This window comes from Apium graveolens, chromosome 7, assembly GCF_009905375.1.
Source record: "Apium graveolens cultivar Ventura chromosome 7, ASM990537v1, whole genome shotgun sequence".
NCBI classification, from domain to species: Eukaryota; Viridiplantae; Streptophyta; class Magnoliopsida; order Apiales; family Apiaceae; genus Apium; species Apium graveolens.
In genome coordinates, this window is record NC_133653.1 from 143,442,167 (window position 1) to 143,514,255 (window position 72,089).

Here is a 72,089-nt window from a genome sequence, read left to right on the forward strand (position 1 = left end):
AATATTGAACATTCTTTTTGCACAAACCATTGTGTCTCCTGTCACAGGACTTGCAATCCAGTACTGACTTGACTGGCTGGGTTGGAGTGGAAGCAACTGAAGTAGCACTAGACCTAGCCTGAGAGAAACTTTGTCTCTGGAAACTTTTACTCATGTTTCTGCCAAACCGATTCTGACACTCTTGGTTGGATTCTCCTCGGTCTGCCCCGTCTATAACACCTTTAGACTTTCTTTTCTTATCACCCACTTCCTTAACATCCAACTTCTGTTCATTTTCCATTACTAGGGAGGCCTGAACTACGGAAGAGTATGTCTTGAGTTGCAATGCCACAACTCCTCTATGAATTTCAGGCTTCAACCCTTGTTGGAACCTCCTTGCCTTCTGGGTCTCCGTACTTACATACTCAGGAACTAATCGTGCCAATTCTGTAAACTTGGCCTCATACTCCAACACATTCTTTCACCTTGTTTCAGTTCAAGAAACTCGACTTAAATACTTCTACAAGAACAATTCTGTAAATCTCGTCCAAGAAACAGGACCTTCTCCTTCCAACGCATGAGTGGATTCCCACCAATAATTTGCTTCATTTTTAAGAAAGTAGCTCACATAATCGGTCTAAGATCATCACTTACTTGCGTGAAGGTAAATGCCTTTTCCATTTCCTTAAGCCAATTTTTGGAAACAATAGGGTCCACTTCACCTTTAAAATTCGGGGGCTTAACAGATTGAAAGGATTTAAAACTAGTAGTTTGGTTTAGCTCTCCTTGGTGATGTTGTTGCTGCTGAGTCTGTTGGATTAGCTGCAACTGTTGTTGCTGCTGCTGGCGCAACAAATCTAGAATTTCATTTATAACTGAACCCTCCGTCATACTACTACTATTTTCTTTAGACTGGTTAGCTTTCTTGGGTGGAATTTTCCTGAAATATAACAGAGAATTTATTTAAAAACATAACGAAGATGTATAACAAAAATATCACCGTTCAAATGGTGCACCTGTGTCAGGAAAATGTTGCCTAATCAAAGCACCCATGTCTTTATTCTTAGGATCCATTTATAAAAGATATCTAGATTAACAACACTAGCAACAATAGCAACAGTAACAATAGCAGAATCAACGACAGCGCAGAAAGCTGGAATATAAAGATACTAAACATTATAGCATGCCCTCCCAATATAACAACAACTGAGCAACCTTTCAGTACCATTAAAAATACAATATTAACAAATTTCATATAGCGCAAAGGTAGATGGGCTATACTAGTCACCACCCAAAAAGGGTAAACTGGGAAGACAAGTTAAACTTAAGAAATCACAGACTTTGCTGACGTACTAGTCTGATTTTCAATCAACCATCCCTCCCAAGGCGATTTCTTATCTCTTGCAAACGACCTATCTTCCACGGAGTTAACTTTTCTAAAGCTGCAACCTTCAATATCGAATCATGAATCTTCTCTACTATTTTCATTTCTGAAGTAGCAACTGGATGTAAAACTTTTATTCCCCCGGACAGTCAACTCTTATTTACTTTCAATAACCAGGACTGTCTAATTACAAATGCTACTGACAATTCATTGCCTCAGAACTTCAAATGAAATTTCAAAGTCAAGGAATTAATGATACAGGGAGGATAAGAGAAGAAGACATAGGTATGACTGAGAGCAACCATACAAGTACATAAGATGGCCAGTCTTAGTACCGCATAGTGTACAACATATAATTCGGTGGCGTCCCACCAGACCCTTTCTCACACAGACAAATAGTCCAATCATATGCATTGTCTGCCCCAATCAACTGATAGAATCACCGAGGAAATAAACAATGTTTAAATAGAAATTCATAAATAGGAAAGGGAGAATCTGATTTATGATGAGGTCAACAGGACCCTAAGTTGCTTACTTCGCGCTCTTAACTTTCTCACAAGAAAAATAAGCAACTTATGGGATAGTAAACAATTATTCTAGAAACAAAATTACGTCTCATGAAAGAATTAATAGGGTTCAGGATATAAACCACAATACGGATCCACATTCACTATGAGACTTGGCTGTCATAGCAGCCGCTGACTATTATCATTCCCTCTGAACTCACCGAGGTCACACACTGGGTCCAACAACATCACTTGACATAGAGAATGCGATATTTCGAAATAGCGTTGGTGTCTCTTCAGCTGACATATCAAGGGTCCCTCATAAGCTAAATTCTCTCAATCAGGCTCATTTTCTCCAGAGGAAAGCTAGAAATCTCTATCGGACCTTACCAATAATACGTATACGAAGGAGACGTACTCTAGCTAGGGCAGTTCCAGCCAATCCTCAATAGACGTCAGGGTTACGCTTCCGAAACCCTTGATTAAACTCATAGACTCGCTCCTCTGATTGAGTTGTTGATTCACATATATATATAAACCTTCCTATACTCTTTTGACTCTACTCCTAACTTAAATCAGGGACTCAAACCTGTAGCTCTGATATCGACTGTGACGGCCTCAACCCTGGGGTCAGGAGTTGACGTCACCAATAATAATAATAATAAACATAATATAATCCATTCATTAGTAATACATAACCATGACCCCTTTACCAAGACCTTTTCCAGGTTTAAGTATGATTTAGGTTACAACTGTTACAAAACCAACTTACGACAAACCATCCTGACGTAACTAACTTAACACAGCAACTCAACAGACCATCTTTGGTCCAACACAACTACCTCAGAGGAGCCTGGTACGGATGGAACTAGAACTCTTCCCTGACTATGATGAAAGTATCTTCTAAGCATCTGCAATACATATATATACAAAACATTCTGTAAGGGTGAGCAATCAATTGCTCAGCAGTACCACTATATGAATAACAAGTAAAATGATTTAAAGTAAAGCAGTTATAGGAACAGAATTCATAACTCGTTAGAAAAAATGTAAAACATGTATACACGAGATATTCAAAACTAGCATGCTTTGTAAAATAAAATCAACAGTCGTGTGCTGTGCATAAATACCAGAGTTCAATTTTAGCATGTTATTTTCATTTCCAATACCACTATTCCATTACAGGAACCATAAAACCATCTGTCCCGTTACGGGGACCACAAAACCATTTGTTCCGTTACCGGAACCACAATCACAGTCAGATATGTATTGGATGTTATCTAGGGACGACTGATCAGGCCTCCACACAAATTATCTAGGATAGTTGGTCGGGCTATCACACAAAATGTCTAGGAAAGCTGATAGGGCTTTCACACAAATTAACCGGATCCGCAGAGACTAGCTAGGTCTCTGATTAACTATGCTGGACTAATCGGTGAAGATAGGGTGTGGAACCGAATTAGCCACTTAAACAACGTTATCCAATATTTGATTCATTTTATCCAGTTTCCAAAATCACCTTTACCTATCTCTTGTTAAATAAACCATTCAGTCACAGCACACTATTCAAAACTTCTTTTCATTTCAATCACATTTTAGAGATAGGTACCTTCAGAAGTTACTTTTCCCCAAAAACATATTTAAACAACGTTTTCAAATATAGGGAATACATAACTTAATAACGTTTCAATTCCCGTTTGAAAATAAAACAACATTTCATTCATATATACTGAACCATAAGAGTATGGTTAGGGGTACTTGCCTTGCAGAGCTTATAACTATCACTGACTGATTTTGGATCAACTCGGACGCTCGACTTTATCGCCTTACTATCAGACTATCCTGGATCCGACTTTGACACCCAGGTCCTTCGCTTGGAACCTTGCTGAGCTTGTCGACTGATCACTAGGTTATCTTTAGTCCAACGCCAACTCTCAGGCCTTCCGAATAGAACCTACATAGTCGAAATACCCTAATTTAGACATTTGTTTATTCTTGACATATCCTCGCTAAAAAATCTACCCAGTTGATATCAAATCCTGACTCATAATTATACACATTATAGTAGCACATGAAACAATTAGGGTTCACGTTCTCAAAAATCGGTTCAGTGTTCGTTTTCAGAAAACAAGTATACACGTTATTTTACGAAATTAAGGTTATTGGTTTTGGCAAAAATATTTCATCACAACATAGAATCAAGTTTTGTATAGAATATATATATATATATTCGCTCGATGCCCCGATAATTACCAGGTATGCTCCCGTATTTCCGTAGTTTGATTTCCCGGAAATCGGGGAGCACTTTCTTAATTTATTGGACAATCCCGTCGAAATAATTCGACGTCTCAACAATCAACCACCTCAATCCAAACCGGTCAATTTCGCAACTACAATCATACTTCACAATCCCATTTATAACTCCAACTTCGATATAACATAACAAATTGCTCATTTCGAGAAATTAAATTTTTATACTAAATATTATTTTATTATTTATTTATAATATTCCTATTAGGACTCAGAATCGCGTCATCATAGTCCACCGTCGGCTCGCCGAGGCTCATCGCCGACGACGATAAAATTCGCGTACCCGAACAATTTCAGGTTTCCAACGTAAATTCTATCGACTTAAAATTAAATCTAGCAAATACCGAATAGTTTATTTCACGAATTATACTCAATAATCCCCTGCAATAAAAAGGGAATAATATTAAAATTATAACACATGAATTCAACTGCACATATACTTGGCCCAAATTAGAGCCCACACAGAAAGCTCAAACAACAGCAAACAAAATAGTCGACAGAAGTAGAGCAGGCAACAGAACCACAACAATGTAACGGCCACGCGCCGCCATCCTCACCGGAAAACCGTGAGGGGCGGCATAGATGAACAAGAGAACACACCTGCACACTGCATGCATATATGCACAGAAATTACACACACACAAACACCAAATCAATTTATATACACACACACAGACACGCATACACGCGTGTATATATACATAGAATTGACAGTCAGATAAACAAATGGCGAAGCACAGGAGGTTACCGGAATCGGAGTCACGGCGGCATCGGAGAATCCAAAGAAACGATGGAGGAGTGAAAACTGAGAGAGAAAAACAAAGGGAGAGAGAAGTGAGAGAGATATGCGAGAGAGATAAAGAGGGAAGAGAGTGTGAGCTGTGTGTGTTTTATTTATGATAATTAGAATTAAACCGGGTCAAAACACGTGTCCAAACAATCGCCACAAAGTGGTAATGGACTAACATGTGACCTTTTACTTAATTATATGCCCGATTATGCACCATATTTTGTTGCTTATCGACCCAACATGCGGGTAAAATAACCCAAAAATTTGTCAAACTAATTTAACAAATTTTTAAATTTCCAGAATAAATAAAAGCTAACAAAATAAAATTTTCACAATTTTTAAAGCATTTTTAAAACGTAACTCGAACTCCAACTTTACGATTAGACGAATCAACGAGTGAAATTAATCCCAAAAATTTCCAAAATATTTTTAAAATTCTCAGAATATTATATATTAATAAAATATGAGTTTCGTAATTTTGAAACATTTCTGAATTCAATATTGATTTTACTAATAAATACAATCATAAAATCATTCAGGGATAAATAATCAATAAAATATTAATTTCTAAATTGTATAAATTCCCAAAAATAGTTATTGTAATTATAAAATTATAAAAGTAATTTTAGAGACCATCCAAATATTTATGAAAATAAATCTTCCATAAAACCACTTTTAAAAGTGAAACAAAAAAATACAGCTCAATAGTTAATTACGCGAACAACCCTGTATACCACAAATCAACCATAGATAATAATAAAACAACACATAACTAACAGAAGCTATACATATAATTTATTTATTTAATAATTCCATAATCACACATTTAAATAATATGAAAATATATGAGTCGTTATACTCCTCCTGACACTCCACCCGCAGAGGGTGATGATCCTGATTCCGAGTAGGTATACCTTTATTCCTTACTATTACCTTTACTGAGACAGTGAAAATTTTAAGTTTGGGGGTGGTAGTTAAGCAATATGTTTGTGTGTGTCCATTTAGTTGCATATTAATGATAGTTTAGTTCAGATAGTTGCATATTTATCATGTAATTTGTCATGTAGTTTTTTTAGTTGCATATTTATTTTGCATGTTAGTATGTTGCATATAGTTGCGTGTACATTTTATCATGATCCCTTAAGTTTGTTGTTCCCATTAATATGTGATGTTGATGCAACTGTAGTTGTAACAACCCGACTTAAATTTTATGAGTGATATGAAATTAGATCTTATAAGTAAATTTGGTTTCTTGGAATGAATGGAATAAATATTTTGATTTTAAAGTGTATATAATTTGTGTATATTTAAGTAATATTATTTTGTGAATTTTTTTCATTTTAAACTTTTAGTACTTGTATAAAGTTTAGATTACTTTTAAAATATTGGTACTCGATTATATTGGAGCTCCCATAAAATTTAGCTAGAAGTCAGGCCTGAAATAAATCGAAGACCAAAGAAAAGGAGCGTAAGGGAGAGGAACGCGGAAGGAGTGAGAGGAAACGAAGATGATGATAAGGATTAGGCACCCGAATAAAGAGAGATAAAAATGTTGAACTATAAAACCATAAACTAATATAAATCAGCCACGGTTTTACCACTAGACAAAGCTTAGTGGGAAGACGCATCCTTTAATTAAGAATGTTGTCATGAGAATAAAAATCTTACCAAGCTTTGTTCTTATAGAGCAAGCATGATAGTTAGTTCCATATCTTTTCGATGTGGGACTATGTAAACTAGACCAAGGAAAAACTAATGTTTTCAAGTCTATTTGTGTCTTTAGGGTGATTCTAAATCTCACTATATAGCAAGCAAGAGGTTATGGCATTTCAGCCTTTTCGACGTGGGATATACTTGTGTTACTTTTAATTAGTTTTACTCAATTTTCAGATTTGTTTTCATACAATAAGAAATCCATATTATCTTTGTTTTCAAAAGTATCACTTCAAATCTTGTGGTTATTATTTGAAATTTTATTTTTAAACTTTAAAAGGCATTTTGACTCTTATTATAAATTCAATAATAAAATTGAGCTTAGGCAAGAGGCCAAGCCCAATCTTTAGTTGTTAGAAAATTTCACTAACCTCGTAATATAGTTGAGGTAGGGACGTTGTACTCACACCTTTTCGATATGGGACAAGTTGCCTTACTATTAGAAAATACTTTGAGTCTTTATAGTGAAAGTGAAGTGAGTCCCTTTTAAATTTTCAATGTGGGACTTGAATGAATATTTTCATCTTTTCTTCTAGTTTTGTAGTAGTAAAATTGTAGACTTTCATGTCTTATAATAATGCTTAAACTTTCCATTAGGCTATAAGTAAAGCCAGCAAAAGAATATATTTTTTTTATTTTAATTATATCTAGAACTTTGTAAATTCTAGGCTCAACTTTCAAATTCAAATATGGGAAAGGGGGGAGTTCCCTTTAATCCCCCTTAATAAAATAGACTTATGGGTATTATACAGAGTTGAGAAGGAAATCCATTCTATATCTCCTCGATGTGGGACAAAATATTGTCCAAAACTAGGCAACTTGTCTTATTTAGTTTGTTTTATTACTTAGTTTTAGTATTGGCTTCATAACCTTGTTATATAGAAAACGAGATGGCACATCTCTAATATCTTATCAATGTGGGATTTAATGAAGCTATTTGTGACTTACTTAATCAATGGAGAAATTACTTATGTTTCTTTATATAAATACTTTAAAATTGAATTTAATTGACCATAGTTAAGCCAAGAAAAAGTTGTAAACTTCCTTAAGTAGAAAGTATTTGAACTCTCTTAAGTAAAGGAATGAGCTAAGCTGAGTTCATATAGAGGTTGGGGGGGGAGTCGGTTCCAATGTCTAGTCAATGTGGTATAGTGAAACTGGTATAATAAATAGGAGAACTATCAACCCATATTGACAAGAGAAAGGAAGAAGATTGAGAATATATAGTAAGAGAAAAAATTATGATTAATAAAATTTGTTGATCTTAGCAAGGCATGCGCCTCTTATGGATGTTTCTTTGGCACCCGAGCGCCTTGCTGGCTTCCATATGAATTTCTTTTCTTTCATTCTTGGTCTTTGTACCACATCGAGTAGAGATGAAAGGAAAGTCACTCCTTTCCTTATATAAGCACAACCCATTCTAACTTACTAAAAATAGGAAGCTTTTCCAGCTAATTTGGGTAAGTTAACTAACTTACCTTTACCTTATAGTTTATTATGATTTAATTTAATTATTTTGATTTGATTATTATATTAATAGTAATTAGAGACTTAATATAAGCATGACTTAATAATATTAAAATAAATGTTTGAATATTTAAGGGATCGAAGTTGTTGGACTCAAAATTTAATTTAGACTTGAACGTTGTAGACTGTAAGTATATACGGTACTTATTCACTGTTGAATTTTGATGAACTGTTGATTTTCTGATGAATGGATTTTTTTGACTGATGATTCATTGATGAAAACGAGTATTCTTGCATTAATACTTGATGAACTGATAATGATGCTTTCTTGTTGGAAATAAAGCTAAACCAATTATTTAGCTGGTCGGGATCCCACTTGATGAATTGATGAATTGATAAACCTATCATGCTTGAATATTCGATTTTAATCTTGTGAGACCTATTTATTATAATGAACTCTTGATGATTGTGACGAACTTTGATTCTTTTAATTTTAAAGTTATTTTTGTTGATTCTATAAACTCTGATTTTGTCGGACCAACCTTAGTTAAATTGTACGATATATGCTTACTGAGCTTTATGAGCTCAATGTTTATGTGACTAACTTTCAGGAAGGAATTTTGGAGAAGTATGTTCAGGGAAGGAAAAAAATATGTTGAACTAATCTCTTAGTAGACAACGAGAAACATGTAGAATCATGATAAATAATAAAATTGTCTTCAACCTATATTGTAATCTATTAGGATCTTATGAAGTATCATGAATATTGTTGTAAGACTTTGCTTTGTAATAAGTACTTTTATTAAGTTTAAGATTATATAAGCATATATTACGAGTTTGTAGTTCGGTTGGCGTCCCCGGGTCGAGTTTCTGAGGTCGTCTCGGGATCGGGGGCGTCATCGGAGTGATGTCAGATAGAGGGATGTTAAGTCCTAATGTATTGATTTGCATGCTAGAAATAATTCATAATCCTTATAGGTTGCTTGAGTGCTAGATTATGATCATGGTTTGTTGTTTGTTGAGGTTTAATCACTTATTTATGTCTAGAATGTAAGATATTCTCTTATTGGTAAAATAACATGGATTTTAAAAATTGGAGAAAACATTGGATTTCATTGCTAGTTGTTGTGGCTAGGTGTCAAATGGCTACTAGCCAGCTCATTTTATATGAGTGGTCTAGGGTTGAGCGAGATGGAGCAAAACGCACTCGTTCAGAAATCATGTGAAAAAAGAGAAAAAAAATGGAAAAAAAAAGAAAAGAAAAAAAATATATGTGTTGATGCATAATTGATCACGAGTGGGCTCTTTAATACTCGAGTTATTAAGTTCTTAGAGGACTTTGTGCCTAGTCACCTAAGGCTTTTATAGTCTGGGATCCACTAACCTAACGCTCGCTACATGGGTATTATTGCATAAGTCTTTGGTGGACCTCACTTATTGCACAATCAAATAAGCATATTTGTGTTTGTTATGTGTTATAAATAAAAGCATAAATCCTTGTATAACACCAATAAAATTGAAGTGTTAGTTATTTTGAGTTTAGCATTTATTCTATTTATAACCTTGTGATTGTCTTGATGAGTAGTGAGTCATGGTTATTGATCTAGTTGTGATAGTATATTTGTTAAGCAATTGCACACACGCACATTTTTGGCTTGAGAGTTGATTTGTGGGATTTGATTGAACTTTGTGCGAATAATTGCATTTGTTGAGATGCTGCTCATTGGTTCGTTTAGTTATTCTGAGGGGATCGTTGCATTCATGCATTTTTATTTCTTGTTTTTGAGGTTGTTTATGCTTGAACACACACATCGATTCAAGTTTGGGGGTGTGTTAAGTGGCATTTATATCCACTTAGAACGCTTTATAAAGGCTAAATAGGTGTTTTATACTCAAGTTATTTGTGTATTTAATGTATTTTTGTAGTGTTTTGCATTTCAGGGCATAAACAGGAAGAAGGACTGGATTTTGCATGATATATGCTTGGAAGAGTGTGAAGATGAAGCCTTGGTCAAGTGCGCGAAGAAATCAGCAAGAGAAGACAAGAAATAAAGAAATAATAATTTTTTTCAGTAGCTCAGTGCGGCCGCACTACATTTGAGAGCAGCCGCGCCAGACACAGAGCGGTCGCGCCGTATCCCAGGGCGTCCGCGCCAGGACATTTTCCAGAAATTTTGATTTGAATAGAAGACTGACTTTCTGGGCTTTTGGACGGTTTGGGCTGCTATATAAAGACTCTTTAAAGACGTTTTTCAGAATGGAGACTAAGGAGAAGACGGCGAGAAGACCTAGGAGCACAAATACAACAAAGGAGAAGAAAAGCTTGTTTTTACTTGTGATTCTTTGATTGATTGGTAATCTTGGATGCTTTTTTTCTTGTTTGTTGAACCTATTACTCTTGTTAATGTACTTTTTTTATTAATTATCTATTAATTATCTGACATAACAGAACATGAAAAGAATTGAAGATCGAGTTAGAAGATATTCTGTGGAAAAAAATTGATGACAGAGTTAAAGCTTTTGTTCAGAGATACTGCGGAGTCTATCAAGAAATATGAAGATCTACATCTGAAACAAAGTAAGCTTTACACTACTTATTTTGTCTATCTGGTTTTTGACACTATACAATTCTATTAGAATTTATGCTTATTCTGCAAAGCATAAATTGGGGGAGATTGTTTAGAATTGGCGAAGTCGAAGATCACGATTTACGTCACAATCAGGATATGATCAACTGATGTAATATGATTATTTAATGAAAGCTTCGATATCTTCCGTTGACAATTGATTAGTCATCCGTTGATATATATAAATGATTAACCGTTGAAGCTAAAACACTTATCTGTTGATTAAAGCTATCTGTTGAAGAATGACTTGGATGATAAGTCATGACTACAAGATAAATCAGAAGGTGCTGATTTATAGGATCGTAGTTGATTTAAATATGTAAAGTATTAGAGTTATATTGTAACATATCTTGTAATTGATAGAGGACTGATTTATAGCTGTGTAGTATGTAAACACAGAATAGGTTATCACAATAAAAGTGATAGATCACAACTCGAGTATTCGTGTTATCTAGCAGCTCTTAATAATATTGCTCTTAAGAGAGTGTTGTAACAGTTTATGAAAGATCAATATAAAGTATAAAATGTTATTTGATTCATCTGTTCTTATTGTACTTTCATAATACATCGATTTGTTAAGTAATTATATCCAACCCCCCTTAAACAATTATTTTACTAGGGAACAAAACTTTTGGAGCTAATAACTTTATAGCCCCTTTGAATCATGCTGATATTCATTCTGATTTTCATATGATTTAAGATTTTCTTGGACAAAGCCACATTGGTTATGTGACGCTCTCCAAACCCAGATCAGAAGTTTGGGGCTCACAACACACGCACATAATATATAAACATGTATACAAAATATTATATGCAACAACCCTTCTTTACATAACCATGGATCGCAACAGGTTAAAGTATGAAAATAAGCAACAACCTTAACTTTTATTACATTGTACCGAATCTATGACGGCCTCAACCCCGGGGTTAGGAGTTGACGTCACTAACAACAATAATAACAATCTTAATACCATCTAAATCATTAATAATACATAACTACGACCCCTTTACCAAGACCTTTTCCAGGTTTAAATATGATTTAGGTTATAATAATCATAAAACCAACTTACTAGAGACAATCCTGACAACACTATCTTAATATAGCAACTCAACAGACCATACTTGGTCCAACACAACTACCTCAGAGGAGCCTGGAACGGAGGGAACTGGAACCCTGCCCTGACTACTGAAAGAAATATGTCCTAAGTCCAATCATGTATTAGGATTTAGGAATAACTTTTATGTAATCTGTTTTGATTTCATTGATATTAATAAAAGACTTGTTTTGTTTTTATTACGGGCTCTATCTATTTAAGTGTTTAAATAAGATATACCATAGTTTAGAGTAAAACTTTTATGGATTATGATGAGATCATAATGAGACCTAAAAGATGATAACTCTAAACTTAAATAGTTCCTGGTCATAGGATTACTAACTGGTAATTAATAATTCGTAAAGATCGGTACATACTATGCTTGCTTCATTTTGAAGGATGTCTGTTCTCATAGATATTTGTGTGGTGACATTATAGCTAGTATGTAGGTGCTTATTATAGAATAAGTTCACTGAACATGACTCGCACAGCTAAATAACTGATGGAGTTCACTCACGTGTCAGCAGTTGTTCACATAGTGATAGTTGTAGAAGTATCCTTAGACTTGAGGTCATCATAGTCATCTTGTGTACACTGAACTATGCTTTGGTTTAGTTCTTAGTCTCCAGGGACAATTATTAGGGCTCAACTAGGTATAGGAATTTGTACACGAAGATAGTGTATGATCAATAAAGGATCTACCCCTTCCAGTGAAGGAAGCGAATGTTCAAGGCTGATCCACTTATGCTAGTTCAGGAATCTCTGGCCAGAGTGAATGAAATTAGAAAGGAGTTTCTAATTTGCATAGAACTAAGCATAGTAAATGGTAAGCAAGTGATTAAATTAGATAGGCTTGAAACGAGATCCATGCCTTGTATTTAATCAGTACATTGTAGGGTAGAAGGAGTTTATTGTACGGTAACTATTCACTGAATAGGTTCTTGGTATTCTAAACAGTGAATTCGTATTATCCGGATAGTCGCGATATGCTAAGAAGTATCCCTCACGATGTAGAATAAATATGATTAATTGATTAATCATATTTCATAAATTAGAGAATTTATATAAATAATGATAAAATAGTTTTATTATTATTTATTTCTACTACCGCCTTAATATTGAACCTACAGGGTCACACCATAAAAAGAGAATGATTTAATGGTGGAGGAATTAATTAATAATGGCTGATAATTATTTATTTATGAAATAAATAATTAATTGGCAAATTTAATAATTGATTAAATTAGATTTAATTGATTATAAATTAATTAAGAAAAGTTCTTAATATTATTAATTTAGAATTTAATTTTTGGAAATTAAATCAAGAGAGAGAATTATTTCTAAAGTGTTTAGAAAAAGGATTAATAATTAAAAGGTGTTTTAATTATTAATGAGAATAATAAATGGGTTAATAATAATAATATTTTATAGGAAAATTTCAGCTGAAAATTTTGTCTATAAATATACTATTATAAACCCTATTTTTATTCTAACCCGAACACAAATTTTTCAGAAAACCTAATTCTCTCCACCTCCTCCTCCTCCTTAGCATCGTTTTCTTGGTGGATACCGGTGGAGTGCTTCACGTTTGAGGAGCAGCTGCTAAGGATCTTCGATCGTTGCTTTTGGATCGCTATTAAAGGTTAGTAATCGATTCATATGTTTTAATCACGATTTATATGCTTTTATTTGGATTTTATATGTGTAAAAGTGTTTTACCATGCCTCCGTTGCGATTAAAATCCAACAATGGTATCAGAGCATAGGTTGTATGCATATAGATCTATGATAAAAATTTCAGAATTTTATGTGCTTGTATGAATTAATTATGATTTTTACAAGTTATATTATGGATTAATTATGTCTGATGAGAAATCGTTTCTCAGAATAATTTTGAATGTTAATCTGGGTTCTACAAGTGTTGTAGATCGTCTGGGTATTTTTTTCATAATTTTATGATGTATAGATTTTTTATTATGAATTTTTGAAGAACTTGCAATTAAATTCGTAATTAAATAATCATATATATATAAATTGTTAATATGTATATATATACATCTGTTGAAAGATTGTGGCTGTCTGGGACTGCATGGAAAGAAGACAGACACGGCAGAGGATGTCAGGTACGGCTGCACGGCGATCGAGAGAAGAAGCTGTCAGGCGGCTGCTGCAGGCGCGCGCCACGCGCCCGCGGGGGGGTGGGGGTGTCGCGCATTCCGGGAATGCGTTACACCCTGTGGCGCATTCACGGAATGCGTTACACCTTTTAATGGCTTAAAAGGGTTGTAACGCATCACCGGAATGCGTTACAGGGCTTGTAACGCGTTCCTGTAATGCGTTACAGCCCGACTGTCCACATTAAATTTGATTTTTTGGGAGTTTCGTAACTCCGTTTTAGGCGTGTAATATATCGTTGGATTCGTTTTTCCGATACGGATCTAATGGAGTGATCAAATTTTAGTTTATATAAAAGTTTTGAACTGTTTATATTTCCGAAAGTGTTTTAAAGTTGTTTTTAACTGTTTTAACTACTTTTAAATGCTTCATGTGATACATAGAGATGTATAATGCTTAGACCAATATGCTAGATGATGTAACATGCCTACCTTGACGTTTATTCATACTTATATATGTGATATATGCTTAGTTTATCATGCGATGATAGATTTAGGTGAACTTAAATGAACATAAGGCGTTTGTTAGACAATCTAGTATAGTGAAATTGTTTCATAACCTTAATAATAATATTATGAATACAATCATGAGATTCTTGTGTTTATGAAACACGTAATTGAATATGAATTTTCAATATTGAGAGAAAGGATGATTTTGTCAACAACAGATTTCTATCTGTAAGAAAGGGTTATTAAGTGACGCCTCTTGACAATGCTCCACCCGATCTGGGAATCATCTGATTATTGATTATTGATTTGAAATATTTAATTTAAAAGGAAGAATCTCTTTATAATATGATTATGATTCTAACGTAATATAATCCCTCTAAAATTAAATAATATCAAGTAGTAATTGGCCAATGACACAACGGGCTTGTGTCGGTCATAACATTCCAACATGATAGAAAAGTAGTTCTTATTTTTAAATCATTGTCGGTTCGTGCTACAGCCGAGGGCTTTGATTTCGAAATAAGAAATACTTGTCTATTACATAGAGATGTGTATGTTGAATTAGAATCTAAAGGTCGGTACGTGCCACAGCCGTGGGCCGTTGGAGACTGATTCAATTGTACGGAATGTTGGGTTAGACTTGACTTAGAATATTGAGTTTGTCGTGCCACAGCCGTGACTCAATTATTCAAGAGGCTAAAGTTTGATTAGGGAATAACATAAGATGTAATTGACAAGAGTTGTCTGCCTATTGAACATTACATGGCGGTTCGTGCTACAGCCGGGGTTGTGTAATGGAATGTAGGATCCCTATTCCCACTAGCATTATGAATGCTTAATTTTTCATGTAGGGGGTTGAATAAATTAGGTAAACTAGTGGGAGCCACTTATGAATAAAGACCTGATTCATATAGTGTTTTAAAATGAAATCGAATATTTGCTAAGTGTTGTTATTTGTTTATCATTTACAGATTTATAATATACATTATGTCTTCTGCACTATCACTCAGGAGCATACTGGATGCTCACAAGTTGACTGGTCATAATTATGCTGACTGGCTTCGAAACTTGAGAATTGTTCTCAGGATTGAGAAGCTGGAATACGTGATTGACTCACCTAAGCCTACTGAACCTGTTATTGATGCACATAATGATGAACATGTTGTGTATCGTAAATGGGTAGATGATGCAAATGTTGCTCAATGCATCATGCTAGCTTCCATGAACATTGAGCTACAGAAGCAACATGAGCATATGGATGCTCACACTATCCTCATGCATCTACAAGAGTTGTATGATGTGGCAGGGAGGACAACTCGATATGAGATATCGAAGGAGCTGTTTGGTTGTAGGATGTCTGAGGGATTATCTGTGAATGACCATGTACTTAAGATGATCAATTTGATTGAACGTCTTGGACAACTTGGTTTTGCCATGGATGGGGAGCTGAGCCAAGACCTGGTCTTGCAATCGCTTCCGAGTTTGTTCTCGCAGTTTGTTGTGAACTTTCACATGAATAAGTTGGATGTCAGCCTGCCTGAACTCCACAACATGTTGAAGACTGCGGAATCGAATTTTCCCCCTAAGAAGAGTTCTGTTCTTCTAATTGGTGAAGGTTCCAATCCTAAGAAAAGGAAGAGGAACCCTTCCAAGAAGAAGAAAGTAGGTGAAGAAAAGCCGGTTCCACCAAAAGCTGAAGACCCCAAGAGCAAAGTTGTTTGCTTTCACTGTAACAAGGTGTGGCACTGGAAGAGGAACTGCAAGGTTTACCTTACAGAATTGAAGAAGAAGAATTAGAGAATCTATATAAATAATGATAAAATAGTTTTATTATTATTTATTTCTACTACCGGCTTAATATTAAACCTACAGGGTCACACCATAAAAAGAGAATGATTTAATGGTGGAGGAATTAATTAATAATGGCTGATAATTATTTATTTATGAAATAAATAATTAATTGGAAAATTTAATAATTGATTAAATTAGATTTAATTGATTATAAATTAATTAAGAAAAGTTCTTAATATTATTAATTAAGAATTTAATTTTTGGAAATTAAATCAAGAGAGAGAATTATTTCTAAAGTGTTTAGAAAAAGGATTAATAATTAAAAGGTGTTTTAATTATTAATGAGAATAATAAATGGGTTAATAATAATAACATTTTATGGGAAAATTTCAGCTGAAAATTTTGCCTATAAATATACTATTATAAACCCTATTTTTATTCTAACCCGAACCCAAATTTTTCAGAAAACCTAATTCTCTCCACCTCCTCCTCCTCCTTAGCATCGTTTTCTTGGTGGATACCGGTGAAGTGCTTCACGTTTGAGGAGCAGCTGCTAAGGATCTCCGATCGTTGCTTTTGGATCGCTATTAAAGGTTAGTAATCGATTCATATGTTTTAATCACGATTTATATGCTTTTATTTGGATTTATATGTGTAAAAGTGTTTGACCATGCCTCCGCTGCGATTAAAATCCGACAACTACCACAGAAGAATCTCCTAGGCATCTGCAATACACATATAAAACATTCTGCAAGGGTGAGCAATCAATTGCTCAGCAGTTCCACTATATAAATAATGAAGTAAAATAATTTAAAGTAAAGCAGTTATAGGAACATAATTCATAACTTGTTAGAAACATGTAAACAGGTACAAAATGGATATCAAATCTAGCATTCTCTGTAAAACAATAACATCAGTAATGTGCTGCGGAACTCAGAGACTGCAGGTCTCTGACCTGCTGGACTAATCGGTTATAAATTATGCGCAACCGAATTAGCCTCTTACGCAACCTCAATAGGCCTACTATGGCCACTATGTATCCCATATCTGATCGTTTTATCTAATTTTTAAAACACTTGTACCTATCTCATTGCCAAAACCATTCATATTAAAAGCACACATAAAACTAGTTCACAATTTATTTTCATCTGAGATAGGTACTTTCTGAAGTTATTTTTCCCCAAAACATGTTTAAAACAATGATTTATAACTACAGGTGATACGTAACTTTAAATGTTTCTGTTTCATTATGAGATAAAAACATTACTATTCACATATACTGAACCATAAAAGAATGGTCAGGGGTTCTTGCCTTACAGAGCTTTACAACTATTACTTCTCGACTTTGAGCTGACTCGGACGCTCAGGATTTATCGTCTAACAACTAGATCACCTTGGATTCGACTTCCACACTCAGATTCTTCGATGGGAACCCTACTAAGCTCGTCGACTATCCACTAGGTTATCTTTAGTCCAACGTCAATTCTCGAGTCCTTCGACTAGCATCTATAGAGTCGAACTACTCTATGTTAGATACCCAGTTATGCTTGACATATCCTCGATACCAAACCTACCCAAACGATAACAGTCCCGACTCGTAATTATTTATATTATAACAACACACGCAACAAATACGGTTCACGTTCTCAAAAATCGATTCGGGGTTCGTTTCCAGAAAATACGTATACTCATTATTTTACGAAATTAGGGTAATTGGTTTTGGAAAAACATTTCATCACAATATACAATCAGGTCTCGTATAAACATATGTATGTATTTATATATACTCGCTTGACGCTCCGATTATTACTGGATTCGCTCCCGTGTTTCCGTAATTTGACTTCCCGGAAATTGGCAGCACTTCCTTTATTTATCGGAATAACCCGTCGAAGCAATTCAACGTCAAACCAATCAACAACAACCACAATCCAACTTCACAAATCCCAACCAATAATTACAATTACAATCACAAATTAATTCAATCACAACCCAACAAACAGACAATCAATCCAAATAATTCCCGAACTACTCTATGTTAGATACCTAGTTATGCTTGACATATCCTCGATACCAAACCTCCCCAAATGATAACAATCCCGACTCGTAATTATTCATATTATAATAACACATGCAACAATTACGATTCACGTTCTCAAAAATCGGTTCGAGGTTCGTTTCCAGAAAATACATATACTCATTATTTTACGAAATTAGGGTTATTGGTTTTGGAAAAACATTTCATCATAATATACAATCAGGTCTCGTATAAATATATGTATGTATTTATATATACTCGCTCGACGCTCCGATTATTACTGGATTCGCTCCCGTGTTTCCGTAATTTGACTTCCCGGAAATCAGGCAGCACTTCCTTTATTTATCGAAATAACCCGTCGAAGCAATTCGACGTCAAACCAATCAACAACAACCACAATCCAATTTCACAAATCCCAACCAACAATTACAATTACAATTATAATCACAAATTAATTCAATCACAACCCAACAAATAGACAATCAATCCAAATAATTCCCGAACTGAATTATTTAACTACTACTTTTTATTTCGACTACTAATAATATACGAACTAAATTATTTATTTTAAAATATTAGGACTCAGATAAACATCATCACCGTCCGCTCATCGAAAATCATCGTGGACGGCAGTAAAATCTGGAGGTACCCGAGTTTGGTTTCCAATCACGGATTTCACCGATAAGATTCCGAATAGTTACAAATTATTAATTCGACATTCATCACAATATTCGAACGAGATATTCATAGAAATTTAAATTAATAACTCGAATTCCCAGGAAAAAGGGGATACTCGAATGACCAAATATTCAGAACCAACAAGATATACAACAGGCAACATATAACATCACACACGCGACACACGCGGTGTAATCCAAGGAAACAAAACAAGACGGCACGGGAGATGAGGACAGCGGCGTCGGAGAAGGAAAAAGCAGGCGGCAACAGCCGCCCCTACCACCGCACACACACAATCTTATACCCCTATATACTTGTGTATTTGTACATAAGAAAAGAGGGACTGAACCGAAGCTTCACCGAAAATCATCCCGGAAGAAAACACGGTGGCGAGTGGCAATAGCAGGGGATTTGGTCGTCACTATGAAACCTCAATAAAAAAATAATCTGTTAAATCAATAAATAAATGCCAGCAGAAGATATTTATCATTTATGACCCTAAACTAATCCAAGATCTTTTAATGTTACAGTTCTAGAAACAAGAAATCCAAATTCCGCCAATAATTTTTCACTTTCTTTTAAAACTCTTTTTAACAAATCCCAACTCAAAACTAAACCCACTAGTATAACTTCGAAATGAAGTATACTAGGCCTAAATAAAATACACAATATAATATAATATAAACAACTTTATACAATAAAACTTACACTAGTTCGCAAACCCTGGACCAACCATCTTCCAAAAGCTTCTTCTTTGCTTCCTCGGATTATTCGGCCAAACAGCAAGCTAATCCTCACTGGAGGTTAAATTTAAAAACAGGCAAGTATGAGTGAAAGAAATGCTCAGTAAGATCATTATAGCGAATATAGGGTCATTTTGATATAAAACCGACATCTTCATTAGAGCAGAACATTTAAAATCATAATTGCTGAATCATAAAATTTTAGTTGAGAAACCCCAAAATTGATTCCTTAATTGTATTCAAAACCATTTTGATATTTTTGAGCGAAATGCTTCAGCAATACTTTGAATCTTGACGAGAATCAAACTCCTAAAATATTGTTTACGGAAATATCGTATGTTAGATATATTTGATAATGTCATGGCTAATATAATTTATGTTTAGATTTCAGATCTTACTTAACAGGATAAATCAGTACTTAACTGTTGATCAGTACTTATACTGGAAGTCAGGACTTAAGGATATCAGTACTTATATTATCAGGAGATAATCATCAGAAGTTAGATATCAGAACTTAAGTGCTGAAGGACGATCAGATAAGGACAGTAGCTGATTAAAGGAAAGAAGATCAAGATAAACATAAGAAGAGATATGCATGAAGAAGGAGTTCCGTGAAGAATGGAATACTTGGATGAAAAGATATCTGATTGATATATTTTAGGAAGCAGAATTATATTCCATATCAATTAGCGATTATCTTGTAACTGTGTAGTATATAAACACAGACATAGGGTTTACACTAAAAGTGTCATTATATTAGAGAAGATTATTCATTGTAACCCTAGCAGCTCTCGTGATATTTGTTCATCACTGAGAGGTAACGGTTCCACACTGTAACAGAGTTTATTATTTCAATAAAGTTTGTTTTCTGTTACTTAATATCGATTTGATTGTATTATACACTGTATTCACCCCCCTCTACAGTGTGTGTGACCTAACAAGTGGTATCAGAGCTAATCTGTTAACACACATACAGTTAAAGATCCAAACACAATCATGTCGGACACAGAAACTCCAACTAAGCCTACCAAAACTGAGGAACCACCAAAGACACAAATTCAGAGTCGGTATGAGACCATCAGAGTTCCCATATTGAGACCATCTGAATATCCCATATGGAAGGTAAGGATGACCATGTTCCTGGAAGCAACAAATCCAGAATACCTTGATAGAATCAAGGAAGGGCCTCACAAACCAACCAAGCTCGCTGTTGCAGTTGCAGGTGAAGCAGCAAAGACCGTACCAAAGGAGAAGAGTGATTATACTGCTGAAGATATAGCATCAATTGCTAAGGATGCTAAGGTACGACACTTACTGCATAGTGCCATTGATAATGTAATGTCAAATAGGGTAATCAACTGCAAGACTGCTAAGGAGATATGGGATGCTCTGGAAACAAGGTGTCAGGGAACTGACATAATTAAGAAGAACAGGAAGACAATACTCACTCGAGAGTATGAACATTTTGACTCAAAGACTAATGAGTCATTGAATGATTTATATGATAGATTTGTCAAACTTTTGAATGATTTGTCATTGGTTTATAAAGAGTATGATCTTGAAGATTCAAACCTTAAATTCCTGTTAGCTCTTCCTGAATGCTGGGATTTGAAGGCAACGACAATAAGAGACAACTACAATCTTGCTGAAACAACTCTTGATGAAATCTATGGAATGCTCAAGACTCATGAGCTTGAGATGGAACAAAGAAGCAAGAGGAAAGGAGGAAAGTCAAGGACAGTTGCTCTTAAGGCTGAAGAAGAATCCCCCAAAGCAGCTTCCTCAAGGAAAGACAAGGGTAAAGCTCTTGTCATAAAGTCTGAAACTGAGTCATCAAGTTCTGAAGGTGATGATGACTCAGATTCTGAAAGCCTGCCTGAGACTGATGCTGATGAGGAGATGATGAAGCTGTGTGCTCTTGTGGTGAAAGGAATCACAAAGATTGCATATAGGAAGTTCAGAAAGGGAAAGAAGTTTTCCAGGAAAGGCACAAGTTCTGACAAGAAGAATTTCAGAAGATCTGAAAGCAGAGGAGGAAAGTCTGACAGAGGAGATTATACCAATGTTAAATGCTATAACTGTGGTGAGAAAGGCCACATATCTCCTGATTGCAAGAAGGCAAAGGGTGACAAAGGCAAGGCTCTTGTCACAAAGCAGAAAAGCTGGACAGACACCTCAGAATCTGAAAGTGAGGAGAACTATGCATTGATGGCAAATGCTGATAAAGAAAGTGCTGAGAGCAGTTCTGAAGCTGCTGAAACAAAGGTACCTCAGACTACTTATGCTTTTCATACTGATGATATTAATAAGTTGAGAAAATATCTTAAAACCATGTTTGTTAGTTATAGAGATCAAACTTTAACATGTGAAAGATTAACTTCTGAAAATCTTACTTTTAAGAAAAGAAATTATTTCTTAGAAAAAGAGTTAGTCATGTTCCATCAAACTCAGAAGGATAGAGATGATGCTTTTTATCTTAGGGATGAAGTACTAAAAATGAATGAATCTCTAAAAACTGAGTTAGAAAAGGAAAGAGAGATTATCAGGACTTAGACTAACTCTGGCAAAACAACTCAAAATTTGCTAAGTAGTGGAAACTGGAAAGAAGGCTTAGGTTATGGAGAAGATAAGAATGATAAAGGAACTGAAGAGATTAAGCCTGTTGTTAAGCAAAAGCCAAAGTTAAAACCTGTTAAGTTTGTAACTGTAAAGTCTGAAAATGAGAAATCAGAAGTTAAAGAGGAATCAACTTCTGACAAACTAAAACAGGAAAAGACAGCTGAAGTGAACATAGGCTTAATGACAAAGAAGCAGCTTAAGCATAAGCTGAAAGATGTCAAGAATGCAAACAAGGTAAAATCACCTAGGAAAAATAGGAATGGAAAGGAAGGTGTGAATAAAAGCAATGATTATAAACCTGTTCCTGATGCTCCTAGGAAAACATTTCATAACTGTGGAAGTTCTAACCATCTGGCTTCTTTTTGCAGGAAGAATAAGAATATTAACTCCTTACCTTCAAAATCAGGAGTTAAGAGTCAGTCTATTAGATATAAACCACAAAATCCTTGTTTTCATTATGGTAGTTTATGGCATTCCATTTATACTTGTAAGGAATATCATAGTTTGTACTATGATTATTATCAAATAAAACCTTCTCTGAAGAAAGTTTCCATTGTTCCTTCTAGTGTAAATTCTGATTCAAAGTCTGATAGTGTAAGTTCTGATAAGAAAAATGTTAACATAAACTATGATGCTAAATCCGCTGCAAATGTTAACAAACTTAATAAGGCCAAAGGACCCAAGCAAGTCTGGGTCCTTAAAATTAATAATTAGTGGTCTTTGTGATTGCAGGGCAACAGGAAAAATATTCTAGTTCTGGACAGTGGATGTTCAGGACATATGACTGGAAATAAGGCCCTGCTATCAGACTTTATGGAGAAAGCTGGCCCAAGTGTTTCTTATGGAGATGGCAACATTGGAAAAATATTGGGATATGGCAATATCAATCTTGGAAATGTAATAATTAAAGAAGTAGCTCTGGTCTCAGGACTTAAACACAATCTACTGAGTATAAGTCAAATCTGTGACAGAGGTTATCATGTTGATTTCTTTGAAGAACACTGTGAAGTTGTGAATAAATCTAAAGGCAAAGTTGTTCTGAAAGGATACAGGCGTGGTAACATTTATGAAGCTAAGCTTTCAACAAGTACTGATGGTTCTGCAATTTGTCTGATGAGTAGAGCATCAATTGAAGAAAGCTGGAATTGGCACAATAAACTCTCTCATTTAAATTTCAACAATATAAATGAACTGGTTAAGAGAGATCTTGTGAGAGGACTGCCAAAGTCAATATTTGCTCCTGATGGCCTTTGTGATTCTTGTCAGAAGGCCAAACAAAGAAAATCTTCATTCAAGAGCAAGACTGAATCATCAATTCTTGAGCCTTATCATCTACTACATGTTGATCTATTTGGTCCAGTAAATGTCATGTCTATTGCAAAGAAGAAATATGCGTTGGTCATAGTGGATGAATTCACCAGATACACATGGGTGTATTTCTTGCACACAAAAAGTGAAATTGCATCTATCTTGATTGATCATGTCAAATATTTGGATAAATTTGTCAAAGATTCTGTGAAAATTTTAAGGAGTGATAATGGCACTGAGTTCAAGAATTTGATAATGGAAGAGTTCTGCAAAAACCATGGAATAAAGCAGGAATTTTCTTCTCCTGGAACTCCACAGCAAAATGGAGTTGTTGAAAGGAAGAATAGAACTCTCATTGAAGCTGCACGAACAATGCTTGAAGAAGCAAAGCTTCCAACCTATTTCTGGGCTGAAGCTATGCAGACTGCTTGTTTTACTCAAAATGCACCACTCATTAACAAGCATGGAAAAACACCATATGAGATGGTGAAGAAAAAGAATCCAAATCTGAAATACTTTCATGTATTTGGATGCAAGTGTTTTGTTCTCAAGACTCATCCTGAACAGCTATCCAAGTTTGATCTAAAAGCTGATGAAGGAATCTTTGTTGGATATCCACTTTCCACAAAAGCATTCAGAGTCTATAATTTGAGAACAAAAGTGGTCATGGAATCTATCAATGTCTCTTTTGATGACAAGAAGATTACTAGTCTTGAAGATTTCATTGACCATGATCAGCTGAGATTTTAAAATGAAGACTCAAATTCTGATACTGAAAAACCTGACAGTCTAAGTCCTGATACTGTAAACTCTGATGGATTAAACTCTGATGTTATTGAAACTGTGGTGACTACGTCAAAGAAAGATGCACCTATGCAGGGGGAGCATACTCAAGATCCTACCACATCTCAAAAAATATCAGAACATATATCTGGCTCTTCAAGTTCTGATTCGTCAAGTTCTGATAAGCCAAGTTCTGATAGTGGTGAAAATCTAAATACTGAAGAATCCAACTCAGAGAGCATAGTTTCAGGGGGAGCATCAGAAAATTAAAATGAAGACAGCATGGATCATGGGGGAGCATCCAGTTCTAGAGAAAACCTTCCATCTGCAAGGAAGTGAATAAAATCACATACACCTGATTTGATAATTGGAAATCATGATGCAGGTGTCAGAACTAGAACAGGTACTTCAAATGAATGTCTCTACAATTCTTTTCTCTCTCAGACTGAGCCAAAGAAAGTGGAAGAAGCTCTTCAAGATGCTGATTGGGTGCAAGCAATGCAGGAAGAGTTAAATGAATTTGAAAGAAACAAAGTCTGGACCCTAGTGCCAAGACCAAAGAATAGATCTGTTGTTGGTACAAAGTGGGTATTCAGAAACAAAACTAACAGTGATGGCATAATTACAAGGAATAAGGCAAGGCTGGTTGCAAAAGGATATTCTCAACAAGAGGGAATTGATTATGATGAAACCTTTGCACCAGTTGCTAGGTTAGAAGCCATAAGGATATTTTTGGCTTATGCTGCTCACAAAAAGTTTACTGTCTTTCAAATGGATGTGAAAAGTGCTTTTCTCAATGGAGAATTGGAGGAGGAGGTATATGTTGAACAACCTCCAGGCTTTATAGATTCCAAACATCCAGATTATGTCTACAGGCTTGATAAAGCACTTTATGGACTTAAGCAAGCTCCTAGAGCATGGTATGAGACTTTAGCTCCGTTTCTTCTGGAAAGTGGATTCAACAGAGGAACAATAGACAAAATACTGTTCTACCTCAACCATGGAAAGGACTTACTTCTGGTCCAGATTTATGTTGATGATATCATTTTTGAGTCTATAAATGATAAACTTTGCAAGAAGTTTGCCAAACTAATGCAGTCAAGATATGGGGGAACTTAGCTATTTTCTGGGCCTTCAAGTCAAGCAGAATGAAGAAGGCACTTTTATTTGTCAAACCAAGTACACCAGAAACTTGCTGAATAAATTTGGAATGCAAGATTATTCTAGTGCATCCACTCCCATGGCCACTGCAACAAAACTGGATAAGGATACTGGTAAATCAGTAGATATTACTGACTACAGAGGTATGATTGGCTCTCTACTCTATCTAACTGCTAGTAGGCCTGATATCATGTATGCTACCTGTCTTTGTGCAAGATTTCAAGCAGATCCAAGAGAACCTCACTTAACAGCTGTGAAAAGAATCTTTAAGTATCTTAAAGGAACAGCTGATCTGGGATTGTGGTATCCTAGAGAATCAGATTTTAAACTAATAGGTTATTAGATGCAGATTTTGCAGGTTGTAAAATTGACAGGAAAAGCACAAGTGGAAGCTGCCAATTTCTTGGAGGCAGATTGGTTTCTTGGTTCAGCAAGAAACAAAAGTCAATTTCCACATCAACTGCAGAAGCAGAGTATATTGCTGCAGGAAGCTGTTGTGCACAGATTCTTTGGATGAAGAATCAGTTACTGGATTATGGGTTAACATATTTCAAAATCCCTATTTACTGTGATAATCAAAGTGCTATTGCTATGACAGGTAATCCAGTTCAACACTCTATGACAAAGCACATCAGCATCAGGTACCACTTCATAAGGGAACATATGGATGAAGGTACAGTGGAATTGCACTTTGTTCCAACAGATCAACAACTAGCAGATATCTTCACAAAACCACTGTGTGAAGCCACTTTTACAAGATTGGTAAATGAACTTGGAATGATTTCAGGTTCTTTCTCTAAATCTGCTTAGTCTTGTTCTGTATTATCAGACTTTATGAGCAGTATTTACAGAATTTAATATCTTTCTGTGATTAATTGATAAATGTTTTCAAGTACTGATTGTTGTCTGATATATGTTTCTAAACTCTGATAAGTGATTTGTCTGTCTAAGTGAAAATTCAATCCTATGAGGACAACTGTGCTAGATACTGACTTACTAGTCTTCAATAAACAAATGATCCCATGTAAGAAGTAATTATTTCTGTGGAAATCTTATGACACTAGCAAATTCTGATAATTGAGCTTAGTTGAGTTTACTTTGTTTATCTTATTACTAAGTCACAAATTAGAATAATGCTACTCATCTGTTAAGTTCTGATACTAGTAAAACTGTTGAATGTACTAAGTGCTGATAAACCTCACTTATAAAAAGAAAAATCAAAAGGATCAAAGAATAAAATCAGGTACTCCTTTGAGATCTAGAGTAAAAATGTGGAAGGGAAGACCCAAGTGCATTGCTGGTATTAAGTAAATATGTATTAGAAAAGCAAAATATTTTCTTGGTGACTTTTCACACTCTATGATTACTGGAGAAATACTCTGATAATAGCATAAATTCTGATAAGGAGTCGTGACTCACTTACACTGAGGAGCCACTGTAAAATAGAATTTAAAAAGATGCATAAAATTAGCACAAAACAATTGAGGTGGACTCAAGCATGAACTCATTCATCAGTAGGTTTCAGGATAATGACAGCTCTTTAGCAAAATTTTAGTTATGCCTTATTTCTAAGATATACTGAGGTGAATCAGACTTTACTCTTTGTCTGCTATTTAGCTTGATGCACACACTAATCACTCCATCTGAATGATGAAAATTACTGTGGTGGTCTATATTATTTTAGATAACCAGTCATTGTGTCATTTTGCACTAACTCTGAGGCCAAGTTCTTGTTGCATATTCTGACGATTAAGTTCTGAAGAGTATAACTCAGCACTTATATGAGGATTTACTAAGATAGGCATTCCTTTTTCGAGTTAAGAAATTATGTTCTGATGACTGTTAAGTTCTGAAATAAGTCTAAGTTCTGATATTACAGTCTAAATTCTTTACTTGACGTATCTGTGGATAAAATTTGATAACAGTCTCGGTATAATCTAGAACATGTGAAGTGGAAGATTAATAGTCACTATGGTTAGGATTAATGGTACTCGTACTTGAACAGTCAACTTTTACTTGTGTCTTGTGCGCATTCAACCATGTTTTCTCTTTCCAATGAATGTTATTCTTTTTCCAAGTCTGGGGAGACGAGGTAGAATTAATTCTACCTGTCAGCATTAAAAACCTTTATGTCTCCTGGCATTCTCTTGCCTATATAAACAGCCTCTTCACATCAGCCTTCCCATCAAATTCTTTCTCACAAACTTACCTTCATACTTTTTTCTTTCAAAAACACAATGGTCAGATACAACATATTTTTGAACTACCAAAACTTCAATATGGAGCTAAGCTGTGCCGACTGGCAGCAGGAATGGCACGTCACGGCCATTCCTGAGGAGATATGGGACTCTGTCCCACAGGAGGTACTGACCCACCTCATGTTCTTCTATATGGACTACCATCGCCATCTGGAGCGATTGGAGGAGGAAAGGCTGGAAGCTCTCCGCCAGCAAGAGCGAATCATCTGACTCGCCATTCTGTTTGTCGAGAGTAGGAAGAAGAAATGATTTAATCTCGTCTTCTTCCTGTTTTTCTTCATCATCAGCTTTGTCAGGCTTCTTAGCTAGGACTAAAGCTGTTGATGTTAGGTTTCGTAGCTTAGGGAAATCTTGTATAAGTACTGCTGTAATTTCCATTTCATGAATGTATTCTCTTGATATATTAATGAAATCTGTCTTTATTTCAAGATTTTGTCTCTAAGTTATTTTGTAATGCATTGATAAATCCTGATTGATATTCTGATGACCATATAAATTCTATTTTAATTTAAGTTCTGACTTCCCTTTATCAGTACTTACTCATTTGATTTATCTTGGTCATTTTAACTTGATTTCTTTTCAGAATATTAATGATGCAGTGAAAAATAATTAAATCAGTGGGAACGGTTTCAATTTTGAATTAAAACTGTTTCACCTTGATTAATGGAATATCTGGGTAAATGGAACGGTTTTTCCTTGAAACAGGCAAGTGAGCAAGTAATGATTACTGTTTTCTCGTGCTCAGTAACTATCCGTTATTACTGCATGTCTGACAGGTGTCCAACGGTAACATTTTTTTTAGAGTATAAGTACGACAGAGAAAGGATTTTTTTAATCTTTTATTTCCTTCATACTTTTTCTCTCTACTTTCTTTTACTCTCTCTTTCTCTCACGTTGGTTTTTCATACAGTCATTTTATCAAACACCTAACAGGCACTTTTAAATCTCAATTTTTCACATGGCACCTAAGGATTTAATCATTAATGGAGCTAAGTTTGTTCTAAACAACTATGCTGCAATTCTTGATCATGCTGAAGCTCCATCTGAATTGCATTTTGTGCAAGATCTTCTTGCACACAGTGAGATTGGGTATGCACTGACCCAGCCTTCAGTCTTTTCGAGCCAACAAGTTCTGACGTTTTGGCGGACTGGGCACTTTGATGATGGTGGTAAACATGGCACTCCCAGTATTGTTTTCGAAGTGAGTGATTCATCTTATGCAGTCACTCCTGGTACAATACGCAAAGCTCTACATCTCCCAGAAGATTGAACCTTTTCAATTCCAGAAGAATCAGCTCTTCAGGAGTTAATGGCAAATTTGGGGTATAAAAGGAGTTTGGCAAAACTTGGGCAGTTGAAACGGGCTCATTTCAGGAGAGAATGGAGCTTCTTCTTCGACTGCATCACCAAAGCTTTTGGGAACAAATGTTCGAATTTTGATGATATCCCAATTCTGAGTCAGCACATAGGGTATGCTATTATCCATCAAACTCATTTTGATTTTGCAACTGGTATAATTGGTTCTATTGGGGATAGGATGACAGAGGATAGGAATGTTATCTATTTTGCTAGATTCTGTCAACTTATATATACTTTTTGTACTAATGAACCTCAATTAGTCAGTTCCTCAACCCCACCTTTTAGAGTTGTAAAACGATACTTTAATGACCTGGTAAATGCTAATACTAAGAAATCAGTGGTTAGACCATTACAGATTCCTCAGTCTGTAAAACAGATCTTAGTAAATGCTGATCCTCATACTTATAGATCTGTTTACTCTGATGTCCAACCAACCACAAACACCCAAAAACCATCATCCTCAGCACCTACCACTCATTCTACTCAACCTACCCTCAGGACATATCTCAAATCCTATCTCTCCACTTCACAGACTGATCAACCCTCAGCCTCAGCACCTACTGTGAAACCTTCTTCCTCCAAGCCAAAGAGGACAAAAACAGTTCCTCAAACACCTCAAAAGAGAAGGAGGATTACCTTGAGAGATGAATCTGATACTGAGGAACAGGTTCCTTCTTCAGAACCTGTTGTAAGTGAAGTTGAGAAAAAGACTTCTCAGAAGGATTCTGGAATTGGGGGATCTAGGCTTCTCAAAAGGCTTAGAAGAATGACAGTTCCTGAAACTCCCAAGGAATCCAAATCAACTAAGAGATACCAGAAACAGAGGGCAAAAAGGCTAGTTTCAGATGATGAAGAGGAAGCAGCTAAGGAAGGGGATCAGGAATCTCTGATCTCACAAGACAAGGAATTTGCTCCAGTCACTTCTTCTCCATCAACTCCATCTAAGGAAGCTGCTACTGAAAAGGCCAACACACCATCTGTGTCTCCTGTTCAAAAGTCTGTATCTCCTGTTGATCCAGGCCTAAGTGCTGAAATTGATATTCCGAATCTGGTTGTGCCTGAAATACTTTTCTTAGAAGCTCCACCAGCAACTAATCCTTCTACAACACCTGTTCCTGATGCTGTTCAAACTCCAGAGTTATCAACAACATCTTCTCTAAATCATGATGCTGATGATCAGACTTTAGGTGAACATCAGGATTTGGCTGTTGATCAGAACTTAGAACAAGATCAGCAATTAGAGGATGCTGAAGCCTCTATTGCTACTCACACTGTTGTCTTATCAGAAGATACTGATTTTTAAGTTCTGATGCTGCAAATGCTGGAGATATTGGTGATGCTGCTCCAACTACTGATGCTGATACAGCAGGTCCTTCAGGACATGCTCCTCAACAGACTATTCTAAAGTCTGAACTGGTTAAGAAGTTTGTTATCGGAGAAGCACCAGTACCTTGGAGTGAAACTCCTGTAGGTCAGGAGTGGACTAAGGAATAGAACTCAGTTTCATGTGTTCCAACTGAAAAGCATCTTGCTGACCACTTGACTAAAGCTGATGAAATGTAAAATTCTGATGATTTCAAAACCCAGCTTAGAGTCACTGCATTGAGTACTAAACATCTACAAGGTCTTCATTCAACTACTCATGCAGAGCTACACAAGATTCAGGAGAACTTTATCAAACAGGAACAAGTTTGGAAAATTGATAAGAAAAAGTTCTTCCAACCTACCATTGACAGGATTGCTTATATTGAGAAGACTCAAGATCATCAACAAGCTCAGATTGATGAAATTCTGAAAAATCAAGCTTCTCAGCAATCACAATTAACTGAAATCCAATCCTTAGTGGAATTGCTTATCTCTCTTCTACTACCTGCTGATGCCAAAAAGGGGGAGAAAGTAATTAAGTCCAAATGCAAGACTGACAAGACACTGACAGGACAAGATAATGAAAAAGATGATCAAGGAAACTCTGGAATGGGTAGAGGTCATAGTCAAGGTAGAGGATTCACATCAAGACAAGCTAGTCACAGGACAAGTTCTGATACTGGGAAGAGAATAAGTTCTGCTACTGGTAAAAGGATAAGTTCTGATGAACTTTTAGATCTTGATGAGGAAATGTCAAGATAGTTATTTCTTCAGGAAAATCCAAGAATGGACTTGGAGAGTTTAATGAAAGAAGAAGCCAGGCTTAAATCAGAGAAAGTCACATCTAAATCTGAAGCTTCTGGTAAAAAGCCACTTCCAAAACTCAAAGGCATTGTGATCAAAGAAAGGACACTTACTGAAGCAACATTGGCTAGATCACAACCGCAGATAGATCCAAGATCCAAGGGTAAAGAAAAAGTTGGTGAACCTATCAAGGTTTATGTGCCTCCTGAGGATGAAGAAATTACTGATGAAAAGGATAATCTTGCTCTGACTTCAAGAAAAGTTCTTAAAACAACCTCTGACATGGCTCAAGTTGTTCAGAGTCAAGAAATTGTAAGTTCTGATATTCAGAAGAAGCAAGTAACCTCTGACATAGCTCAAGTTAACTTGATATCAGAAAATAGACCAAAGACACTCCTACCAGGATTCACTAAAGTAAAACAGACTCAACCTTTGAAGACTACTGCAAGTGGTTTTGAAGCAAGAGTAGTTACTGGAAAGGAAGCAAAAGATAAAACTGGATTGGGAAGTGCTGATGAAAGGAGAATACATAACACTACCAATGATCCAACTTCCTTGAGTGAACCAGGTATTGGAGCAACTCCTGAGAGATTGAATCAAATGGAATCTGTACAGATGGTTTACCATACCTACTTGAAAGAATACATCATGTTGTATTTCATGACAGATGGTAGGGTTTATCATATAAGACAAAATGCCATTCCATTGAAGTATTTTGAAGAATTGGAGCATGTACTTTTCTTACTTCAAGTGGATGATAGAATAACAGGAACTGCTGCAAACTATTTGTAACACCCCCAGATCCGGGGTCGGGGATCCGGGTTGTCACGGTCTTTCTTTCCACAATATCACTTCACTTAATTAATAATAAATAACCTCATGCTGTGACCCCATACTAACACACACCACAACCCGTTATAGTCTCAGAGATGAAATTAAAATAAATACAAGTCTTTGAATCCACCATTTAACAGTTATTACAACCCAAAATGATTACTTGATAAATTTACAGTTAATTGCCATTATCTGCCACAAGTTATAATTATACATAATTTGATTCTCAAAAGTAGATGGTCTGATCTACAATGGATCTACCTCTGCAGCTATAGCAGCTACAACATCATCGGGAAGACGCGGGACGCTTCCCACGCGCTTGCACTGGGTCTGCTGGAGTCTGGCCATCTTTCCTAACTGTTGTTGTGTGATGAAGAAATAAAGCAAGGGTGAGCAGCAAGCCCACCAAAATAATATGTATAATGATTTACAATATATGAGCCTTCTCATAGTACTCATGAAAGTCTTGGTCAAAAGAAATGAACCAAGTTGATATCTTAATGCGATGAAGTCGCAAAATATTCAGTATATATACATATATACTTTTCAAAATATTGGAAGTCCTCTTCCATGCATAATATACACAAAGTTCCAGCGTATAACTGTATAAAAATATCGTTGCAAGGTGATCTAATATATCTAACCTTGTCTCAACGTTTTTCTGAAAATCTTTGTCATTCATAAGACAATTATTAACTAGATATAAGTTTAAAAGATGAAGTTATAAGGTACTCCAATATACTTATATCTTTTCCAAATACTACTTGAACTACCACCGTTCAAGTTATAATTAATTTTAAGAAAAACATCCCATAGATGAGACCACAAGTTAAGACTTGAATAGATTCAATCTTTGAAATATTATTGAATGAAAAAGTTATGAGATACTTTATTTAGTCCCGATATATATATATCCACATATATATATCTCTTAAACATTTGCTGGAACCTCTGTTATGTAAAGTATGAACAGAGTTTGAAACATCCAATGAATTTTGGAAAGGAAAAGAATTTTGGCATAAACCAGATATCTTGCTGATCAGGCAAAGATACCAATAAGTAACCTTTTCTACTGTAGATGGATGAATTCCTCACCGGTCATCACCCTGGCCGCATTAGGACCTCGCGCTAGACCGTTACCCGGCCCCTCACGCGTTGATGGACTGCCACCCAGCCACTTACACAATAATAGACCGTACCCCGGCCTGTCGCTTATGCCGACTCAATCAAATGGACTTACTTCCCGAACATTGGGCAAGTAATCAAATTGTTTTCTCAAAACAGCAACCTCGTTGCGAATATAAAATACACCACAGAGCCGGATTCCCCAGGTTTTGAGCGAGTATTTAAATCCCCTTAAAAGGAAGATCTTAAATATAAAAAAAGAGTTTTGGGATCCACTCTGACTTTTAAAAATCATTTTGAAGACTCGAAAACACTTTAAAGAGTGTTTGGAGTAAAGCTGATTTAATGAAGTAAATCAGTCCCCAGAATATTTAGAAAATGACCGAATATTATTATTTAAATAATATTCCCATAAAGAATAGTCTTTATAAAAATAATTGAAGTAGAAGTATTAAAATTTATACTTGAAACGAGTATTAAATAACCAAAGATATACTTATATGAAAGTATTATCTTTATTTGAATAATCGAAAATAAGTTTGATTATTTACACCTTATTCTTTAATAAAATAAAGAATATATCTCAGCAAATAATCGGAGTCATAGATCCTCAAATGAATATTCAAATAATATTCATTAAATAATATAAACTGAGTCATAAGCCCTCGAATGAATATTCAAATAATATTCAGATAAATAAATAAAAGGAGTCATAAGTCCTCGAATGAATATTCAAAATAATATTCATTTAATATAAAGGAGTCATACGCCTTCGAATAATATTCAAATAATATTCAGATAAATAAATAAAAGGAGTCATAAGTCCTCGAATGAATATTCAAAATAATATTCATTTAATATAAAGGAGTCATACGCCTTCGAATAATATTCGAAATAATATTCAATAATAAAATAAAGTTAAAGTTATTGAATAAACCTTATTCGATTAATAGTTTTGAAAACTATGACCATATATATATATAAATATATATATATATATCCATATCCATATATATACAAAATCTACTCGGGATCCTCGACTCCCGGTTTTAGAAAATATTTTCACCTTTGGGTCCCTATACTAAGGGTATATGCAAGATACCGCTATCCTCTAGCATAGGTATTACCAACTGAACCAACAGATATATATTTCAAGAATATGAAACAGGCATGCATATATACCATATCACATGCTACAATATATCGCAAGAATTTGCTAAATAACCAACATGCATCTATCGCAAGATAATGCATATACAAGTGTATACATCACAACAACAGTATAACGGATAGAATACTTGCCTGAGCGACTGGGGGTTACGAATGGCTCGGGACGAGTCTGGTAACCTATAAGCAACAAGTAAGTTGGAATTAAACCAAAGTCACTTGTAAATCTATACTTTAACTAACTTAGACTCTAATGCTTGTTTTGCGCTCACTGATTCGCTTAAGTCACTCGGGTACCCTCGGCTCCACCATTTTTAATAATTTAACCTTTACGAGTTTTAAAGCGATTCCTTCACGAGTGTCTTACCAACTGCCTAACACACTTACCATAAATGTTTCATACATTAATTAACCCTTTTTGGTCTTTAACCTATGTTTCAAAGTAAGGTGAGGGGAAAAGTTTCGTTCGCGAAACGCCGTTACTTGAAACGGTCGTTTCTCCTAAACCGTGCGTCGGAATCGAACGAACTACATATCAAAACGAAGCTCGTAACATGAGTTATCTAAACATGGCAGTGGTGATAATCTAGCAGGGGGTTCTCGGGTCCTAATGTTATGCACAAAAACAGTCTACAGGAAATCGGACGTTACGACGGCTATATTTACGCGATTTCCCAAATTTAAACCAATTCAATCAACCACAATTTCAACTCCAATTCACAACCCAATCAAACCTCCAATTAAACTACACCACAACAGCCCCAAATCAACTCAATATTACCAATTTATTCATCTACACCAAGTCAAAAATGTGACCAAGAACTTCAAATCTAACAAGCATCACTCCTAACTCCAAAATCAACAAAACCACTTACTAAACAAAGCTCTATTATGAGTACACACTCATTACACTAACCCATCATCTAACATTATGAAATCCAAACCAACAAAACTTAATACTAAGGGTTTGAGAAGTTATACCTTCCTTGGAGAGTGGAGAATCAAGAGAATGGCTTGGAATCACCCTTAAAGTCCTTATCCAAGCTTAATCTAAACAAAACTTCAAGAACACAAATTTTAGTTCTTGAAAACACTATTCACCATCTTCTTTCATGATTTATAGAAAAAGATTGGCTTGGATTTAGAAGCTTAAACTTATAGGAAGTATGTAACTATCCATGGGGAAGCTTAGATAATTACCTTGCTAAATAGTAAGTGGAGGAGCTTGGATCTTCAAATTTTAAGAAATGCACCCGAGAGCTTGAAGAAGAAGAAGACAGATTTTTTGTGTTTTGGCTTGATTTGCTTTTGGTTGGTTGATTTTTGTTGTTTGCTTTAGTGAATTACCTAGTTGCCCTTGGTTTTGTGTGGTTCTCATTCAACCACACCTCCTTCCTTTCTTGTCATGCCTATGTCACCTTGCACATGTCATAATGCTCCCACTTGTCCACACCTTGTGGTTTGATGATGTCACAATCCCTGGCTTCTTGTACAAGCTTGTCTCTTGGTCACTTATTTGTTTTACGGTTCGCTTATCTTTCGTTCTCGTTTATCGTTTGAGGGATCATACCCGGGATCTTATTACTTAGGTTCCCTTAACCTTTCTCAATATATTGTATTCCTTCTATGATCCTCTCTTATAATCCTTTAATTTAAATCCTTTTTATCCTGTTACCTTATACTCAATTCTTTCCGTATCTATTGGATTTCCGGGAAAAATCAAAGTGTTCGGATTTGGATTCTGACGATCTTTACATACACTTATATCCCATATAAAGTACTAATAAAATCTCAGAATATCCATATCAGAACCCCTACATAGTGTGGCATGAAAAGTTTTCTCATTCAGCAAAAACACTATTCATAAGGGTTTCAAAAATTTCCCAAAAATTAGGGTTATTACAGTCTCCCCTCCTTAAAAGGATTCCGTCCCGAAATCAGATAGAAAATGAATAGGGATGCTCTCTTAGCATTGCACTTTCTAACTCTCGAGTAAATTTTCCCACATTGTGGTTCTACCATCAAACTCTTACTAGTTTGATAACCCTTCTCCTAAGCACTCGTTCCCTTTTACTCTATACCCTTCCTGGTTGCTCCATATAGGTTACGTCTGGTTGCATGTCTATGCGCTCATATGCCCCTATTTGTCTGGCATCCGAATTACACTTCCTTAACATTGATACGTGGAACACGTTATGAACTTGCTACAGGTTCGGGGGTAGGGCTAGCTCATATGCTAACTTCGCAAACGTCTTAATATATCCGAGGGTCCAACAAATTGTAGACTTAGCTTTCCTTTCTTTCCGAACCTCATCAATCCTTTCCAAGGGATACCTATAACATTACTAGGTCCCCTATTTCGTACTCTTTATCCTTTCGTGTCAAATCAACATACTTATCATGTCCATCTTGGGCTACTACCAGCCGTCCTCTGATTAGATCTATCATATCCTTGGTCCTTTAGACTACTGCGGGTCCGAGCATCTTGCGCTCTACAACTTCATCCTAACATAAGGGAGATCAATATTGTCTTCCCTCAAGGATCTCATAAGGCGACATCTCGATAATGACATATGATCTATTGTCGTGAGAAAACTCAATCCGCGTTAAGTGATCATTCCAAATTTTTTTTTTCAAGTCTATTGCACAGACTCTCATTATTGCTTTTAGCATTAGAGCTTCTGCTTCTCAATACCCATTCTTTTCCAGTTCGTAATCGCTATCACCTTCCGTTCCTAATATTATACTGGTTATCCTTTTGCTCGTTAGCGTTCTATAACCTTTTAATAACCACGTCAACCTTAGTATCACGAATGTGTTCCCATTCCGCATACTATCACCACTTTATTACTCCTTTTTCAGTTGTTTCTATTTTCCAAAATTTGATCAATCAAATAGAAGTAAAGGAATTTGTTGAGAGATCACTAAGATCATGAACACTTGTTATATCGCATAGTTAGTACAGAAGGTGGCCAGCCTTTAGTACTTGACAAGCAATTAAACAATAGCTGGTATCCTACTCGGCTTCTATCACACAGATAGATAGTCATTCGGCAATACCTCCCCTTCTGGAAGGGTTGTTCTTCTCAGCTTACATGAAATGAAAAGAAGAGAAAAGAACAAATTGAAGAGAATTGTATATTCATAAAAAATTTTATTGCCATAAAATATCTGGCTTGGAACCTACCTCTGAACTATAGAGGTTTGTCATAGGAGAACAAATCATATACGTATATAAATCAACATTAAGCATTATAGCCTCGTATTTCCCATGCCTAAATATTTCTATTCCGTCCATCATTCTATGGACCCATGCTCTTCCTCGAGCTTATACACAATCACCTTTGAAACTCCCTCGACATCGAAAATCGAATCTGGGATCTCATTCTATATATCACCGTTACTAGGATTCTATGCTCGCACCGCAACCTTCCTCGTATAATAATACGACTCTCTATTGATAAGAAAGAATAATTATTCACTAGGTAGATACTCTACTTAATTAGTCTATCAATGATAACTTATACACTACCACGACCCGATTAGTGGTACTCAATCTCAACACCCATTCCAATACAACTCTCATGGTTGTAATCAGCTCACTACTCGCAGAATCATTGCTGCCTTACTATGGTCCACCACTGACCTACTGTCGTCATTCACTTTTCCATAAAATCTTAATATCTAACAATACGGAGTCTATACATGTCGTATCAAATCCTTCTAAGGAGGTAACATAATCACCATTCATGATTCATGGAGTACACTCCTGATCCTGACATACTTACATGACATGAAGCATATAAAATTGCAGAAGAGTTTCTTCAATCAAAGCACCGATAGCAGGTTAATACCATTCTTAATCATATGCCTTCAATAGAAGACTTAACTCAAAGGTTTGTTTGGTCCTTTTTGAAACATGGTCCTGGCTTATCTCAAGATAGGACCTTCTAAGATAGATAGCCCGTTCATGGCGATTACACGAATTAAACCTTTACCAACTACTATTACGGTTGGGTATTGCACAGTCATCAGAAGGAATGTCAATCTTCCAAACCATAATTCAACCTTCACATTTTTAACCATCATCACTGTATTCTTTTGGCACACGCGCCTATAATTATCCACTTACCTTTAAAGTGTCGGCCACCTCTTTGGCCTTTCCTGATAGTAAAATTTCCTTACAGTCAATGTCATTTTAACCACCTCCAAATAAATTTTCTACCTTATTTCCGATCACTGCTTGAGTGAAGATGTTTTCCTTAAAATCAGATGGGAAAAAAAATATCACCATTTTTCCATAAGTTATTGCCTCATTCTTTAGAGGCTAATCACTGTCATGACTGACTCTCAATCATAATTAGAACATCTTTTATCTTAAGTCCTAATTGCCCTGAATAATTTCGACCATTACTGGTTCGATCCATACTTTCTCGTGGTTTAACACGTGCCCCACTTGACAACATTATAATTACGTCATATTTCCTTTATCAACATTTCTATTCTTGAAAATTTTGAATATTACCTTTCTCCTTGTAAAACCTCTAAGGTTATCCTTCAATCGTTCCTCCTGTATTCCCTAGATACAGGGCATATTAAAATACCATTTACTATTACTAGAACCATTATCTATATACTTCTGAAAAATTTCTCCACTGATTCTTAAAGGTTGTTGCTACATTAACCCTTTCCAAATCATACTGTCAAAACTCATACTGTCCCTATTAAGGGTGAAATTCCAACCTTTATGCATTCCCCTAGGATTCATTTTAAGTTACCGATGTTCTATCCTTAATTCCACCTTTAAAAGGTACCTGCATCCTTATTCAAATTGAGGTCAATCCATATGGCCTCCAAAAGATAACAATGGTCATCCACTTTTCTTTCTTGATTTGGTAATGATAACATGGATGTTCTGGAAGATATTGGTCATGTTCAACGTGAACTTCTTCTTAATAATTCCTTATTTACTTTTGTTGTTTATCTCAACAGTCATCTCAATGTTGGGATATCTTTCATATCTGGCGTCTCCCTTTCTGGGTATCATGCCACCGGTCTTACACTTTACCTTCTTGAAGGTCACTTCCTTCACCCAATTTTCTTAATTTCTTACTTTCTTGTCTCCTCAGTCTATCCGCGTCTCATTATTTATCCTTCGAACTATCTCAAGGTTTTCCTCGAATCCTCCCAACTTAAAGGGGGTACAATATATGTATCTCTTATGCCTTCAACCATCAATTTTAACTCATGGTGGATCATCATCATCCTGACGATTACATACTTTCCTATTTCTATTTCTACGAGTCTTTAGGGTTTCCTCATACCCAACTCCCTTATCATTCCTCAAACTCTATTGCCGTTATATTCCTTTCCACTTCAATTTCTTTTTATTTTCCTTTCTCTTATAATTATTTCATGAACCAACACCACATAAGCATTGATTTCAAACATCCCGTCATTCTGGATTCGTGTCCTCAGAACGAATCTTGATAAATTTTACAACTTAGATTCATAATTCATCATACTCGTCCGCCTTTGTTCTGGCTCTAAAGCTTTTACACTATCTCCATAACCTTGGGAATTACTTTCCCGAAAACAATTGACTAAACTTTAATCAGTTTATTATAATCTCTGGCTCCATGCCTTTCTTGGTCTTTCACCAGTGGGTGGTCTCTCTCTTAGAAGGGTAAGTGACAAAAACAGTCTTTTGTGATTCGTCCATCATTTAGAATCTCCAATGATTCATCTATTTCCTTTAGCCAGGCTCTTGCCTCGACTGGGTCAGCTTGTTCCTTGGAACTCTGAGAGCTTAGCGACTTAGAGGTCCTGAAAGAATTTCACACCACATTGTTTCCTCAAGGTGGTGGTTGGGGATAATAGTCTAAGTTCTGTCTAGACAGGTCCATGAATTGCCGTATAGGAGTACCGTCTCGGGTCTCCTTTCCTTCCTCGACTTTCTGTTTCCTTAGTATGAAATGTTTCATCCTACTCCCCATAATTGGGGTCATCTTTTAATTTAAAATCCTCATTTTCCACTCCATTATGTCATGGGTTCCTTCTATCTTGATGGCGACCTCCCTGACTATCACGTTCAGGGTTTGCTCTAAATCTTATTCCTCAAACTAGCTTTCATCTAAGATCTCATCTTTAAGCTCTTGAACATTTGGAACCCAAATTCTGTAGGAATACCTCATTATTCCCTTATCATCTTCCTCGATATTAATCTTTTATCTAATTGTTGGCTCTCTGCCTTTATTCATAACTTTTTCTGGCACAATATGATCTTTTCCAATAATTCGGGCTGTATTGCAATCTCAAACAGCTTTTCGGTACCGGCTCCGGTTACCTTCACTACTATTTCCATTTTCTCAAAATCTCTTATAAACTCTCCAAAAGACATTATCATCTTGAGTCTCTCCTTTTTACTAAGGGCATCAGCCACCATATTGGCTTTCCCCGCATGATAAAGAATCTCCCAATCATTATTCTTGATTAGCTTTAACTGCCTCCTCTGGCATATGTTGAGCTCTTTCTACGTGAAAATGTACTAGAGCACTTATGGCTTAGGTAATTCTCGCACTTCTCTCCATACAAGTAGTGCCTCCAATCTTTAGGGTAAACTATTGCCACGAGCCTAAGCTCATGGGCGGGGATATCGAATTTCATATTACCTTAATTGTCTTGACGCAGACGCGATTATCTTGCTGTGCTAAGAAGCACCCTAATTCCTTATGCGAAGCGTCACTTTCAAATCACAAAATCTCCTTTTTCCATCCGGCAATGCCAGCATAGGGGCCATCACCAACCTCTGCTTCAGTTCTTGAAAGCTGTTCTCGTATTTCTCTGTCCATTCGAACTTCTCAGTCTTACGAGTAAGCCGCGTTAAAGGGGCTACTATCTTTACAACTTGAACGAACCTCCGGTAGTGACCGACCAATCCTACCTCTAGTAGTCGACCTAACCATGGTCATCAATTCATCAGTGGTCCTTTATTCATTCTTGTCAGGATCCTCCATGGGATCCTTCTCAGCAACTATCCCTTCTAGGACAACATCCTCAACCGCTACATCCTCAATATCAACATCATCCGGTCCCGCGTTAGGACGCTCTATCGGATCCATAATCTGATCCCCAATAAATAATAAAACATCATCGCGTTGATGTTCCTCAACTTCAGGGTTCGGAGTTCCGCTACCATATACGATAACGAACTACGCTTCTATCGCTACATTTATAAGGGTTCCCATAAGGGTTTTAACTGTCAGTACTACGTTAGGTAGTCCGACTATGAACTTGGCAAGAGTTCTTATTATCTTAGTGAACTTATTATCTTAACGTCCCATCATCTCTGAGGTTTATAACGCTTAGCTCTGATACCATTTCTGTAACACCCCCAGATCCGGGGTCGGGGATCCGGGTTGTCACGGTCTTTCTTTCCACAATATCACTTCACTTAATTAATAATAAATAACCTCATGCTGTGACCCCATACTAACACACACCACAACCCGTTATAGTCTCAGAGATGAAATTAAAATAAATACAAGTCTTTGAATCCACCATTTAACAGTTATTACAACCCAAAATGATTACTTGATAAATTTACAGTTAATTGCCATTATCTGCCACAAGTTATAATTATACATAATTTGATTCTCAAAAGTAGATGGTCTGATCTACAATGGATCTACCTCTGCAGCTATAGCAGCTACAACATCATCGGGAAGACGCGGGACGCTTCCCACGCGCTTGCGCTGGGTCTGCTGGAGTCTGGCCATCTTTCCTAACTGTTGTTATGTGATGAAGAAATAAAGCAAGGGTGAGCAGCAAGCCCACCAAAATAATATGTATAATGATTTACAATATATGAGCCTTCTCATAGTACTCATGAAAGTCTTGGTCAAAAGAAATGAACCAAGTTGATATCTTAATGCGATGAAGTCGCAAAATATTCAGTATATATACATATATACTTTTCAAAATATTGGAAGTCCTCTTCCATGCATAATATACACAAAGTTCCAGTGTATAACTGTATAAAAATATCGTTGCAAGGTGATCTAATATATCTAACCTTGTCTCAACGTTTTTCTGAAAATCTTTGTCATTCATAAGACAATTATTAACTAGATATAAGTTTAAAAGATGAAGTTATAAGGTACTCCAATATACTTATATCTTTTCCAAATACTACTTGAACTACCACCGTTCAAGTTATAATTAATTTTAAGAAAAACATCCCATAGATGAGACCACAAGTTAAGACTTGAATAGATTCAATCTTTGAAATATTATTGAATGAAAAAGTTATGAGATACTTTATTTAGTCCCGATATATATATATCCACATATATATATCTCTTAAACATTTCCTGGAACCTCTGTTATGTAAAGTATGAACAGAGTTTGAAACATCCAATGAATTTTGGAAAGGAAAAGAATTTTGTCATAAACCAGATATCTTGCTGATCAGGCAAAGATACCAATAAGTAACCTTTTCTACTGTAGATGGATGAATTCCTCACCGGTCATCACCCTGGCCGCATTAAGACCTCGCGCTAGACCGTTACCCGGCCCCTCACGCGTTGATGGACTGCCACCCAGCCACTTACACAATAATAGACCGTACCCCGGCCTGTCGCTTATGCCGACTCAATCAAATGGACTTACTTCCCGAACATTGGGCAAGTAATCAAATTGTTTTCTCAAAACAGCAACCTCGTTGCGAATATAAAATACACCACAGAGCCGGATTCCCCAGGTTTTGAGCGAGTATTTAAATCCCCTTAAAAGGAAGATCTTAAATATAAAAAAAGAGTTTTGGGATCCACTCTGACTTTTAAAAATCATTTTGAAGACTCGAAAACACTTTAAAGAGTGTTTGGAGTAAAGCTGATTTAATGAAGTAAATCAGTCCCCAGAATATTTAGAAAATGACCGAATATTATTATTTAAATAATATTCCCATAAAGAATAGTCTTTATAAAAATAATTGAAGTAGAAGTATTAAAATTTATACTTGAAACGAGTATTAAATAATCAAAGATATACTTATATGAAAGTATTATCTTTATTTGAATAATCAAAAATAAGTTTGATTATTTACACCTAATTCTTTAATAAAATAAAGAATATATCTCAGCAAATAATCGGAGTCATAGATCCTCAAATGAATATTCAAATAATATTCATTAAATAATATAAACTGAGTCATAAGCCCTCGAATGAATATTCAAATAATATTCAGATAAATAAATAAAAGGAGTCATAAGTCCTCGAATGAATATTCAAAATAATATTCATTTAATATAAAGGAGTCATACGCCTTCGAATAATATTCAAATAATATTCAGATAAATAAATAAAAGGAGTCATAAGTCCTCGAATGAATATTCAAAATAATATTCATTTAATATAAAGGAGTCATACGCCTTCGAATAATATTCGAAATAATATTCAATAATAAAATAAAGTTAAAGTTATCGAATAAACCTTATTCGATTAATAGTTTTGAAAACTATGACCATATATATATATAAATATATATATATATATATATCCATATCCATATATATACAAAATCTACTCGGGATCCTCGACTCCCGGTTTTAGAAAATATTTTCACCTTTGGGTCCCTATACTAAGGTTATATGCAAGATACCGCTATCCTCTAGCATAGGTATTACCAACTGAACAACAGATATATATTTCAAGAATATGAAACAGGCATGCATATATACCATATCACATGCTACAATATATCGCAAGAATTTGCTAAATAACCAACATGCATCTATCGCAAGATAATGCATATACAAGTGTATACATCACAACAACAGTATAACGGATAGAATACTTGCCTGAGCGACTGGGGGTTACGAATGGCTCGGGACGAGTCTGGTAACCTATAAGCAACAAGTAAGTTGGAATTAAACCAAAGTCACTTGTAAATCTATACTTTAACTAACTTAGACTCTAACGCTTGTTTTGCGCTCACTGATTCGCTTAAGTCACTCGGGTACACTCGGCTCCACCATTTTTAATAATTTAACCTTTACGAGTTTTAAAGCGATTCCTTCGCGAGTGTCTTACCAACTGCCTAACACACTTACCATAAATGTTTCATACATTAATTAACCCTTTTTGGTCTTTAACCTATGTTTCAAAGTAAGGTGAGGGGAAAAGTTTCGTTCGCGAAACGCCGTTACTTGAAACGGTCGTTTCTCCTAAACCGTGCGTCGGAATCGAACGAACTACATATCAAAACGAAGCTCGTAACATGAGTTATCTAAACATGGCAGTGGTGATAATCTAGCAGGGGGTTCTCGGGTCCTAATGTTATGCACAAAAACAGTCTACAGGAAATCGGACGTTACGACGGCTATATTTACGCGATTTCCCAAATTTAAACCAATTCAATCAACCACAATTTCAACTCCAATTCACAACCCAATCAAACCTCCAATTAAACTACACCACAACAGCCCCAAATCAACTCAATATTACCAATTTATTCATCTACACCAAGTCAAAAATGTGACCAAGAACTTCAAATCTAACAAGCATCACTCCTAACTCCAAAATCAACAAAACCACTTACTAAACAAAGCTCTATTATGAGTACACACTCATTACACTAACCCATCATCTAACATTATGAAATCCAAACCAACAAAACTTAATACTAAGGGTTTGAGAAGTTATACCTTCCTTGGAGAGTGGAGAATCAAGAGAATGGCTTGGAATCACCCTTAAAGTCCTTATCCAAGCTTAATCTAAACAAAACTTCAAGAACACAAATTTTAGTTCTTGAAAACACTATTCACCATCTTCTTTCATGATTTATAGAAAAAGATTGGCTTGGATTTAGAAGCTTAAACTTATAAGAAGTATGTAACTATCCATGGGGAAGCTTAGATAATTACCTTGCTAAATAGTAAGTGGAGGAGCTTGGATCTTCAAATTTTAAGAAATGCACCCGAGAGCTTGAAGAAGAAGAAGAGAGATTTTTTGTGTTTTGGCTTGATTTGCTTTTGGTTGGTTGATTTTTGTTGTTTGCTTTAGTGAATTACCTAGTTGCCCTTGGTTTTGTGTGGTTCTCATTCAACCACACCTCCTTCCTTTCTTGTCATGCCTATGTCACCTTGCACATGTCATAATGCTCCCACTTGTCCACACCTTGTGGTTTGATGATGTCACAATCCCTGGCTTCTTGTACAAGCTTGTCTCTTGGTCACTTATTTGTTTTACGGTTCGCTTATCTTTCGTTCTCGTTTATCGTTTGAGGGATCATACCCGGGATCTTATTACTTAGGTTCCCTTAACCTTTCTCAATATATTGTATTCCTTCTATGATCCTCTCTTATAATCCTTTAATTTAAATCCTTTTTATCCTGTTACCTTATACTCAATTCTTTCCGTATCTATTGGATTTCCGGGAAAAATCAAAGTGTTCGGATTTGGATTCTGACGATCTTTACATACACTTATATCCCATATAAAGTACTAATAAAATCTCAGAATATCCATATCAGAACCCCTACATAGTGTGGCATGAAAAGTTTTCTCATTCAGCAAAAACACTATTCATAAGGGTTTCAAAAATTTCCCAAAAATTGGGGTTATTACACTATTTAAAAGAACAGATTCAGAGACAGAAAAGGCTTTATTCTGTTAAGTTTGACAGCACATATGTTCCAAAGTACAGAGATCACAATGGTGATATTGTTGATATGAAACCTAATACTGCACACATATCTTGGTATTAAGGGACTTGAATTCAATCTGGAGTTTGACAAAGCCTATGTCATAAGACTAGATCAGGAGTTGAGAAAAACAAAGATCAATGATCTCAGAGCTGCAATCTTTCAAACTGGTGAAGATACTGCAGAGCTTAAAGATGCCAAAAGGAGAATGATTGATGAACTCAGATATGCTGAGAAATGTTTGTTGAAGAACTATCTCAGAACAACTCCTGACATCAGAGAGATCAGATGATGAAGCCAAGTCGAAGATCTACAACTGCTTAAATTCTGATATTTGTACAGACTGAAGTTGTTATCAGAAGTTGAATATCGGTAAAGCTTTAAGGACTGTAAGTTGTAGTTATCTAGTCTAATTCTCATGCATTTGTACTTAATGTTTTTGACATCATCAAATATCTATTAAACTTGTATATTATGCTAATTTACAAGTTAGGGGAGATTGTTAGATATATTTGATAATGTCATGGCTAATATAATTTATGTTTAGATTTCAGATCTTACTTAACAGGACAAATCAGTACTTAACTGTTGATCAGTACTTATACTGGAATTCAGGACTTAAGGATATCAGTACTTATATTATCAGGAGATAATCATCAGAAGTTAGATATCAGAACTTAAGTGCTGAAGGACGATCAGATAAGGACAGTAGCTGATTAAAGGAAAGAAGATCAAGATAAACATAAGAAGAGATATGCATGAAGAAGGAGTTCCGTGAAGAATGGAATACTTGAATGAAAAGATATCTGATTGATATGTTTTAGGAAGCAGAATTATATTCCATATCAATTAGCGATTATCTTGTAACTGTGTAGTATATAAACACAGACATAGGGTTTACACTAAAAGTGTTATTATATTAGAGAAGATTATTCATTGTAACCCTAGCAGCTCTCGTGATATTTGTTCATCACTTAGAGGTAACAGTTCCACACTGTAACAGAGTTTATTGTTTCAATAAAGTTTGTTTTCTGTTACTTAATATCGATTTGATTGTATTATACACTGTATTCACCCCCCTCTACAGTGTGTGTGACCTAACATCTTAAACAATAATAACAAGAAACAATGATTATGGATTGAATCATAAACTTTACTCAAAATCGAACTCTTCAAATTAATACTTATTTTGCTGTCATATCAAATTAGATATTAATACGAACTTTGATGCTCACAACACCCATACTGAAGTCAACATCAATCATCTATACTAATACCACATTTGATATTTAACAACAACGTAACTATCAGCATAAATCAGAATCTGAATCAAAACTGCATTTCACCATTATTCCAAAACAGAAACAGTTGATAAATCATTTATTCTATGAATATCAAAAATGATATAAAAATTTAGATTAGGATCATTCTCTGATGGACGTACTATCACATGTTGATTAGCCCGTGTGATAGCACAAGGTCATGATTCGTAGAAACGTGACCCCAGAAACACGAGTACTCAAACAAAAGGCAATATAGATGCCTGTGGCAAAAATTGTGTCATAATATTCCATATGGCACTTAGAAATAGCCCTCCGCTGGACCATCCGTCCCGGTCACTTACGCAATTATGATCCAATCTTAAAACCATTTATTGAAATGGGGTCATAATAATCGACACCCAAAATAATTTTATTCCCCCAATTCTTGGGTAGGAATTCTCGCAACCAAATCATCTTTCTCAAAATCCAAAACATTTATAATTCCAGTAATTTGATAAGTAAAATCACTTAGCTATTTTAAACATAGAATAGCAGAAGAATATTTGCATAAATAGAATCATTTAATTCAGCGATATATAAAACATTTATCTGTTCTGAATTGAGAATAGGGAAAATAATATTTGCATAATAGGATTCAAAATAAATATCACTTGAACAATAAGTGATGATAGTGATACTTGCCTTTGAGATTTAGCAGTTGGTCACACTCACAAACACGTATCTCTTCTGACATATTGTCTGAAGACATCACCGTCTTTATTCCACTAATCCTTTGGTCTGTTGCTCATGCAGTGCTGTAACCCAATATTCCATACTATTCAACTCTAGTCTTCATCCATTTCACCTGGTCATGTTCATCTTGAAAGACTCGTATCTATAATTAAAAGATACAACTTTAATCGTCTAAACGATAATTGCTCGACGAACTGCACATCAAAGCCCTATCGTCTACCCGTACGATAGCCCACACATAATTACAACAATCCAACACAAGACTCTTGACTTATGTACACATGTATTTCACATAACCTATAAACACATAATCATATAAGCCACATATCATATAATTCATATCACATATGACTCAGTTCGTCAAAACATTTGACTCGGTGTGTTTAAAACTCAAATCGGGTCAAAAATATGATTTATCGATCAATAATAGACTCAGAATGATTCGTAAAATAAGCGAACTTTTGAAATAAAAGGATTTAGGTCTCGAAAGTATTTTTAATGAAAGCATAATATTTTTCTGAGTCTAGAGGCGTTCGTTTCGTATTAAACGGACGAACGGTTTATTTATAACGAATAAAATAAGAATAAATTATTTAATAATATTTATCGAGCCTTGAAAATTGTGGCGCCCTCCAAACCCGGGTCAGAAGTTTGGGGTCCACACACACACATGCATTATTTATAACTTGCTTATAACAATAATAAAGATAACAATAATATACAGTGACCCTATTTACCAACTACCACAGATCGCAACAGGTTAAAGTATGTACACAAGCCACACTTCTACTTATATTACATACCGTTCAAATCCCAACTATTCCAAACTCATAACTGAGTATTAAATATTATTACAAACTTTTACGGACTTAAATTGTTCCAAAAGAAGCCTACAAGCTCAGCTCAATCAACCTGAACCCCTAGCTCTCGCGCTGGACTGGGGATCCTCAATACCAACCGGTTCCTTTTTAACTGGAAAAGAACAGAAACAATATCGCACAAATGAGCTAACTAGCTCAGCAAGTCAAATGACAAAACTGAGAATAATGATCATCAGGTGAGCATGATTATGATATCAAGTGAACAATGGATTATGATTTAGAATTGGATATTATACTTTTAATTTAAAAACCAAGGTTAGGCTGCTGATCAGTCATGCACTAACCCCGAACAAGGCACACATCATTGCTCTAACTACTCAATGCAAGGCACACATTGGCCTAACTTGACCATTATATGGTCTGACCACGAATCTGGTCCACAATTTTATAAAAACAATCCAATTCTAACATAATAACAGAATGAACAATAATAAACAATAACCAGAATCATTAACAACAGTGAGTACTTAACAATGAAAGGATTTCAATACTTGTATGGATCAACAAGGTAATTTCAAAGCTTGGATGCTGGGTAATAAAAGAATTGGATAACAAAGGAATCAACATTTCAGGGTTTCAAGGATTTGGTCTTTCAAAGCATAAGATATCATGGGTTGAGTATATAAGTAATTCAGTTCAGCGTTTGGTATTTAGTTTGTATGTATTTGTGGAGTAGTATCGTAGATTTGTGGTTCAAGTTTGGGTATACAATAATCAATGGCTTAGAAAGAATATGGTTCCTGGCTCAAGAACAATAATTGGAATCAGGGTTTAGGTTTCCGTGCTTCAAAGCACTTGCAATATCACAGGATTATCAAGTACTACAATATCTCGAGAAAGTTCAGAACACTTGCCTGGTACTAGCTTACTATTCTGCAATCGCTTCCAATCACAATCGTCTTACTCCTCAACTACCTGTTTCCCTTTCCCACGTCTGGCCTCTTTTGCTCACATATCATAAGCATCTATCAATCATCAACTCATAGGATTCTATTCAACACATACTTCTATCTACCCTTCGTTTTACCCAAATCCGATTAACGGATTGAAAGTTACGCAATAAATAGTAAACATCGAATATACAACCCGACAGTCAACCAACATATCACATATAACACATAATACGTCACATAATCAATGACATAACATTTATAAAGACATTTCGGGTCATAAATAGGCTTTCTGGTATTTAAAATAATTTTTAAAACATTTTTCGGAATTAAAACGGGTCGTTGGATCAATTTCGGATTAATAAAAAGGGTTCGGTTGGCCAATTCTGGCTCCGAAATAATTTTAGAATAATTATCGAGCCTTGGAAATAATTTAGAATAATATTTTAAAGCTCAAAACTATTTTTTGGAATTTTTAAATCATTTTTAAATAATTAAATCTAATTAAATAATTGATTAAAATCAATTAATAATTAATTAAATCAATTAATCAATTAATTTTCGAATTAATTGACCAATTAATTAATTAGAAATTAACTGAAATTAACTGAAATTAATTAACTAATTAATTTAGATTTATTTTGGAATTAAAAATAATTTTCAGAATTAAAATAATAATTTTCAGAATTTTCAGAAATTAAAAATGAATTTTTATAATAAAAATAAATAGGAAATATGATTTTTAAACATTTTATAAACATGAATCCTTTTTTTGCAAAGTCTGGAAACCTGGGGGACCAAACTTCATCGTTTTCAAAAGTACAGAGACCAAACTGCAATTTTGCAGTTCTAGTCGCCGGAAAATCGGGGGTGGCCGGAGAACTCACCTCCGGCATCCTCCCACCACCATCACCTCCAGAATTAAACTACAGATTACCAGGAACATATCCATGCAAACAAATCATTCTAATCATCCCTGTTCTGGCCGGAAATTGGCCAAGAACATCGCCGGTTTCCGGCGAACATTGGGAATTTTAAAATCACAACTCCCTACGATTCAAGCATCCTCTGTTAACGAGCTATATATCAATCGATTGCAAATTTCATAAGGAACACAACCCACTATAAATCAACAGCTAATAACCCCCGAATCAAAAACCCCCAAATTTCAATTGAAAACATTCATACGGGTTATAAACCCTAATTTTAAATTCGAAAATCAAACTCAAATTTGAACATGTTATTGAACTCCAAATCAGACGTATAATATACCAAAATCATCAAGAAAACAAGCTCTATAACATGCAATCATCAAATCATACAAACAATCATCCGAACAAAATTTCATATTTTTCATAAAAATAATTCAAAAATAAATAAATTTTTAGAAATTAACCCTTTGATTCTGCAGGTGTATGGACTACAGATTCTGACAGAGCTTCTCAAGACCGTCAAATCCAGTACTCGAGCTTTTCAAACAAAGATCAATAACACCTTCAAAAGTTGGTTTGATTCTTGGAATAGTTTATGAATATATGATTTTTCTCTGTAAAATTATATATTTATCTGTCAGCAAATGATTTTGATACGAAATAAAATACGGTAAAAGGCTATTTATAATTATGGAGAATTAGTATCCCGTTGGATCATTCCGGATATAAAACGGTACGTTTATTTGTAAAAACTGATCCAAACGGTATCGGTTTTCGGGATAATTATCCAAACCAGTACAATTTGTCCTGCGGTCTTGGTCTCAGCGCCTGGTTACACGTATTACGAAGTGATAATTGGGATAGTTTAATAAAAAGCTCCCGTTTATTGAAAATACGGGTTTTATTGATTTACCGAAACGAATATTGTATCGAAAATGTTGCGCAGGGACCCGTGCAGGACAAACCGTACGCCAGATCGAAAAAGTCGAAACATGGAATATGCTCGGAATATTACAATTTGGTTAGGAAGGAGTTCTCGGAAGAGTTTCGGGTTCCAAAAACGTAACAACGGTTGACGTCGGTTGGTTCCCGTTTTTATTAAATAGATTTTAAATACTCGGAAAAAGATTTTATAAATTTCATATGATCCTTATAAATCCATAAATCAACATAAAAATAATTAGGAAGATATGACAATTATCTATGTTTTATTTTGGACATATAAAATTAAAATACTCAATTAATATTATTTTTGAATATCCAAGTACAGATAACACTTAACAATTAACTCACAGAATAGATACTGAACACACATAATAATTATTTAATATCAAAAATAATTACACGATATATCCCGGATATTACATCCTTCCCCCCTTAAAAGGATTATGTCCTCAGAATCTCCTAAGAAAACAAATGAGGGTATTTTTCTCTCATATCACTTTCTAACTCCCAGGTTGACTCTTCAACCTTTGGGTTTCTTCACAATACTCTTACTAACTTTACCACTTTATTTCTTAATACTTTCTCTCTCTCCTCCACAATCTCTATCAGACTCTCTACATATGACAAATCTGCCTGAACCTCTATTGGCTCATATTCTATTACATGCCTGGAGTCTGGATTGTATTTCTTAATCATTGATACGTGAAAGACACTGTGAATGTGCTCCATGTGCGGTGGTAACGCCAACTCATAAGCTACTTTGCCAACGTGCTTTAAAATCTCAAAAGGTCCGACATATCTTGGGCTTAGCTTTCCTTTCTTCCCAAACCTCGTTAGTCCTTTCCATGGTGATACTTTCAATAATACCAAGCTCCCTTCTTCAAATTCCATGTTCTTCCTTGAATGGTCTGCATACTTCCTCTGACGATCTTGTGCGGCTATTAATCTTTTCTGGATAATTTCAACAACTTCCTTTGTCTGCTGCACCAATTCAGGTCCGAGTATTTTGCGTTCTCCTACTTCGTCCCAATATACTGAAGATCTACATTTACGTCCATAAAGGGCTTCATAGGGTGGCATCCCAATGCTGGCGTGATAGCTGTTGTTATAAGCAAACTCTACCAGCGGTAAATGCTCGTCCTAACTTCCTTTGAAATCAATAGCACAAACATGTAACATGTCCTCGATTGTCTGGATCGTTCTTTCACTTTGGCCGTCCGTCCGCGGGTGATAGGCCGTACTCATATTCAATTTTGTTCCTAAACATTCTTGAAAACTCTTCCAAAATCTTAAATTAAATCTTGGATCTCGATCAGATATAATAGACACTGGAACTCCATGACGAACTACAATTTCCTTTAGGTACATATGGACTAACTTATCGAGCGAAAATCTTTCATTTATAGGCAGAAAATGAGCTGACTTGGTAAGTCTATCCACTATAACCCAAATGGCATCATGATTAGCCCTTGTCCTTGGTAATCCAACTATAAAATCCATAGCAATATGTTCCCACTTCCACTCCGGAATCTCCAATGGCTGTAACAATCCACTTGGTCTCTGATGCTCTGCTTTAACTCTCTGACAGGTATAATATTTGCTAATCCATTCTGCATTTTCCCTCTTCATGTCTGGCCACCAATAATTCTTCTTTAAATCTCTGTACATTTTGGTACTCCCTGGATGGATGGAATATCTTGAACTATGTGCTTCTTGTAAAATTTCATTCTTTAACTCCGTCACCGGTGGAATCCAGATTCTAGATGAAAATCTCAAAATGCCTTGATTATCCTTCTGCGTGCATAATTCTTCACCTACCAAACGATTTATATCTTGATTCATTACATCTTCCTGACATTTCTTTATTTTCTCCAACAACTCTGGCTGGAAAGTCATACTGTACACTTTTGCTTCTTCAGGTTTACAAACTCTAATTTCCAATTCCAATTTCTGAAATTTCTTATATATATCTTCAGGTACTGATAACATATTTAACCTTTCCTTCCGACTTAACGCATCTGCCACCACGTTCGCCTTACCGGGATGATAATTAATCGAGCAATCATACGCTTTGATCAACTCTAACCATCTCCTTTGCCTCATATTAAGTTCCTTCTGTGTGAATATGTACTTTAGGCTTTTGTGATCCGTGAAAATCTCGCACTTTTCTCCATACGAATAATGTCTCCAAATCTTCAAAGCGAAAACTATGGCTGCTAGCTCCAAATCATGAGTAGGATACTTCTGTTCGTGTGGTTTCAATTGCCTTGACGCATACGCAATCACCTTTTTGTGCTGCATTAAAACACATCCTAGTCCTTTGTGAGAAGCATCGCTATAAATTACGAAATTCCCTTGATCGTCTGGAAGTGACAAAACAGGTGCCGTGATTAATCTCTGCTTCAACTCCTGAAAACTTTCTTCGCACTTGTCGTTCCATATAAACTTTTCATTCTTTCATGTAAGCTTTGTCAATGGTGTTGCAATCCTTGAGAAATTCTGAATGAATCATCGATAATATCACGCCAATCCCAAGAAACTTCTTACCTCGGTGGGTGTTCTCGGTCTCTCCCAATTCGTAATTGCCTCGATCTTTGCCGGGTCCACTTTGATCCCTTCGTTACTGACTATGTGTCCTCAGAATTGAACTTCCTGTAGCCAAAACTCACCCTTCGAGAACTTAGCATATAACTTCTTTTTCCTCAAAATCTCCAAAGTCGTTCTCACATGTTTCGCATGATCCTCTTCCGTCTTTGAATAGATTAAAATATCGTCTATAAACACAATAACAAACTTATCCAAATATTCCTTAAAAATTCTGTTCATCAGGTCCATAAACACTTCCGGGGCATTGGTCAATCCAAAAGACATTACTAAAAACTCGTAATGTCCATACCTTGTTCTGAAAGCTGTCTTTGGTATATCTTCTGGCTTGATCTTCAGTTGATGATATCCCGATCTTAAATCGATCTTGGAGAAATACTTGGCTCCCTTCAATTGGTCAAACAAATCATCAATTCTAGGTAACGGATACTTATTCTTGATTGTAAGCTTGTTGAGCTCCCTATAGTCGATACATAGTCTCATGCTTCCTTCTTTCTTCTTGACAAATAATACCGGTGCACCCCACGGGGATACACTTGGTCTGATTACTCCTTTCTCTAACAGCTCTTGTAATTGCTTCGCTAGCTCTTTCATCTCAACAGACACCATTCTATACGGGGCCTTGGATACTGGTTCTGTTCCAGGTGCTAAGTCGATCGCAAATTCAATTTCTCTATCTGGAGGAAGTCCTGGTAATTCGTCGAGAAATACGTCTGGAAATTCATTTACAACTGGAATATCTTCAAGTTTGGCTGACTCCTGACTTCTGTCGATCACATATGCTACGAAATGCTCACATCCTTGTCGTAGTAACTTCTTGGCTTGAATCATCATTAAGAACTTCTTTACTTGTTTCTGACCTTTGAATATTACTATTCTTTTGTCTGGCGTTTTCACCATTACTTTCTTATTTCGACAATCTATCTGAGCATCATGCTTAGATAACCAATCCATCCCTAATATAACATCAAATTCTCCTAATTTAAATGGTATCAAATCTACACAAAATTTACTACCAGAGATCTCAATCTCACAATTCCCACAAACTTGGTTAACAGTTACACGTTCTTGATTTGCTAATTCCACAGTCATTATTTCATTTAAACATTCAACTGGACAATTGAACTTACTAACAAAATCTTACGAAACAAACGATCGAGTTGCTCCCGAATCTATTAACACTTTGACATATAAAGAATTCACATTAAGCGTACCTGCCACGACATCCGTATCCTGAATAGCATCCTTCACAGATATATCAAAAACTCTAGCCCTTGGAGTCTCATTCATTGTTGGGGTAGATCCCATAATCCTCAATGCATTACTGGTTGGGGCTGGTGTCTTACAATCCCTGGACATATGTCCTGGCTTCCCACATTTTAAGCATGTAAATCCAATGGCTGGAACCTTCACTGCTGGATTCCGGATAGGTTGATCCTTATTTGCTGGCTGATTTCGGCACTCCCTCAAATAGTACCCTTTCTGGTTGCATTTAAAACATACCACATTCAACTTGTTACAAACTCCTCCATGCTTCTTTCCACATACTTGACAATCTGGAAAAGTTAGTCTCAACTGATTTGGCTGATTTGTATTAACTGAACGGTTGCTCTGGCCTCCGTCTCCTGCATTCGGTCTCCTAAAATTAAAATTTCTCCCTGGCTGAAACTTACCCTTCGTAAAATTTGGAAACTTCCCTGTTTGTGACTGACCCTCACTTCCCTCAACTTTCCTCTTCTTGCTTTCCTTTTCCTTCTGGAACATCTCACTCTCTGTCTCTGCGATCATAGCCTTCTGTACTACTCCTGCATAGGTATCCAATTCAAAAATGGCTACCTTCCCTCTGATCCATGGTTTCAAACCTTGCTAAAATTTTTAGCTTTCTTCCTGTCAGTATCCACATACGACGGTACGTACCTTGACAATTCCTCAAACTTACCCTCATAATCTGTTACCGACATGTTCCCTTGCTTTAATTCTAAAAACTTCAGCTCCATTTGATCCTGAACAAACTGAGGAAAATACTTTTCTAAAAACAATTCCTTAAACCTTTCCCAAGTAATAACATCTGTGCTTTCCAATGTCTTCACCATTTCCCACCAATATGTGGCCTCATTCTTCAGATAGTAACTTGCAAACTCAACCTTCTGTTCTTCCTTTACTTTCACTAAGGCAAATGCCTTCTCTATTTCCTTTAACCAAACATTTGCTTCAATTGGCTCTAAGGAACCCTTGAATTCTGGTGGGTTTACTGCCTGAAAAGTTTTAAAAGTTACCTGCGGGGTTGGTCTATCTTTGTTGTTGTTGTGCCAGGTGAACTGTTTGTTGGGCCAAGATTTGAAGAATCTGGGCTATTGCTGGGTCCATGGGTCCTGGGTTCACATTTGGATTTGTATCATCTTGGTTGTTATTGTTGTTGGTTTCTTCATTCTGGGTGTTGGTGCGGGTATTTCTTTTGGGAGGCATTTTCTGTAAAGAATCAAACAACTTATTCAGCTTTTGAATCAAATCTTTGTATAAAAGAAAATTTTTGTAAAACAGAGGTATCTCTTTTTGAAAACAGTTGTAACTAAGTAAATTGCATGCTTCTTTACAGAATATAAACAGTTATGGAAAACAGGGTACATGGTATCACAGGGTATAACTGGTGCAATAGATAAGGTAAGGTAAAATAGGTGCAATAAAATAAATGACAATAATGGAAAGGAAAAAGGTGCTGATATATATAGATCAAAAGTTTTAGGTAGTACAAGCGTAAAGATGCTTCGGAAGTGAAAGCAAAAAGGGTACAACAACCTACTCACTAGTCAGCATAGCTAGTCTATAAATACAACTCAAAAGTCTACTAATACACACTACACACTACTGCACATACTATACAACCATAACAACACTGCTCAGCATCTCCATCTCTGAATCTCTGGCTCATGGAAAATCTGGACCTCCTATCTCCTCAAGCTCCTCTAGAACCCACTTAGCCCACTCCACTAGGAAATTAGGGGTAATGTCCTCATGTGTAGCCTCAGCAATCCTCACAGCAGCTGGTCTACGAAATGTCTGGAGCCTCTCCCTAAGTCGTCTCTCACCACTCCCCATCTCTCTGGTACTCATGATATGCAATAACTCCTGGATCTGACCCTGTAGGAATCGTTGCTCCATAAGGCAAGCCTCAAACTGATGATATGGAACAGGATAGGAAGAGAACTGGAAAGGTACTCCTGTGACTGAATGACTAGTAAAGCATGAATCCGCAGGTGGGGGTCCTCTGACAGGTGTCCTCATGCCTGGAGGTGGAATAGCCTGCAGTGGTACGGGCTGCAACACAGGTGGAGGTAGTATAGCCAACACTGGTGGAACAACAGGACGTGGATCTGAAGACCACACTCTAACTGAAGGCTCTGAGTGATCAGCTGATACGGGGATAAAAGAGTCGGCCATCGCTGCTATCTAAAATCATATCGCAATATAAGAATCTCGAACCATAACGCGAATTACACTAATACCTGATATACCGAAGCACTCAACCTCTCGACGTTCTATCTATTCCTTACTTCTAATTCTAACCCTCTACCCATTCCCGTCAACCTAGGCTTGTGTCAGTGACTTATAACATGTAGCTCTGATACCAAACCTGTGGCGCCCTCCAAACCCGGGTCAGAAGTTTGGGGTCCACACACACACACATGCCTTATTTATAACCTGCTTATAACAATAATAAAGATAACAATAATATGCAGTGACCCTACATACCAACTACCACGGATCGCAACAGGTTAAAGTATGCACACAAGCCACACTTCTACTTATATTACATACCGTTCAAATCCCAACTATTCCAAACTCATAACTGAGTATTAAACATTATTACAAACTTTTACAGACTTAAATTGTTCCAAAAGAAGCCTACAAGCTCAGCTTAATCAACTTGAACCCCTAGCTCTCGCGCTGGACTGGGGATCCTCAATACCAACCGGTTCCTTTTTAACTGGAAAAGAACAAAAATAATATCGCACAAATGAGCTAACTAGCTCAGCAAGTCAAATGACAAAACTGAGAATAATGATCATCAGGTGAACATGATTATGATATCAAGTGAACAATGGATTATGATTTAGAATTGGATATTATACTTTTAATTTAAAAACCAAGGTTAGGCTGCTGATCAGTCACGCACTAACCCCGAGCAAGGCACACAGCATTGCTCTAACTACTGGATCCAAGGCACACATTGGCCTAACTTGACCATTATATGGTCTGACCACGAATCTGGTCCACAATTTTATAAAAACAATCCAATTCTAACATAATAACAGAATGAACAATAATAAACAATAACCAGAATCATTAACAACAGTGAGTACTTAACAATGAAAGGATTTCAATACTTGTATGAATCAACAAGGTAATTTCAAAGCTTGGATGCTGGGTAATAAAAGAATTGGATAACAAAGGAATCAACGTTTCAGGGTTTCAAGGATTTGGTCTTTCAAAGCATAAGATATCATGGGTTGAGTATATAAGTAATTCAATTCAGCGTTTGGTATTTAGTTTGTATGTATTTGTGGAGTAGTATCGTAGATTTGTGGTTCGTGTTTGGGTATACAATAATCAATGGCTTAGAAAGAATATGGTTCCTAGCTCAAGAACAATAATTGGAATCAGGGTTTAGGTTTCTGTGCTTCAAAGCACTTGTAATATCACAGGATTATCAAGTACTACAATATCTCGAGAAAGTTCAGAACACTTGCCTGGTACTAGCTTACTATTCTGCACTCGCTTCCAATCACAATAATCTTACTCCTCAACTACCTGTTTTCCTTTCCCACGTCTGGCATCTTCTGCTCACATATCATAAGCATCTATCAATCATCAACTCATAGGATTCTATTCAACACATACTTCTGTCTACCCTTCATTTTACCCAAATCCGATTAACGGATTGAAAGTTACGCAATAAATAGTAAACATCGAATATACAACCCGACAGTCAACCAACATATCACATATAACACATAATACGTCACATAATCAATGACATTTAAAAAGACATTTCGGGTCATAAATAGGCTTTCTGGTATTTAAAATGATTTTTAAAACATTTTTCGGAATTAAAACGGGTCGTTGGATCAATTTCGGATTAATAAACATGGTTCGGTTGGCCAATTCTGGCTCCGAAATAATTTTAGAATAATTATCGAGCCTTGGAAATAATTTAGAATAATATTTTAAAGCTCGAAACTATTTTTCGGAATTTTTATATCATTTTTAAATAATTAAATCTAATTAAATAATTGATTAAAATTAATTAATAATTAATTAAATCAATTAATCAATTAATTTTTGAATTAATTGACCAATTAATTAATTAAAAATTAACTGAAATTAATTAACTAATTAATTTAGATTTATTTTGGAATTAAAAATAATTTTCAGAATTAAAATAATAATTTTCAGAATTTTCAGAAATTAAAAATGAATTTTTATAATAAAAATAAATAGGAAATATGATTTTTAAACATTTTATAAACAAGAATCCTATTTTTACAAAGTCTGGAAACCTGGGGGACCAAACTTCATCGTTTTCAAAAGTACAGGGACCAAACTGCAATTTTGCAGTTCTAGTTGCCGGAAAATCGGGGGTGGCCGGAGAACTCACCTCCGGCATCCTCCCACCACCATCACCTCCAGAATTAAACTACAAATTACCAGAAACATATCCATGCAAATAAATCATTCTAATCATCCCTGTTCTGGCCGGAAATTGGCCAAGAACATCGCCGATTTTCGGCGAACATCGGGAATTTTAAAATCACAACTCCCTACGATTCAAGCATCCTCTCTTAACGAGCTATATATCAATCGATTGCAAATTTTATAAGGAACACAATCCACTATAAATCAACAGCTAATAACCACTGAATCAAAAACCCCCAAATTTCAATTGAAAACATTCATACGGGTTATAAACCCTAATTTTAAAATTCGAAAATCAAACTCAAATTTGAACATGTTATTGAACTCTAAATCAGACGTATAATATACCAAAATCATTAGGAAAACAAGCTCTATAACATGCAATCATCAAATCATACAAACAATCATCCGAACAAAATTTCATATTTTTCATAAAAATAATTCGAAAATAAATAAATATTTAGAAATTAACCCTTTGATTCTGCAGGTGTATGGATTACAGATTCTGACAGAGCTTCTCAAGACCTTCAAATCCAGTACTCGAGCTTTTCAAACAAAGATCAATAACACCTTCAAAAGTTGGTTTGATTCTTGGAATAGTTTATGAATATATGATTTTTCTTTGTAAAATTATATATTTATCTGTCTGCAAATGATTTTGATACGAAATAAAATACGGTAAAAGGCTATTTATAATTACGGAGAATTAGTATCCCGTTGGATCATTTCGGATATAAAACGGTACGTTTATTTGTAAAAACTGATCCAAACGGTATCGGTTTTCGGGATAATTATCCAAACCAGTACAATTTGTACTGCGGTCTTGGTCTCAGCGCCTGGTTACACGTATTACGAAGTGATAATTGGGATAGTTTAATAAAAAGCTCCCGTTTATCGAAAATACGGGTTTTATTGATTTACCGAAATGAATATTGTATCGAAAATGTTGCGCTGGGACCCGCGCTGGACAAACCGTACGCCGGATCGAAAAAGTCGAAACATGGAATATGCTCGGAATATTACAATTAGGTTAGGAAGGAGTTCTCGGAAGAGTTTCGGGTTCCAAAAACGTAACAACGGTTGACGTCGGTTGGTTCCCGTTTTTATAAAATAGATTTTAAATACTCGGAAAAAGATTTTATAAATTTCATATGATCCTTATAAATCTATAAATCAACATAAAAATAATTATGAAGATATGACAATTATCTATGTTTTATTTTGGACATATAAAATTAGAATACTCAATTAATATTATTTTTGAATATCCAAGTACAGATAGCACTTAACAATTAACTCACAGAATAGATACTGAACACACATAATAATTATTTAATATAAAAAATAATTACACGATATATCCCGGATATTACAACTTGAGCAGTGTCAGAGGTTGTTTTAGATTCTTCAACTATCTTTCTTTTCTTCAGAATTTGAACAGTTTCATCTTCTATTAAATCATCATCATGCATTATAGTTTGATAGACTGGAATGAAAGAACTTATCTTTTTCTCAATCTTTAAAGGTTCACCAACCTTTTCTTTTCCTTTTGATTTAGGATCAATCTTAGTTTGTGATCTAGTCTTGGACTTTAAAGTTTGAAGTCTCAGATTTTGACTTTTCCCTGATCACAATGCCTTTTTTCCTAGGCCTTGGAGGTTTCTTTGCATCAGAAGCTTTAGACTTAAGATTTGTCTTCTCAACAGCAAATCTAGCTTCTTCCTCCTTGAGAGTTTCCAAATCCATTCCTGGATTTTGTTTCAGAAATAATCTTCTAGCTATCTCCTCATCAAGTGTCTGGATTTTAGGATTTTTATAATAAACAGTAGTCTGCTTCCCCTGTAGCTTCAGAGTTTGTAAAAACTTCTAAGAGTCTTTAGATCCTGACTGAATCAGAATATCAGAACTTGACATCAGACTTTGTTTATCAGAACTTGACTTCAGTCTTTTAGCATTCACAGCATCATAACTTGTCTTGTTCTGTGTAGAAGATTTTTCTTGAACTTTTCCTTGACCTCTATTCTTATCAGAGTTCCCCTGGTCATCACTTTTATCATCCTTTTTCTTCAGTATTTCAGTAGGTGAGCATTTGGACTTAACTACCTTCTCCCCTTTTTTTGGCATCATCAGGAAGTAAGAGAGAAAGAAGAAGTTCAACTGAAGATTGGATTTCTTCCAATTGAGCTTTCTGAGAAACTTGGTTAGCCAGGACTTCATCAATTTGGGCCTGTTGCTTCTCTTGAATCTTCTCAATGGCTTCAATTTTCTCAAGAGTAGGTCTGATATATCTGTTCTTGTCAAGCTTAAGCTGTAGATTTAGCTTATCAACATGTTCCTTTGGTGTATCAACCTTCTTAAGAGTAGAAGAATGTAGACCTTGAAGATGTTTGGAAGATAGAGCAGTGATCTTGAGTTGTGTATTTAAATCAGCATTTGTGAGCAACTCATCAGCTTTAGCAATATGCTCTGTCAGAATGTTAGAACTTGGATTGAAATCAGTGTCATTCCACTTCTTGGTCCACTCCACACCTCTGTGAGTATCCTCCAAAGGAATAGGTGCTTCCTTTTCAACAAATTTCTTCACCAATTCTTCCTTTCCTAGTATAGGAACTGGAGTCTCAGCAGAAACACTATCTTCAGAACTTGAGGAAGACTCATTATGTTCTGACAACACAACAATGTGTGAAGCAACTGGAGATTCAGGAACAACTTCATTTAAATTCTGAACATCAGAATTTATCTCCAGAGCTGGTGTGGTTGATGTAGATGGTATCTCAGCATTTAAAATTGGAAATTGAGTTGGAAATTGCTGAGCTTCTGTAGATGGAGCTTCCAGATAAAGAACATTTGGTATATTAAAATTATGAATATCTATTTCAGAATTTTCAGTGTGTTCTTCAGCATCATCTGTAGCTTTAATAGATGAGACATGAGGGGTTACAACTGTATCAGTAGCAGTTTCTTTGGCTTGAGCTGGAAGGGCTTCAATGATAATCGGTTCTTATGAGATCAGAGATTCCTGATCCCCTTCCTCAGCTTCTTCAGTATCTTCTGATGGAGCCTTAGCCAAATACCTCCTAGCCTTCATTTTCTTCAATCTCCTTGCCAATGAAGGAGTTGCTTTAGCATCTTCAGAACTTACAGATTTCTTCTTCAAAGTATCAGAACTTTGAGCTGCAGTTTCTTTCTGAGAAGTAAGATTCTCAGCTTCAACTATCATAGGTTCTGATGCATGAACCTGTGCTTCAATTGTTTCCTCAAATTAACAAAATTTATTATTGACCATAATTGGAATCAAAACATTCATCAAAGGATAAAGTTAAAAATAGATGAAGTAAAGATTAACAAATTGTAATTAAACATGCACAGTCACATAATTTGAGAAACAGAGACTAAATCTTGTAATTAAAGAAAATTTCATTAATATATCAAACGAGTACATTTCATGAAATTTATTGATTACATGCAAAAATTACAAGATAGTCTTATTCTAACATTCTTAACATCAACAGCCTTAGTCCTAGTCTAAGAAGCCTATTAACTAGTTCCTTCTGCTGTTGACAAAGAGCACTGCAAGACGGATGATTCGTTCTTCTGACGGAGAGCCTCTCTCCTTTCTTCTTACAATCAATCAAGATGGAGGTGGTAGTCCATCAAAAAAATAAGAGGTCTGTGTGAACCTCTTGTGGAACAGAGTTCCAGAGCTCTTCAGGAATGGCGGTGACATGCCACTCCTGTTGTCAGTCATCACAACTCAACTCTATATTGAAAGTTTCATAGTTCATGAACAAGTTGAAACGAACCATTTTTGTTTATGAAGAAGAAAAAATGATGAGAATTAAAAGAGGGAGTGAGTTTGTGAGAAAATGGAAGATGATTTGGCTGGGATGAATAGGAGGTTTAAATAGCCAATGGAATACCAAGGGACGCGAGGACTGTTTAAAGATTAAGAGTAAAAATAATGATGCCTCGTCTCCCTTGACCGATGTGTAATAAATACAGTCAATAAAAAGTTAAAGCAAGAGTTAATGAGCACGTAAAATAAACAATAATTACTGTGCATATGCAGTTTTTCAAGACCAACACGTTTATCACTAACCCATAATGATTATGACTGTTTTTATCTTACCCAAATATATTCTGATTTAAATATAACTTTTTAGATTTTACCAAAAATAAGTCAAGTAAAGAAAAATGCCACATAAGCATTAAGGATTCCATCGGGATTTAATATCAGAACATAACTTATATCAAATTTTACCAGTCATCAGAATATGGCTTCTGTACTTAAAAAGTGAATATCTTTTTCTGTGATTCTTCGTACAAATACTGACTTGTTTTCTTCAGAGTTTAATCATCAGAATTTCCATCAGAATTTGTCCTCAGAATTTATGCAAATGACACTTAACTGTTTGTCAAAAATAACTTAATCACCACAGTAATTTTCATCATTCATATGGAGTGAAAGTGTGTGCATGCAGCAGAATATCAGATAAAGATTAAAGTCTGATAAACTTCAGTACATCTTAGAAATAAGGCATAACTCAGAAAAGTGTTGAAAATCTGTCATCAATCATGAAGTCTATTATAGAACAAATTTATGCAAGATTCCACCTCAACTGTTTGTGCTCATTTTATGCATCTTTTGAAATTCCTTTTTACAGTGGCTTCTCAGTGTAAGTGAGTCACGACTGCTTATCAGAATTTATGCTGTTGTCATAGTATTTCTCCAGTAATCAGAGAATCTGAAAAGTCACCAAGAAAATTTATTTGCTTTTCTAATGCATATTACTTAATATCAGCAATGCACTTGGGTCTTCCCTTCCACATATTTACTCTAGATCTCAAAGGAGTACCTGACTTTTATTTCTATTCTTTTCTTTTGATAAGTGATGCTTATCAGCATTTAGTTCATTCTTAAGACTTACTGACATCAGAATCTAACAGATAAGAAGCAATAATCTAGTTTGTGACTTAGTAATAAGATACACAAAGTAAACTTTACTAAGCTCAAAATCAGAATTTGCTTGTGTTGATGAGTTTCCACATAAACAACTAATTCAAACATGGGATTTCTAGTATGTTAAAGACTATTGGGTCAGCATCTAGCACAGTTATCCTCATTGGATTGAATAGTCACAGAACATTCAAAACACTATCAGAGTTTAAAGATCCACATCAGATAACAATCAGTATTTAATGAATTTCACTTTAAGAACATATTTCATGAAGATAAGACAATCTGCAAACACTGATCATAAGGTCTGATGCATGAGAACAAAAACTAAGCAGATTTAGAGAAAGAACCTGAAACCATTCCAAGTTCATTTACCAGTCTTGTAAAAGTAGCTTCACAGAGTGGTTTTGTGAAGATATCTGCTAGTTGTTGATCTGTTGGAACAAAATGCAATTCCACTGTACCTTTCATCACATGTTCCCTTATGAAATGGTACCTAATGCTGATGTGCTTTATCATTGAGTGTTGAACTAGATTACCTGTCATAGAAATAGCACTTTGATTATCACAGTAAATAGGGATTTTAGAAAAATCTAACCCATAATCCAGTAACTGATTCTCATCCAAAGAATCTGTGCACAACAGCTTCCTGCAGCAATATATTCTGCTTCTGCAGTTGATGTGGAAATTGACTTCTGTTTCTTGCTAAACCAAAAAACCAATCTGCCTCCAAGAAATTGGCAGCTTCGACTAGTGATTTTCCTGTCTATTTTGCATCCTGCAAAATCTGCATCTGAGTAACCTATTAGCTTAAAATCTGATTCTCTAGGATACCACAATCCCAGATCAGCTGTACCCTTAAGGTACTTGAAAATTCTTTTCACGGCTATTAAGTGAGGTTCTCTTGGATCAGCCTGAAATCTTGCACAAAGACATGTAGCATACATGATATCATGTCTACTTGCAGTTAGATAGAGTAAAGAACCAATCATACCTCTGTAGTTAGTAATATCTACTAGTGAACCGGTATCTTTATCTAACTTGGTTGCAGTGGCCATGAGAGTGGATGCTGTTGAACTATCTTGCATTCCAAACTTCTTCAGTAAGTTTCTGGCGTACTTGGATTGATAGATAAAAGTATCTTCTTCATTTTGCTTGACTTGAAGGCTAAAAAAATAACTAAGTTCTCCCATCATACTCATTTGATATCTTGACTGCATTAGCTTTGCAAACCTCTCACAGAGTTTGACATTTGTAGAACCAAATATGATATCATCAACATATATCTGTACCAAAAGTAAGTCCTTTCCATAGTTGAGGTAGAACAGTGTTTTATCAATTGTACCTCTGTGAAATCCACTTTCCCGAAGAAATTGAGCTAAAGTCTCATACCATGCTCTAGGAGCTTGCTTAAGGCCATAAAGTGCTTTATCAAGCCTGTAGACATGATTTGGAAATTTTGAATCCACAAAGCCTGGAGGTTGTTCAACATAGACCTCTTCTTCCAATTCTCCATTAAGAAAAGCACTTTTCACATCCATTTGAAAGACTTTAAACTTTTTTGTGAGCAGCATAAGCCAAAAAGATCCTTATGGCTTCTAATCTAGCAACTGGTGCAAATGTTTCATCATAATCAATACCCTCCTGTTGAGAGTAGCCTTTAGCAACCAGCCTTACTTTATTCCTTGTAATTATGCCATCACTATCAATTTTGTTTCTGAAAACCCATTTTGTGCCAACAACTGATCTATTCTTTGGTCTTGGCACTAGGGTTCAGACTTTATTTCTTTCAAATTCATTTAACTCTTCCTGCATTGCTTGCACCCAATCAGCAACTTGAAGAGCTTTTTCCACTTTCTTTGGTTCAGTCTGAGATAGAAAGGAATGATAGAGACATTCATTTGATGTTGCAGTTCTAGTCCCGACACATGCTTCAGGATCTCCAATAATTAAGTCAGGTGTATGTGATTTGGTCCACTTCATTGCAGATTGAAGTTGACTTCTAGAACTGGATCCTCCCACATGATCCATGTTGTCTCCATCAGCATTTTCTGATGCTCCCCTTGTAGTTATGCTCTCTGAGACTTCAGAATTTGATTTGGATCCTTCAAGATTTGAAGTATCAGAGCTTCCATAATTATCAGAATTGAACTCATCAGAACTAGATGAATCAGAGTTTGAAGAGCTAGTATCAGGTTCTGATGCTTCTTTAGAGTCTTGAGATGTGGTAGGATATTCAGCTTGCTCCCCCTGGACAGGTGCATTTTCCTTTGGAGTTGTTACCACAGATTCAATGACATCAGTATTTACAGGTTCAGAGTTTAAGTCATCAGAATTTACAGAATCATAATATAAGTCTTCATTTTCAAATCTTAGCTGATCATGATCACTAAAATCTTCAAGTCCAGTAATCTTCTTGTCATCAAAAGATACATTGATAGATTTCATGATAACTCTTGTTCTTAAATTGTAGACTCTGAAGGCTTTTGTGGAAAGTGGATATTCAATAAAAATTCCTTCATCAGCTTTTAGATCAAATTTTGACAGCTGTTCAGGATGAGTCTTAAGAATAAAACACTTACAAGAGATACTATTTCAATGATGACATTCCCAAGATTAATATTTCGATATCCCAGAGTTTTTCCCATGTTGCCATCTCCATAAGAAACTTCTGGGCCAGCTTTCTCCACAAAGTCTGAGAGCAGGGCTTTATTTCCAGTCATATGTCCTGAACATCCAATATCCAGTACTAGGATGTTTCTCCTGTTGCCCTACAATCACAAAGACCACTAATGTTTAGTTTTAAGGACCCAGACTTGCTTGGATCCTTTGGCCTTTTTAAGTTTATTAGCATTTGCAGCGGATTTAATATCAGAGTTTATGCTAACATGCTGTTTATCAGAACTTATATCAGTCTTTGCATCAGATTTTACACTAGAAGGAATTAAAGCAACTTTCTTCAAAAAAGGTTTTATTTGATTTTAATCATAGTATAAACTATGATATTCCTTACAAGTATAAATGGAATGCCATGAACTACTACAATGAAAACAAGGATTTTGTGGCTTAAACCTAACATACTGACTCTTAACTCCTGACTTAGGAGGTAAAGAGTTTATATTCTTATTCTTCCTGCAAAAAGAAGCAAGATGGTTAGAGTTTCCACAGTTATAACATTTCTTTCTAGGAGCATTAGGAACGGCCATATAATTATTGCTTTTATTAACACCTTCCTTTCCTTTCCTATTTTTCCTAGTTGCCTTAACCTTGTTGACATTCCTTATCTCTTTCAGCTTATGCTTAAGCTGCTTCTTTGTCATTAAGCCTATGTTGACTTCAGCTGGTTTATCATGTTCTAATTTGACAGAAGTTGACTTCTCCTTAACTTCTGTCACAGACTCTTTCATCTTTTCATAATTAGACTTTACAGTTTTAGCTATAAACTTAACAGGATTTACCTTTGGCTTAACAGTTTGTTTAATAACAATTGGCTCAATTTGTTCAGTTCCTTTTTCACTTTTATCATCTCCATAACCTAAGGCCTCTTTCCAGTTTCCACAACTTAATAAGTTCTAAGTTGTTCTACCAGAGTTAGTCCAAGTCCTGATAATCTCTTTTTCTTTTTCTAACTTAATTTTGAGAGATTTATTCAAATTTAGCAATTCATCTCTAACATAAAAAGCATCATCTCTCTCTTTCTGAGTTTGATGGAACATAACTAACGCCTTTTCTAAATAATCATTCCTTTTCTTAAAAGCAAGATTTTTAGAAGTTAATCTTTCACATGTTAAAGTTTGATCTCTGTAGCTAATAAACATGGTTTTAATATACAATCTCAACTCAGTAATATCATCAGTATAAAAGGCATAAGTTGTTTGAGGTACCTTTAACTCAGCAGTTTTAGGGCTGCCATCAGCATTTGCCATTAAGGCATAGTTCACCTCATCTTCAGAATCTGAAGAGTCTGTCCAACTTTTCTTCTTTGTGACAAGTGCCTTGCCTTTGTCACTTTTTCCTTTCTTGCAGTCAGGAGATATGTGGCCTTTCTCACCATAATTGTAGCATTTGACATTTGAGTAATCTCCTATGTCAGACTTTCCTCCTCTGCCTTCAGATTTTCTGAAACCCTTCTTATCAGTACTTCCACCTTTCTTGAAAAACTTCTTTCCCCTTCTGAATTTCATGTAGGCTATCTTTGTGATACCCTTCACCATAAGAGCACACAATTTCATCATCTCTTCATCAACATCTACTTCAGGTAAACTTTCAGTTTCTGAATCATCATCATCATCAGAACTTGATGATTCTGAATCAGACTTTGTGATGAGAGCTTTTCCTTTGGCTTTCTTTGAGATAGCCACTTTGGGGAATTCCTCATCAGCCTTAAGAGCAACTGTCCTTGACTTTCTCCCTTGTCTCTTGCTTCTTTGATCCATCTCAAGTTCATAAGTCTTGAGCATACCATAAATTTCATCAAGAGTAGTTTTATCAAGAGCATAGTTGTCTCTTATAATAGTAGCCTTCAAATCCCAACTTTCAGGAAGAGCTAAAAGGAATTTTAGACTTGAATCTTCAAGATCATATTCCTTGTCCACCAGTGACAGATCATTCAAGAGTTTGACAAACCTGTCATATAAGTTAGTTAATGACTCATCACTTTTTGAGTCAAAGTGCTCATACTCTTGAGTGAGTATAGTCCTCATGTTCTTCTTGATTGCATCAGTTCCCTGGCATCTTGTCTTCAAAGCATCCCATATCTCCTTTGCAGTCTTGCAGTGAATTACCCTGTTTGACATGACATTATCAATGGCACTATGCAGCAAATGCCTTACCTTTGCATCCTTGGCAATGGATGAGATATCTTCAGTTGTGTACTCACTTTTCTCCTTTGGTATGGTCTTTTCTGGCTGATCTGCAACTACAACAAAGTGCTTGGTTGGCTTATGCGGTCCTTCATTAATTCTGTCAAGGTATGCTGGATCTGTAGCTTCCAGAAACATAGCCATCTTCACTTTCCATATGGGGTACTCTGAAGGTTTTAGTATGGGAACCCTTATAGTCTCATATCGACTGTGGATTTGAGTCTTTTGAGTTTTTTCAGTTTTGGCGGGCTTGGTTGGATTTTTTGCTTCTTCAGACATGATTGTTTTGGATCTTTACTGTATGTTTGTTAACATATAGGCTCTGATATCACTTGTTAGGTCACACAACACTGTAGAAGGGGGTTGAATACAGTGTAGAATATAATCAAATCGATTTCGAACACAAGTAACAGTAAACAGATATATTCGATATAATAAACTCTGTTACAATGAAACTGTTCTCTCTCAGTGATGAACAAATATCACGAGAGCTGCTAGGTTACAATTTATGATCTTCTCGATAATGATAACACATATAGTGTAAACCTATGTCTGTGTTTATATAGTACACAGTTACAAGATAACTTCTAATTGATATGGAATATAATTCTGTCTCCTAAAATATATCAATCAAATATCTTATACAATTCTTTAAGTCCTCTAACTCTTTCCATGCATATCTGCTTTTGTATTAGCCACGATCTTCTTTCCTGTAAATCAACTTCCTTCCTTAACTGTTAGTCCTCCAGTACTTAAGTTCTGATATCCATCTTCTGATATTATCTTTTGATAATCTAAGTCCTGATATCCTTAAGTTCTGACTTCCAGTAAGTATTGATTCCAGTAAGTACTGATATTTCCTGTTTGTTAAGATCTAAAAACCAAACATGAAACATATTAGATATGACATCTCAAATATATCTAACAAATTAAACCGCTAGAAAGTTTATCTAACGTACTTTATGATGTATATTTTCATGTTTAAAAAAATTTATAAGAAATTTATATGTAGTTAATAGTCAAAGTTCAGTAAATTTGACCGCAAAAAGTCAAACAAGCCAAAAATAATGGGACAGAGAGAGTACATTTTAGATATTCAGTGAAAGTTGGTTATCCCGAAATCTAAAGTTGATCAAAATTATTTTTAATTTTGTATAAAAAAGGTTAAAGTTGTGTTTCATTTTCAATTATTTTCTTTCTTATTTATTATTTGGAGTATGAATAAAAATGAAATTTCCTAATTAAATCATATACCAATATGAAAATTTTAATATAGAAAAAAGGATTGAAATTTTTAAATTTTAAGTATATGTATATTACATAAAAATTATAAGAATTTAGTTTATATATATATTACTATTTATTTATATTAAATATGATAATCAGTAAATTATTTAATTAATTTCCTAATTAAATCATATTCCAATATGAAAATTTTAATATAGAAAAAAGGATTGAAATTTTTAAATTTTAAGTATATGTATATTACATAAAAATCACCTAATCCCGGCCCGTCTCTGTCCCCGACTCCAAAATACAGTTTGGCCATATTACTTTAAAGCTCTTTTGTCTAATAAATGTTTGAAGCACTAATAAATGTAATTAGGTGACTTTTGTTGATTATCATTATAATTAGGTGACTTTTGTCGATTGCCATATGATTAATTATGTATATTAACATTCATCATATTCGTATAATAATCTCTAATTTGTTATAAACATATAAAGATGTGCCATTATATTTTACTAACTATTTTTTATGAAATAACTCAGCAATTTTTTAAAGTATTAATATAATTTTAATTTTAAAATATATATACACGTCTTTAATCATTTATATCTGTTGTATAAATTGACTTTGATTTGATAAATATAAAAATTAAAGTTCTCAATCAAATATATTTTAAAAAATATTAATTTATTTTGTATATAAATTTGAAGTTACAAATCAGGTTATTTTGTGTGGATTTGGAGTTACAAAAATTAAATCTATGGTTTGAGCTGGCAATCTACGAGCAAACTCCCGAGACATCTTCCTAACACCAATTTAGCACCAAAACAATGCTAAATCTCCTGATTCT